The 72,089-nt window shown below is 44.2% G+C and overlaps 1 protein-coding gene across 1 annotated transcript; it reads right to left on the reverse strand.

The window, feature by feature from the left end:
- Window positions 1–17,529: 17,529 nt before the first annotated feature.
- LOC123425595 (tubulin alpha-1 chain) lies at window positions 17,530–20,914 on the reverse strand. Its single transcript, XM_045109284.1, has 5 exons — window positions 20,600–20,914; window positions 19,501–19,715; window positions 19,208–19,407; window positions 18,262–18,770; window positions 17,530–18,145 (listed from the first exon to the last, which is right to left on the reverse strand). Exons 1-5 carry the CDS (start codon window positions 20,710–20,712, stop codon window positions 17,830–17,832), a joined length of 1,353 nt encoding a protein of 450 aa, XP_044965219.1. The 5' UTR covers window positions 20,713–20,914; the 3' UTR covers window positions 17,530–17,829.
- Window positions 20,915–72,089: the final 51,175 nt, after the last annotated feature.

Genomic DNA, 72,089 nt, shown 5'->3' on the forward strand with positions numbered 1-72,089 from the left:
CCAAAGAAAAAAAGAGAGGGAGGTGGGAAGGAAGAGGAGGACTCCTCCTTCCCCAAACCGAACTGGAGTTGGAATCCTAACCTCCTCTCTCGGCCGGCGCCCTTGGGGCTCTCTTGAGCCCCAAGGCTAGCCCCTCCCCTCCACATATATATATATACTAGTTGTTTTAGGGTTTTTGAGACCAACTTTGTCACGTGCAACTCAAACCTCTACTTCGTAGTGAAAGTGCAGTCATGCCCCTAATCGACTTTTGGTGTTAATGACAACACATACATAGGAAACTAATCCTATTTGTTGAGTGTATCTCAGGATGGCAAGTACTTTAGTAGATTGAGAATTATGTGCCAAGATGGTCTGAGAAGATCGGGACTTATATGTCAAGAAGGCTCGGGATTGAGAAAAAATGATGTAGACTATCCTTTAAATTTACTATTCTCGAGTATAGGGATCCCGCACTATTAAGAGGGGATCACAGGTCTTGCGATGAATTTGCTCATACTACATCTCTACTTTTCTGCTCATACCACATCTTCACTACTCTGCTCTTATCTCAAAACAGAACCAATGCCTCGCACATCTCGCCTCCTCCGGATGTCCGCCTGCTTCGGAAATCCGGAATCATACACCAGAGATATCAGAGCCATATAACTCGGACTTCCGGCTCCCCCCCGGACGTTCGAGGGCCGGTCGACCGACCAGCTTCGGAAATCCGGAGCTCTGCACCAGAAGAACTTGAGCCATAGAACTCGGACTTCCGGCTCCCTCCGGACGTCCGAGGGCCGGACATCCGTCCCCTTTCGGAAATCCGGAATCTTGCACCAGAGAAGTTTGAGTCGAATAACTCGGACTTCCGGCTCTCTCCGGACGTCCGGTCCCTGATCAACTCCATAGTGGTTCCAGATATATTTACATCCCTCGGACGACCGACCCCTGTCGGACGTCCGACTCCTTGTGGATGCTCGGACATCCGTGAACTGCCGGATGTCCGACCCCTGTGTGACTTAAAGTGTCCCCAACGGTTGTTTTATTCTCCCCACTATATATACCCCCTCCCACTTCGTGAGAGGGTGTCCAACACAGCTAGAACACATACAAGAACACCTTTCTTCTCACTCACTCTTGTCTACACCCAATCTTAGATCCCAAGAGCACTTGTGAGTCCCTTTGAGTGTTGTTCCAATCAAAAGATAGATCGTCTCCTTCTCCTCCTCTCCACCAAAGTGATTTGTGATTTGAGCAAGTTTTGAGCAATCCCCGTGATCTTATTACTCTTGGAGGTTGGAGACTCCTAGGCGGTAGGAGTCTTCGGAGAGGAACCAAACCATTGTGATTTCCCGCGGAAAGTTTGTGAAGGTTTGGAAGCCACCTCAAGGCTTACCACTAGTGGTTGAGAAACGCCTTCATGGAGTTATCTCAAAGGGAGAATAGGGTGAGCCTTCGTGGCGTTGGTGTGCCTTCGTGGTAACATCCGCCCCTCTAACGGTGACGTAGCTTCCCTCCAAGGAAGTGAACATCGGGATACATCCTCGTCTCTCTTGGAGTTTCGGTTATTCCTAACCCTAGCTCTCTACTTGTGTTAATCCTTATTATGTACTTGTATTTGATTATTGTTTACCAGTTGCCTTACTTCACTCTAAATAGCTTACTCCTTGTCATTGCAATTATTAGGCCTACGCTCATATTCCGCACCTTTGCCTAAAATTGCTAAGTAATTATTAAAATTTGGAACTGTACCTATTCACCCCCCCCCCTAGGTCCATCTCGGTCCTTTTCAATTGGTATCAGAGTCTCGTGCTCTATTCTTGTGGCTTAACCGCCCTAGAGCGAGATGGATAGGATTCCCACTACTGTAGCTCCAGTGGAGAGGGACGGGACTTCCACGGAAGTCAAGTCCTTCACCTCTAAGGACCCGGAACAGGCTCTTGCCAAGAAAAAGAGGAGCATGATGCTTCTCTTGAGGCCTTGGTCCAACTAAGACTGGCATCATTAACCACGGGGACATCCATGTCCCCGAGGGCCTCAGGGCCACATGTGCACGATTCTTCATTTGGCCAACAACCTCCGGAGAGGAACCCAACCACTGTTCCATGGCTTTATGCTAGATCTCAAGTTGAGAAACCTAAGTACAATCCTGGAGGAAAACCTCCCTTGCTTGATGACAATTCCGATTTTGCTTTGTGGAGAGTTGGTATGCAGGATCATCTTAGGTAGCCAATGATGAGATGTTGGACATCCTCGAGCATGGGTACAATCCTGTAGATCCAAGGTGCCTCACTCCCAGAGAAACTTATGACAAGCATCTCAATGACACTGCGATCATGTGCATAAGAAAAGGAATGAATGACATGCAACGGAGACCTTACGTTCACATCACAAGTGCCAAGGAACTGTGGGATAGCATTGTAAGGACCAAGACCGGTACCTCCACTCTTCGGCTTGCTCAATATGAAATTGCCAAGGGGCAATTACAGAATTTCTGTATGGAAAATGGTGAATCTCCCAAGCAACTGCTAGAACGGCTCATGACTCTCGCCGCAGACATTAAGTCATGTGACCGTGACAAGACACAAGATGGTTTCAATCTGACCAAGAGATTTCTCGTGGACAAGTTACTTCATTCTCTTGCTTCGTACCACCATCAAATGGTATGGGACATGAGGCAGCACCATGGGTTCAAAGAAATGACTCCAGATGACATCATATCCACTTTCCAATTATTTGAAGAGTCAAAGGCAAATGCAACAAAGCACCTTGCATGGCACTTCAACATCAAAGATCAATCTTGCTTTGAAAGCCAAGCATGAATGTGATGAAGAAGAAAGTGAAGAAGAAGAGGGTGATGATGACTGCGAAGATGGTGATGATGTTGACTCTGATGAAATCCCATCTTATGAGGACATTGCTCTCTTTGTAAAGAAATTCAGTGCAGGAAAGTTCAAGGGAAGATTCCCAAAGAAGAAAGTAAGGAAATGCTACAACTGTGAGGAAACCAGCCACTTCTCCAATGGCTGCCCTTATGAGAAGAGAGAAGATAAACCGAGGTTTCCGAACACCTTTGTAAAGAAGAAGTTGCCAAACCCTATGAACTCCAAGCTCAAGAGAATAGATGGAAGAGCAATGGTTGCACAAGAAGAATCAGATCCAGAAGACGTTGGTGGGGTTGCCGGAGTAGCTCAGGATACACAAAACACCTTGAGGCTAGTCAACAAAAGTGGTGATGTTGTTCACTACAACTATATGAAAGACTACAAGGGCAACGCCCACAAGTGTTTGATGGCAAAGACTGCCATGGGAGATGAGGAAGACCAAAGCTCCCATGATAAGGTTAAGGTAACTCCACGGTTAAACTCCTTCAGTCTAGTTTCTACCTCACCTGATGAGTATCTTGATGCGGAAGATCACTATGAGGATAATGACTTAGATCATCCCATGTTTGCCAAAATAAACAAATTTATGTGCTCTCTTAAAGGAAAGAAGCTCACTATGTTTCACATACTTATGGAAATGGTGAGTAAGCACACCAATACCATCAAGGAACTTGAAACCCTCGTCACTGAGGAGAAGGAAAGAAATGAAATCCTTGAGCAGAAAGTCCTATATGAGGAAGCACAAAATGATGCATTATGCTCAAAAGTTGGTGAAAACCTTGATAAACATGCTAACGATCTTGCCTCCTTGAAAAAGGCTGAATCTGTGTGCAAAGAGTTACTAAATGATAAAAACCGACTAGTGAACACTCATGCTTCCCTTTCTAAGGACTGTGATCATCTATCCTTGTCTCTCAAAGACAAGGAAGAGAAACTCACTGTTCTTACAAAGAGCTTTGAGGCACTCAAGGTTACTTATCTTGACACTTTAGCTAAGGCTTAATCCTCACCTATTATTAATGTTGATACCTACACTACTAACTCTAGTAGTGAACTGACATCTATCCTTGAGGAAAACTGTTCGCTAAAGGCACAGCTAGATAGAGGTGTCATGACATGTGCACAAGGACAAAAGACTCTCAATGAGATCTTAAGTCAACACAATGGAGGCTTTGCCAAGGAAGGGCTTGGGTTCAATCCAAGCACCGCCAAGAAAAGTGCATCTCCTATCAAGTGTACCACTCCGCTTAAAGAAATATTTGTACGAGAGGGACACAAGGAGAAAGGTAAGGTTGTGAGTGGGTCGGCCACTAGGGGTTTGCCTACTCTCAACAAGACAACTGAATTCATGCCTCCATCCTATGTACTTCGCAAATCAAAGGAAGGAGAGGTTTATGCTAAATTCGTTGGTCCCCGTAATGCATTCCAATTTTATGCTATTTGGGTCCCTAAGACTCTTGTAACTAATGTGAGAGGCCCCATGACAAAATGGGCACCTCAAACCAAGTCTTAATTCGTTACAGGCTGTTTTCTCCGGAGGAGCCAAATGGGTGATCGACAGTGGATGCACCAATCATATGACCGGAGATAGTAACTTGCTCTATGACTTCATGCAAGCCATTCGACCATACATGAGCATTGTATTTGGTGGAGGGTCGAAAGGGCAGGTAATTGGGTTGGGCAAGGTGGCAATCACTAATGACATGTCTCTTGCAAATGTCATGCTTGTCCAATATCTTCAATATCATTTACTTTCAGTTCGCCAATTGGCTTCCGTTGGTTATGACACATTATTGGACTAACGGATGTGAAAGTCTTTAAGAGAGACACTCTCGAAGTGGCCTTTGTTGGAGAGTTGGATGGCAGCCTTTACACGGTTGATTTCTCGAAAGAGAGCACCTTCCATACAACTTGTCTAATGGCCAAGGCCGACATGGGATGGTTGTGGCATCGCCGGCTCGCCCATGTCGGCATGAGAAATCTTCAAAATCTCTTAAACAGCAATCACATCCTTGGACTAACAAATGTATCTTTTAAGAAAGATCGTGTGTGTAGTGCATGCATAGCTCGGAAACAACATCAATCAAAACATCCACCCAAGAACATTGTATCCACTTCAAGGCCGTTAGAGCTCCTTCATGTGGATCTGTTTGGGCCTCCTTCATGGGCAAGTCTTGGAGGGAAAAAGTATGGCCTAGTCATTGTTGATGATTACTCAAGATACACATGGGTATTCTTTCTCAAGTCCAAGGCGAGACGAAGATCACCTTCATTGATTTTGCCAGACAAGTCCAGCGGAAGTTTGACAAGGACATCAAGGCAATAAGAAGTGATAATGGCTTCGAGTTCAAGAATTACACCCTAGAAGAATTTCTTAGTGATGAGGGAATTGAATATCAGTACTCTGCACCTTACACCCCTCAGCAAAATGGTGTAGCAGAGAGGAAGAACCGGACACTTGTGGAAATGGCAAGGTCCATGTTAGACGAATACAAGTCACCACATAGTTTTTGGGCTGAGGCTGTCAACACAGCATGTCATGCATCAAACCGGCTCTTCCTTCGATCAATATTGGAGAAGACTCCATATGAGCTCCTAACCGGGAACAAGCCCAATGTTAAGTACTTTCGTGTGTTTGGATGCAAGTGTTTCATTCTCAACAAACGGGAACGGTTAGGAAAATTTCAATCCAAAACAACTGAAGGGATTTTTGTTGGCTATGGATCAAACTCTCACGCCTACAGAGTCTACAACAAATCCACTGGATGTGTTATAGAAACCTATGACGTGACGTTTGATGAATTTAACCGCTCCCATGGGGAGCAAGTTGATCTAAGTGATGCAGGTGAAGAAGATTCCTCGCTAGATATCTTGAACATGGGTGTAGGTGCACTTCTCCCCATGGAACAAAGACCCCATGATGATGATGAAGATGATGAGAGTATTTCTCATCCTCAAGATGGTTCACTGCCTGTACCTCCACAAGATACTAGCACACATATCATGCCAGCTGTTGAGGATCAAGTGGGAGAACATGTCTCTCACCCTGATCACACTCAAGAACAAGTTGATCTTCAAGAGCTAGAACAAAGTATGGATATGCTTGATGATGAACCTCAACAGGTGCAATGCGAAGAGGAATATCTTCCACCGCACGTAAATGATCCATATGTTGAGGACGTTGATGATGGAAACGAAGTCGAACCTCGTGAAACCCTGACCTCCATCATGCAACGTGTGGCCGGTCGTGTTGATATTGATCAAATCCTCATCGGCGTGTCGGAAGATAGAGTGACTCGTAAACAATTAACAAACTTTTGTGCTCACTTTTCGTTTGTCTCTAGTACTGTGCCACACAGGGTTCAGGATGCATTGCGTGACAATGACTGGCTCCTTGCTATGCAAGAAGAGTTAAACAGTTTTACACGCAATGAAGTATGGTCATTGGTAGAACGACCAACTGAGGAACACAATGTCATTGGAACTAAATGGATCTTCAATAACAAGGAAGATGAGAATGGGACTGTCCTACGCAACAAGGCAAGGTTAGTAGCACAGGGGTACTCCCAAGTTGAAGGTTTGGACTTTGGTGAGACTTTCGCCCCTCTTGCTCGTCTTGAATCCATTCGCATTCTATTGGCCTATGCTGCTTTCAATGGTTTTACTTTGCATCAGATGGATGTGAAAAGTGCTTTTCTTAACGGTCCTCTACAAGAAGAGGTATATGTATCACAACCACCTGGGTTTGTTGACCCTCACCACAAAGACCATGTGTACAAACTTCACAAGGCTCTGTATGGCCTCAAACAAGCACCCCGTGCTTGGTACGATCATCTTAAGAAGTTCTTACTCGATGATGGCTTTGTGGTGGGGGTGATCGATCCCACTCTTTTTACTAAGAGGGAAAATGGTGATTTCATCTTATGCCAAATCTATGTAGATGACATCATTTTTGGTTCTCCTAACATCCATTTATGCAAGAAGTTTGCGGCCTCCATGACCAAGACCTTTGAGATGTCACTCAACACGGACTTGAAGTTCTTTCTTGGATTTCAAATACAACAATTTCAAGAAGGAATTTTCTTGTCTCAAACTAAGTACCTCAAGGACATTCTTGAAAAATTTGATATGACAAATGCTAAACCAATGAAGACACCCATGGCCACAGATGTCGTTCTAAATGAAGACACCAACGGTATTCCTTTTGACCCATCTACTTACCGCTCCATGATTGGTTCGTTACTTTATCTTTGCGCATCTAGACCGGACATCATGTTAGTGTAGGCATATGTGCTAGATTTCAAGCTTCCCCTAGGGAAAGCCATTATACGGCGGTTAAGCATATTCTTAGATACCTTGTTCACACCCCAAAGTTAGGCTTATGGTACCCTAAGGATGCAAAGTTCGATCTTATTGGGTACTCCGATGCGGATTGGGCCGGTGACAAAGTGGGACGGAAATCCACTTCCGGTGCATGTCAGTTTCTTGGACGCTCCTTGGTAAGTTGGTCCTCGAAAAAGTAGAATTGTGTTTCTCTCTCCACGACCGAGGCCGAATATATTGCAGCCGCAAGCTGTGCAACCCAACTGTTATGGATGAGGCAAACCCTAAAGGATTATGGTATCACGTATCGACATGTGCCTCTTCTGTGTGATAATGAAAGTGCCATAAAGATCTCCGAGAACCCCATTGATCACCCTCGCACAAAACATATTGATATTAGGTATCATTTCTTGAGAGACCATGTGCAAAAAGGTGACATCGATATTACCCATGTGGGTACCGACATGCAGCTCGCTGACATTTTCACCAAGCCACTTAGCGTAGCAAGGTTCTGTCAACTTAGGCGTGAACTTGGTATCTTGGAGCTTGATAACATAACTTGAAATCTTGTACACATACACACACTCACATTATGTTCTTGTCTTGATGTTGGCATGCATTTAGGGGGAGTCACTAGGACTTACGTCATTATTCTGTGTTTTAATCCTACAAAATATGCATAAATCAACTTCTGTCCACAAGTAGTATATGTAATTCTTGTAGGCAACTGTGTTCGTGTCCTTTGTGATAAACCATGTCAAATCATCTCATCATCCAAATTCCAGAATCTGCTTCTGCCTACTCCTCTCTCGGTCGTCCGACGTGTCTGGGACGTCCGGCGGCTAAACTCATTCTGGACGTCCGGCCAGTGTCGGCCGTCCGACGGCTAAATCCAGGTGTCGGACATCCGACACATCGTGGGCCCTATAAATAGAAGGGCGCGGGCTGGGCCTTGCCCTAGCCCCCACGCGCCTCCTTTTCTCCCAGCCGCCGTCGCCGCCAACACCAGGGGAGCTCGCCCGCGCCGCCACCTCCGGGATCTGGTTGATCTCCTCCGCGGGATCCGATCTCCTCCGCAGGATCCGTCTCCCCTTCCTCTCCTCTCTCGATCTGCAGGTATCCCCTCCGTTCCCCTCACGTTTGGTTCCCTTTTCTCCCAAGTTCACGTGTTCGTTCATATGGTTTGACCGTGACCGTTCCCCATTGGGTTTCCAACCGTGTAGGCTTTTGTTCATCATGCCCAAGATTAAGCACTCCGCCCGGAAGGACACTGCTGGCTCATCCGCTCGTGCCCCTACTGGCACGGGGTCGGATTCCGAAGGGCAACGTCGTCCCTTAAAAAGGACTTCCCGGCGTCCTCCGCCTCAATAACTCCCCTCGTCGTTTGATGGCTTTGACTTCGAGGATGAGCTTGCAGCTCAGGACCGTGCTGAACAGCCCGCCGTTCGGAAGTCTATGCCAAAGCCTGGGACTCGCATGCCCTCCTATATACCACCACCTCCTCCTGAACAGCCCGAAGGTGAAGCTCGTCGCATCTCACTTGAACCTCCTGCTACTTTAGGTCGTGAAGTCAAGAACTTCACCACGGTTGCTAAGTCTTCCTATCTCACTTTCCGCCATGACGTTGACCAATTCTCTATTGTACGTGACTCTATGGACTCACGTTTCCGCACCAACGTCCAGGCGGACATCTTTACTACGGTCATTGTTCCTAAGGGTCTCTCTGTCCATCACTTTATTGATCTTGAGCATATTCGCACGCACCCGGCGAAATACCCGGGTGCCATTGAGCTCATTGAGTCATCGGGGCTTGCTGCCCCCTTTGCTTTTCGATGCGATTTTAACGCTGCTGCTATTCACCAATTTTATGCCACATGTTTCTTTGGTCCAAACGACACTGTTAGCTGGATAACCTCTGACGTTCAGTTCACAGCCTCTTATGATGAGTTTGTTGCCGCACTCGGTTTCCCCAACTCCGGCTTCAAAATCCATAAGAATGATCCTAACCATGCACATAAGCCAATTGAGGCGTGTGGGTATCTCCTCAAACCACTCCGTGAACTTGATGCAGACGAACGAATGAAGGATCTTAACCAAGTATCCATCTGGCGCTCTCCCTACTTTATCATCTTTTAGTGTCTTATCCGCTCCATCTATCCCAAGATGGGTGATAAGGGATCCTGCAGTGGCTACTGTATTGACGTCATGTCACATTTGTACGAGCACCCCAAGAGCAAAATTAATGTGCCTCACTTCTATGGCATGAGATTCGGCTTGCTAGTTTTCAATACAAGCGAGCCTTCCCTCATGCCCCCTTCATCCAGGCTTTTATTAACCATGTTACTGAATTCACTGTTGCTGTCACTCACACGCATCACAAGTGGTTCATTCCCGCTCACATGGCGGATAACTATGCTCCCAAGAAAACACCACCATCCACCTCCACTCGCCGCACTGCTGCCCGGTCAACAACCCCTTCATCCAGCTCAGCTCCTCTCGGTCGCTTTGCCAAATTCATTGGCAAGGCACATTCTGCTATGATGAAGGCCTTCTTTTTCCAGTGCGGTCAAACTCATGATGTAGTTTCTCGCCTCGTCTCCTCCAAGAATGCCCTCAAGGCTCGTCTGAGAGACTCGGGCGCTCTTGATGTGAGTGACGATGAGGCCCTTCCTGCTGCTCCTCCTTCTGACTTTGGCTTCCCATCTGGTCCTGAGTGGGCTGATTTTCTTGACGAGGCTGGTGGCAGTGGCTTGCCTGACGATGAGGACGATGATGATGATGATGATGCTGATCTCTGAGCATGGTTGATGCTGTTGGTGCCTCCCTTTTTGGTACTTGGTGCCAAAGGGGGAGTAATGTATCGTAGTTTTTTAGTCTTTGGAGATTTAGTCTCAATTTGCATGTTTGTGTAATGTAATGGATAAACCTATGTATGGCTACCTATGAATGTTGTGATTGCTATGGATTGCTATGATATCATCGTAGGCTATTATGTTGTGCTCCACTACTTCTATGATGATCCATTATCTTTACTAAGTCACATGATATTTTCGATACACACATTAAAAGGGAGCTCCGATATTTTACCATGCACATACTAAGGGGGAGCTCCGTACTGAACCTCTCCAAAGCTATAATGTATGTTAAATCTTTTGAGACATGTGTATATGTTGTCATCAACTACAAAAAGGGGGAGATTGAAAGTGCAGTCATGCCCCTAATCAACTTTTGGTGTTAATGACAACACATACATAGGAAACTAATCCTATTTGTTGAGTGTATCTCAGGATGGCAAGTACTTTAGTAGATTGAGAATTATGTGCCAAGATGGTCTGAGAAGATCGGGACTTATATGTCAAGAAGGCTCGGGATTGAGAAAAGATGATGTAGACTATCCTTTAAATTTACTATTCTTGAGTATAGGGATCCCGCACTATTAAGAGGGGATCACGGGTCTTGCGATGAATTTGCTCATACTACATCTCTACTTTTCTGCTCATACCACATCTTCACTACTCTCCTCTTATCTCAAAACAGAACCAATGCCTCGGACATCCGGCCTCCTCCGGACGTCCGAGGGTCGGACGTCCAACCTGCTTCGGAAATCCGGAATCATATACCAGAGAGATCAGAGCCATATAACTCGGACTTCCGGCTCCCTCCGGACGTCCGAGGGCCGGTCGACCGACCAGCTTCGGAAATCCGGAGCTCTGCACCAGAAGAACTTGAGCCATATAACTCGGACTTCCGGCTCCCTCTGGACGTTCGAGGGCCGCACGTCCGTCCCCTTTCGGAAATCTGGAATCTTGCACCAGAGAAGTTTGAGTCGAATAACTCGGACTTCCGGCTCTCTCCGGACGTCCGGTCCCTGATCAACTCCGCAATGGTTCCAGATATATTTACATCCCTCGGACGACCGACCCCTGTCGGACGTCCTACTCCTTGTGGACGCCCGGACATCCGTGAACTGCCGTATGTCCGACCCCTGCGTGACTTAAAGTGTCTCCAACGGCTGTTTTACTCTCCCCACTATATATACCCCCTCCCACTTCGTGAGAGGGTGTCCAACACAGCTAGAACACATACAAGAACACCTTTCTTCTCCCTCACTCTTGTCTACACCCAATCTTAGATCCTAAGAGCATTTGTGAGTCCCTTTGAGTGTTGTTCCAATCAAAAGATAGATCGTTTCCTTCTCCTCCTCTCCACCAAAGTGATTTGTGATTTGAGCAAGTTTTGAGCAATCCCTGTGATCTTGTTACTCTTGGAGGTTGGAGACTCCTAGGCGGTAGGAGTCTTCGAAGAGGAATCAAACCATTATGATTTCCCCCGGAAAGTTTGTGAAGGTTTGGAAGCCACCTCAAGGCTTACCACTAGTGGTTGAGAAACGCCTTCATGGAGTTATCTCAAAGGGAGAATAGGGTGAGCCTTCGTGGCGTTGGTGTGCCTTCGTGGTAACATCCGCCTCTCTAACGGTGACGTAGCTTCCCTCCAAGGAAGTGAACATCGGGATACATCCTCGTCTCTCTTGGAATTTCGGTTATTCCTAACCCTAACTCTCTACTTGTGTTAATCCTTATTACGTACTTGTATTTGATTATTATTTACCGGTTGCCTTACTTCACTCTAAATAGCTTACTCCTTGTCATTGCAATTATTAGGCCTACGCTCATATTCCGCACCTTTGCCTAAAATTGCTAAGTAATTATTAAAATTTAGAACTGTACCTATTCACCCCCCCCCCTCTAGGTCCATCTCGATCCTTTTCACGTAGTTCTTACTCTAGATCGGTTTTCTGCGGAGCTCGGGCGGAGCCTTGCAGGAATTGATCATCACCATCATCGGTGTGCCGTCACGTTGTCGGAGAACTCATCTACTTCCCCGCCCCTTTTGCTGGATCAAGAAGGCGGAGATCGTCATCGAGTTGTACGTGTGCGGGACGCGGAGGTGCCGTCCGTTCGGCACTTGATTGAGACGGATCACAAGACGGTTCGTGGGATGGTTCGTGGGACGGATCGTGAAGACGTACCACTACATCATCCACGTTTTATAACGCTTCCGCTTAGCGATCTATACGGGTATGTGGATCTGATCTTCCTTTCGTAGATGAACATCGCCATGATAGGTCTTAGTGTGCGTAGATTTTTTTGTTTCTCATGCAACGCTCCCCGACACCACCTGGCCCACTTCGGCACCGTCACATCGCCATTGTTGGACTGCTCCGTGGCATTCCACGCATGGTGCCTCACACAAGCAGAGCTCGATGTGCGGAAGTTCAGCGCCGTGATGCTCTCTGAGCTGTTACCGTTGGAGTAACGCTTTCTGTTACTGAGGATTTTTAACGGAATCAATTATGTACTGTGTTGGGATTCCATACCATGTAATCAGATTACTTTACTACCCCACGAACCAAACACCTCCCAAACTGTATTTGGGAAAAGAAAAGGTTAAACTACAAAAATATCCAATAAAAAAAAGACCGACACTGCGACGGATTTTTCAAAAAAAAATCCGTCGCTTCGACGATCATTTGATTTGATGTTATCCAACGACACATATTTTTCCTCACTACTGCAACAAAGATATTATTGCAGAATCGTTCTATGCAACAGACCATATGTTGCAACTACATTTATAACGGAGATCCTGTTACAGAATTATTATTTTTCGTTTTAACTTTCTTATAACATGGATGTTGTTGCGGAACGACTTATGCAACACTCATGATGTTGCGGAATATTTTTTGGTCTTAACTTTTTTGCAACTTTGATGTTGTTGTGAGAAGACTTCTACAACACACGTAATGTTGCAGAAAAATTGTTAAGGTGGCAGAAACATGCGTCGCCCGTAAGTTGAGTTAGGAGAATTGATGTCACGACCCCGGATCCGATATAGACGAAAAATTCGAGAGTATCACAACATTAAGCGTGTTGCAATCCGATGGTTTGCAACACATATTATATTGCACTAATATGTATGTTGTGCACGATCTGATGGAATTTGGATCTGAGTGCTGCACTAGTGGCAAAACGTTACGGGTAATCGGTAGGTTGATTATAATCATTTTCCTAAAAAGCAAAAACACGGGGTCATAAGAACAAAAACACGGAAGGTTTCTAAACTACATTTTTACATAAAGGTTCTTAAACTAGTCTATAGAACTTTTTCAAAACCGCTTCGGGAAGCTGGGCTGGCCCATTTAGTGCAGCGCCAAAGGGAGGCGGGGCTACCTCTCGCATTGAGGGTGATATAGCCCGGTCAGTTCCAAATTCATTAGTTAAGGAGTACTCATTTCAAAGTTTACTTTCACCTTCTAGATTGCGACAAGTAATACACTACATGTGTGTCATTTGTCGCTACCTGAGATTTTTTAGATCCGTATTTTTAAATCTCGAACCGCTTTCATCGTTGGGTTTCTCGCATCGAGATCTTGAAAATTAGAACCCATTTGGATAGGTTTTGACGAAACAAAAATCACGACAAAATCAGGCGAACAAACCATGCCTCTCGTGATAAAAAAATAATAGAAAACGTGTTTCTTTCGTCCGTGCTCTCATGAAGGCAAAAACGTGCCTCTCGCGGAAAAAACAACAATAGAAAATACATTGTTTTTTTCATTTCTGAGAGGCACGACCGTGCCTCTTGCGGAAACAAAATCGTGCCTCTCGCTAAAAAAATGTGTTTTTTTTCATTTTTGAAAGGTACGGTTGTGCCTCTCGCGATGGCAAAAGTGTGCCTCTCGGAGTAGCAAAACCGTGTCTCTCATAAGAAATAAATAAAAATAAAACACATTTTTTTCGTTTCTGAGAGGCACAACCGTACCTCTCACGGAAGCAAAACCATGCCTCACGTAAAAATAAATAGAAAACATATTTTTTTCGTTTCCGAGAGACACGCCTTTCGTGAAAGCAAAATTGTTCCCCTCTCTAAAAAACAGAAAACATGTTTTCTCACACAAAAAAAAAATCTTGAAAATAAAATCATCAAAAAGCTAAGAAAGACCGGTGAAAAACCTAAACACCAAAACGCCGGAAAAAACAATCTAAAAAGATGAAATCGCGTGCAGAAAAATAAAAAAATGACATCCAAAGGAAACGTTCAGAGCGCGAGACGTGGCGCTGACTGAAAACACGCCAAGTAACGACGTGTGAGAGTAATCGCTAAGAGGCTTCAGAAGGAGTGCTCACTAACTAGTTGCTCTCGGGCAGTTCTCGCTATTCGGATCCGGTTTTGGGAAGCTTAGAGCAACTCTAGCAGACCCCGCATCCGTTCGGCCCGTAAAACGTGTTTGCAGTTCGCGAAAAAACGCCTTTGTGGGCCGGCCCGCACGACCACGGATGGAGACCCCGCATAACGGATCCGTAGAAAAACATATTTGCGAAATATGCTTTTTTACGGGTCGGCTTTGCGGGGTCTGATGTGGCACAGCTCCTCCCGGCCCGGAAAACCTAAATTTGCACCACATCTTTGCTAGAATAATGCATTTCTTTGCTTTTTCAACAACATTTGGATACATAAGACATCACCACATCTTTGCTAAAATAGCAGGACCAAAGAAAACAAGAACCACAAGTATGCATTTTAGAAGATTTCCAACTTCCATAACTGCTCCAACTAGTTGAAGCAATATCTCCTCCATGCACTCATTATTGATCTGTGTATTCTTCATCTTGCATTCTTCATTCTTCATCTTTGGTTCGGAAGAAGTAGACGTTGCATATGCAGCCGCATCATTGTTTTTTATTCTACTAAGGAGTGCATCGACATCTATTAACTTTCTTTCTATCAATAAATCAATGTATTCGCCTTCCCAAAACCAAAATGAGCATCCATATTCCTGCACAAAAGAATAACCATGTTCGGAATGAGGATCCGCAATTGAACCAAAGAATGAGATATCGCAAGTGCACATACCCTGTCATTTTTGCATTTGAACACCCATCCGTGGTGGTTCGGCATGCCCGAAGTAAGCCGCAGCACTATCCGCGTGCAGTCGTCGCACTCTATGAGCGGCAACGGCGAGCCACAGAATCGTTGCGCGAGCGCCGAGCCCGGTGGACGTCCGGACGAATCCATGCCCGCAAATCATCGGCGGCGCCGGGAAGACGAACCCGTCCCTGCATGCGCTGATGCGCCCTTGCCGGGGCTGCGGGAGATGCTCCCCGACCACTCCATCGCTTGGTGCAGACACCGGCGGCAGGCAAAAGCCAAATCCGGCGGCCCTGCGATGAAGGTCCGCAGTTCCGCAAATCCGGCGACTAGCGGGCTAGGGGGGGAGGGGGGAGGGGAGGCCTTGTGCGAGCTCCTGCCGGCTGATTTCACCGGAATCTTGGGCGAAGGGGGGAGAGGGGAGGTGGTTGGTGTGTGGGAAAGCGCGGGCTGAAATGTCCCCCACCAACTGCTTCCCGCTTATATGCATGGCACCGCAGCGGCGAGGGGGGAACCCGCGAATACGCGGGTTGGGGCCGAGATTTTGCCGCGCCTCGCAAAAAAAATTGCGGGCCGGGGTGGGATGCGGGGTCTGATCGGGCAGGTTTTTTCCGCCCCGACCCACATTTTGGCGGTTATTTTCCGGGCCGAGACGGGATACGGGATCTGCTAGAGTTGCTCTTACAATCCATTTCTTTTTCCTTGGGTATCCTCTGATGGTTTCTAATTGTTTTTTCTTTTTTTTTTCTTTTGATTTTTTTGGTTTTAATATTTTGTTTTATTTTCTTCTTTTCATTTCTATTTTATTGAATTCTTATGTTTGAAACACTAAAATCTTTAAACTATGGAAATAGTTTCTCAAATTATTGAACATTTTTATAAACACAAAATGGTTCGAAATTTTGTAAACGATTTTTCTGAGATTATTTTGACTGCATGATTTTTTGTTGGATTGTTCAGAAAACAAATCCTTCAACATTTTTGAAATCTGTGAACATTTATAATCTAATTCATGCTGATTCACAAACTTCGTGAAGATACTTTAAATCTTGTATTTTTCATATTCATGGATCTTTTGAAAAATCATGGATTTTTTTAAAATTATTGAAACATTTTTTATAATTCATGACTTTCTAAATTAAAATTAACCATCTCAAATAAGAAATAAAGTAAAAAATATATAAAAAACAAAACTATGCAGTTGCTTGGCGACTCTACTACTGGAGGGCACAGCTGAGGCGGTCTGGCCCACCAGGGGTTGTGACGTAAGCGATGTGATTTGTATCACCCTCTTGAATTGAGATAGAGCATAATTGATTTAATGCAAAAATTTGGGAATTGTGAAATATTAGCTAGTGGTTGGTTTGTTTCCAACTTTTCTTATCAAGCTCACAAAAACTTATCAAATTTTAGCAACTTTGCTTTTGCCAATTGCTGGCTTAGAAAATATTGACAATGCCAAATGTTGGCATCAAGTCAATGGGCCTCTTATCAACTTTCATGGGTTGAAGCGAGAGCCTCCAAGCTGAGCTCAAGTGAAGTACCCGTATTGGCTTGTTGCCAACTTTTCTTATCAAGCTCGGAAAATGTTAACAAATTTTTGAAACTTTGCTTTTGCCAATTGTTAGCTTGTTCAATATTGACACCCCTAAATGTTGGCATCAAATCAATAAGCCTCTTAGCAACTTCAGCTTGGCCGAAGGGAAAGCCTCCAAGTCGGATAGCATGGCACAATGTAAGTGTGGACGCCATTTGCCTTGTCTTGTACTCCAAACCTTTGGGGTCTATCATGTTGTAGGATCATGGGCCGAGCTAATTGACCTGCCCATGATATAACCGGCCTAGCGAGCCCAGGCATGAGGTCAGGCCGACTTCCGGTAAGGTGAGATGTTAGCACTCCCAGAGAATTGATTGTAATTTATTTATTCTCTATGAGTGTGTTCGTAAGGATTAATATATGACTTTTTTCAAGAAAAAAAGAGGAACCGTCGCCAACTAAAAGACACTTTGTGTTCATAAGTTGGCTAGTGGCACGGTTGGTGCCTACCTCGCAGAACACTTGGGAAATCTTTTATCAGCGATCTACGGAATTTACCAACCGCACTGGCGTCAGGTCGTTAGATTCTGTCGTGTGTACAGATCGAAACACTCCCCCAAAGTTGTCACCTTAGCAAATGAGTAAGCTTGGTTAACGATCTTGGTTTCAAAAGGTAGCAGGTATACGATCTTGGAATTTTAATGTATTTTTTTATTATGTTTTTAGATGCTTTGTACTTTCGGTGAACTTTTATAATTGATCTGATCCTTAAAAAAAACGTAGCAGAAATAGGATGGCTACAAGATGCAAACCTTATCAGGATTTCCACATTTCAGTGGTTCAGACATACAAGGGGCATGTGCACTCAGCATATAGTCAATAAACAGAAACCTCCGTGGTACTAACATGGCACAGTACATTAGAGAGCATACAAATATTTGCAGATCGGCTCAGAATGGCGCATGCACACCAAACTCGGGACGAGTAGCATCGAAAGCCAAAATGTGGAAATGGGGTATCAACAATCATGGCCACCCTAACAACATCTTCAGTACATTACAGGAAAGGAAACACGCATAACAGCAATCAATATGTAACGCAACGGAACCAAATTACCGAGTATACAGATCAAAGCCAATCATTAACCAGCCAACTACCTTATTAACCAGCTACTTAGTAGTCATCGCCCTCGTCGCCCTCGTCGTCCGCGCCTTCGGCGCCAACTTCCTCGTAGTCCTTCTCGAGGGCGGCCAAGTCCTCACGAGCCTCCGAGAACTCACCTTCCTCCATTCCCTCGCCGACGTACCAGTGCACGAACGCACGCTTGGCGTACATCAAGTCGAACTTGTGGTCGATGCGCGAGAACACTTCGGCGACAGCGGTGTTGTTGCTGATCATGCACACGGCGCGCTGAACCTTTGCCAGGTCACCTCCGGGGACGACGGAAGGTGGCTGGTAGTTGATGCCACACTTGAACCCGGTAGGGCACCTTTGTGATGGCAGCATAAATATGTTAGTTAGACAGTCAAGTGTCAACTTTTAAGAGGATAGCTGCGCATGATAAATAATATAAGCGCAACTAATAACGCGATAAAGACAGCTTACCAGTCGACGAACTGGACAGTTCTCTTGGTTTTGATGGTTGCTACCGCGGCATTGACATCCTTGGGAACAACATCACCACGGTACATCAAGCAGCAGGCCATATATTTTCCATGCCTAGGGTCACACTTGGCCATCATGCTTGAGGGCTCAAAGACAGCATTGGTGATTTCAGGCACAGAGAGCTGCTCATGGTAAGCCTTCTCGGCAGAGATAACAGGGGCATACGACGAAAGCATGAAATGGATACGTGGGTAAGGGACAAGGTTGGTCTGGAACTCTGTGACATCCACATTGATGGCACCATCAAACCTCAGGGAGGTGGTAAGAGAAGATATGATCTGTGATATCAGCCTGTTCAAGTTGGTGTAGGTTGGCCTCTCAATGTCAAGAGACCTCCGGCATATGTCATAGATAGCCTCGTTATCTAGGAGGACCGCAACGTCGGTGTGCTCAAGCAAAGAGTGAGTGGAGAGGACACTGTTGTATGGTTCTACAACAGCTGTTGAGACCTGAAATACAGAGTGGCATAAGATAAAAGGGATAAAGATAGGCTGAGCTGCAAATAATGTAACAACATATCATATCTATCCATACTGTCCCCACAACAGCTAAGATGCAGATAACCTACTCACATGAACACCCTGAATGGTCCACAGTCCAGTCACATGGACAGGTAGGTACAGTGCTATGGAATAATGTTGGCTCATAAGTAGTGCATGCTTTACAGATACCATATATAATCAGGGCTCTGAGTAACCAATTCTACGCCAGCATTAGCATTTTAGCTTTTTCACATATTCTATTGAAATATCTAGAAATGATGAAAGAGCTAGCTTAAAGACAACATCCTCTCAGAATACAAAATTAAACAAGACTTAATAGTACACTCGAATTTTCTGAAACAACACACACATTAACACGATAATGGTACATGAACAAGTTATACCTGTGGGGAAGGGTAAATGGTGAATCCAAGCTTAGATTTCTTGCCATAATCAACCGAGAGGCGCTCCAACAACAGAGAACCCAGTCCTGATCCAGTTCCACCACCGACAGCATTGAACACCAAGAATCCCTGCAGCCCGGTGCAATTGTCTGCCAATTTGCGTACACGATCCAGACATAGATCTACGATCTCCTTTCCAACTGCATCACACAAATATAATCAGAACTGGATGCATTCATAATCGCAGTAGACTTGAATTTCAATAGGGATCACAGAAATGTAAGATGAATTACCAGTGTAGTGGCCACGGGCGAAGTTGTTGGCGGCATCCTCCTTCCCAGAGATGAGCTGCTCCGGGTGGAAGAGCTGGCGGTAGGCACCGGTGCGCACCTCATCGATGACAGTGGGCTCAAGGTCGACGAAGATGGCCCTCGGCACGTGCTTGCCCGCACCGGTCTCACTGAAGAACGTGTTGAACGCATCGTGTGCAACCCCAACCGTGGTGTCACTGAACCATCAACCATAAAGCAGCATTAATACATGGATTGGAAGAAGCCTAAGCACTGATCTTTGAACTAACTTATCTACATCCATGTTTCAATCAATACTTATTCTGAGACAATAGGAACAGGGTACAGTCTGCGTAATTATTAATGGTTCTGGAATAAGCATTGGACCAAATCAACAAAACAAATCCTCCCCGAGGATGCCGTTTTTAGTAGCTAGCCGGTAAACTCTTCAATCCGTGCTCAGTCCGGTACTCATAGCTCCATTGCTACGATACTAGGAGTATTTATGAAACACCACATTTCCAAAAAAACATTTATTAAGCGTCGCAGTACCATTGTCAAAAAATTCGGATCTCGCGTCTTAAAAGGGATAAAAACTAGCAACCGTCTCGTGGTACGTGCCTACAAATTTTTAGTACAGTCTACAAAAGAACACGACGTCTGTCCGGTCTATAACAGAAACAGAACATGCATGAACTGAAAGAGTACAGAGGACCTAGGAGAACTTGTAATTTGATTGAAACGTCGCACGTCTCCTCGTGTTGTCGCCGATCTCTCAACAACCAACAAAATGAAAATGAAAGAAAAAAAATCCCTCCACATAAACGTATCGCAATGTCCAAACGGGAAGTACAGGCTGACGGATCATGATGATGATTCAGGAAAAAAAGAACTACCGCAATCCCCATTCGCAATTCGTACAATTTACGGGGAAAAAAGAGGGGGGAAAGAGGTAAAAACACTACTATATTATAAGAGAAAAACAGGAATTCAGGGTCAATTTAACCGTGATTTACGGCCAATAACCCGCAGCGCCTCGCGACGTTAATGGACGGAATGCGTTTGCGGATGGGGATCCAAGAAGGATCACGCACGTATGTACCTGGGCATGGTGCCATCCTGATTGATGCCGTGCTCGAGGCAGTAGAGCTCCCAGCAAGCGTTGCCGACCTGGATCCCGGCCTGGCCGATGTGGATGCTGATGATCTCCCTCATCTCGTCTCCTCCTCCTCCTCCTCCTCCTCCTCGCCCCTCGCCTTCTCTTCCGGGCTTTCTTGGGTGTAAAGAATGGCCTCCTCTGCTTCTCTCTCCCTTCCCAAAATGTGTGAGATCGGGAGATAAAAGGGGGCGATGAGAGAGGAGGGGAGAAGTGGAGGAGATCGGGCAGTTTGCGGGCGCAGCGTCGGGGATGGAGGGAGCGGTTGCCTTTTACGTGAGCCGATGCTCCGTCCGTGGACGTGATTCACGTGAGCCGGCCCGGCCCCCGTTCTGTTCAGTTACCGATGGCGGTCACGTTTCCTGGAGTAAATGCCGCTCACGAACGAAAACGGGTCGACGAGCGACGATAACTGTAACTGCCGCGCATGCATGGTCATCGTCACGTCCCTAAAATCGAATCATCACTCAAAGCAATCCGTGGTTTGATCGATAGGACCGTGATATCCCTTCTCCATCAGACTTTAAGTTTCAGACTTGACGTTGGTGTTTGTTTTTTTAAATTTATTACAGGTTTTTCGGTGATGTTTTTTCAGTGAGAGGAGACATTTTCATCGACAACGAAGACGTCAGTGACGATTTCGTTAATTTTAAGATGATGTGCCGGCTTAATCTGTACGCTTGTGTATGTAAACGACTTCGATTGTACTCTACTAAAAAAATTATTGAAACATTACACGTACAACGAAAACTAAAATGAATCGGAGAGACAAGGAATCGGATGCTGCCATTTTGTTTTAGGGACATCTTTCTCCTATTCATTTTTTTTTTTGGAAAAAGGCATGTGGATCCATTAATCAAACCAGCAACATACATCATTGAAAATACGAAAATGATGATGAGTGAACGTAATGCCATCCCTGGGATCAAGGGTGAATCTTTCTTTCCCTAAAAAAGTGTAAATCTTTCTTTCTTTTTTTCTTTCTTTAGAAACAGGCACGAGCAATGCTCGACTTTGAATTTTAAAACCCAACGACAAGGTAACAAAGTTCAAGATTGCAACGATGGTTACGTAAATGGGATACAAAGCTCAACTACAAGAGGAGCTTAAATAGACATACACGAACAACCTATCTATCTTTGACGTCCCTGTAAGCGGCATGAAGGTGCTTAAGCTTGACGACGATGTTTGCACCGGCGGAGCTATGTTGGAGGGGAGGGCTACCCGAATCAATTTCTGAAGAACTTTTTAGGGACCCCTGGATTATATTCTTTTTAACATTCTCCCCCTCGCCCCAACCAAACACCGATGATTTGTGTTTGTTTCCACAATGATTTCCGGCTAGCTCCGTCACTGGATGTTTTTGTTGCCCGCTTACTATCCTTTCGTCCTCTTGGGAGCACGCTATTGCTGAAAGAAAAGAGCTCATTTGAAAACATAGCTAGCAATGCGAGCATGGGATACTTTCTTTGATGGCTAATTTGTTAAGAATAGTTCAAAGCATCCAGGCTAAGACTCCAAAAACTCACCACGCTAAGCGACTCTGTTGCTTGTGGCATTGGCTCATAAGAGTTAGGATATTGTTCATGGAGGTCGGGTTCAGTGTGATACCAAAACATTCCATAACACAACTCCACAAAAATGGGTCGACGACATTTGAAAATGATGGTTAGCAATTTCTGGGCTAACACAAAGGGAGCAACACCCATTGCCAGGACCACGCCTCTTATGCAGGTTAATGGCCGAAGGAATCTTATCGATGGCAGCTTGCCATAAAAGATGCGAACTTTTAGCGGCATCCTTGCCACCCAAAGAGCTTTAGCGAAATTCACCTTAGGGTCACAAACTAACTTAGCATGCATAGATTTACAGAGAAAGTTCCATATTTTTTGGGAGTCTGAGAAACTGAGTCCTTCTCATAGGCCAAGTTAATGTTAGCCACCACAATGGTAAGGTTTGAACTCTCAACGGGGAAAGAGACCTAAATAAACTTACAGCAGGCAAGCCCGGAAATAAAAATGTCGCTCTCTAGGGCCTCGGGCTCGACAACAATCGAAAAGAAAGTCGGGGAAGGTCGTACAACGGATTGCCGAAGAGTCACGAGGATAACCATAATTTAGTATCTTGGTCATTGCCTATCCGGAATGTAGCGCCCAAGTTTAAAACTTCCTTGCATTTTTTGATCCCATTCAGATATGCGACCCTCTCATGTCTGAAGCAAGCGAAGAAAGAACAATTAGGAAAATATTTAGATTTGAGAAGCCTCGCCCAATGCCTCCTGTCATTTTGCACAATTTTTCAAATCCACTTAACAAGGAGAATCGGGTTCATAAATCTTGCATTAGTAATACCTAGCCTTCTTCAGGCCTTAGGTTTGCAAATATCACCCATTTAACCATGCAGTATTTCCTTTTCTTAGTGTCGGCTTCTTAGAGAAAACCTCAGCCTTACCTCTTCCAATGTTCCAAAATCCCCATAGTAAATGTAGGGATTGCCGAAAGACACACACTAGTGAGGATAGCCCTTGCGGCCAAGGACATCAGTTTTGGAAACGTGTGAATCTTGACGCAATGATATATCGCTCTAGACCCCTCAATAATAAACGGCCAACCGTTCGCTCGGATTATACATTTTGCTCAACGTGGCTTGCATCTTGCCAACATAATTGCTTTACAATCTCCCCTCAATCCCATTTTGTGTGGATGGCAACTTTTTATGTCTTTGTCCATTAAATTTTTGAACAAGTGACTATATAGGGCATGACAGGTTATATTTTTCAGGCTTGTTGCACATGTCAACTATATAAGCTATATCATGGCAATTTATGCGTTTTTTAGGATTTTTACAGATGGACAGTGCTATATTTTGACAAATTTATACTCCCTCTGTCCCAAAATTCTTGTCTTAAGTTTGGCTAGAAATGGATGTATCAAAATACTAAAACATGACTAGATACATTCATATATAGAAAAATCTAAGATAAGAATTTTGGAAGGGAGAGAGTATTTTGGTAGATTTCTACATATGCTAGCTCACTTTTTAAAAATATGGCATGTACTTAGATATAGCATGTCGATTCATGAATATGGCGGCAACTTTCTGCACCATACCATAAAAATTCTCTGCATTGTAGCATGACAATCTCTATCATGTAGCATGGCCATTTACTACGTTGTAGCATGTCAATTCCATCATAGAAAAAAAGCATGTCAATTCCTAAAGTCACATGTGAACCTTTCTCCTCATGTAGCAAGGCAATTCTATCTATTGCATCATTGCCATGTTCTGAATACATATTATATATTATGACAATTCTCAACAGAAATCTCTGGATTTTTCTGTTGCAGCATGGTAATTTTCTTTGCTCGCAACATAGCCATAGAATGATAACTTCTCTAGATGTGTGAAGGAGGGGGTGGGTAAACAATTGCTCGCAACATGCAGACTAGTCTTTGTCGCGTGCATGGTGTCATTCCACCGGGGGAGCTTTCTAGTGTGAATGAAGTCATTCGCTCGTGGGAGACTTGTTGGAATTATGCCCTAGAGGCAATGATAAATAAGTTATTATTATAATTCCTGTATCAAGATAATCGTTTATTATCCATGCTATAATTGTGTTGAATGAATACTTAGATACATGTGTGGATACATAGACAAAACACTGTCCCTAGCAAGCCTCTAGTTGGCTAGCCAGTTGATCAAGGATAGTTAGGGTCTTCTGGCTATGTACAAGGTGTTGTTGCTTGATAACTGGATCACATCATTGGGTGAATCATGTGATGGACTAGACCCAAACTAATAGACGTAGCATGTTGATCGTGTCATTTTGTTGCTACTGTTTTCTGCGTGTCAAGTATTTTTTCCTATGACCATGAGATCATATAACTCACTGACACCGGAAGAATGCTTTTTGTGTATCAAACGTCGCAACGTAACTAGGTGACTATAAAGATGCTCTACAGGTATCTTCGAAGGTGTCCGTTGAGTTAGTATGGATCAAGACTGGGATTTGTCACTCCGTGTGACAGAGAGGTATCTCGGGGCCCACTTGGTAATACAACATCACACACAAGCCTTGCAAGCAATGTGACTTATTGTAAGTCACGGGATCTTGTATTACGGAACGAGAAAAGAGACTTGTCGGTAAACGAGATTGAAATAGGTATGCGGATACTGATGATCGAATCTCGGGCAAGTAACATACCGAAGGACAAAGGGAATGACATACGGGGTTATATGAATCCTTGGCACTGAGGTTCTAACGATAAGATCTTCGTAGAATATGTAGGATCCAATATGGGCATCCAGGTCCCGCTATGGGATATTGATCGAGGAATCCCTTGGGTCATGTCTACATAGTTCTCGAACCCGCAGGGTCTGCACACTTAAGGTTCAATGTTGTTTTATGCATATTTGAGTTATATGGTTGGTTACCGAATGTTGTTCAGAGTCCCGGATGAGATCACGAACGTCACGAGGGTTTCCGGAATGGTCCGGAGACGAAGATTGATATATAGGATGACCTCATTTGATTACCGGAAAGTTTTCGGCATTACCGGGAATGTACCGGGAGTGACGAATGGGTTCCGGATGTTCACCGGGGGGGGGGGGGGGGCAGCTGATGACCCACAAGTATAGGGGATCAATCGTAGTCCTTTCGATAAGTAAGAGTGTCGAACCCAACGAGGAGCAGAAGGCTCTGATAAACGGATTTCAGCAAGGTAATAACTGCAAGCACTGAAAGTAGCGGTAACAAGTGATTGTGTAGCGAGGTGAAACGTAGCGAGCAAAAAGTAACAAGTAACAAGAAATAGCAACGGTGCATCAAGTGGTCCAATCCCTTTTGTAGCAAGGGACAATCCTGAACAAAGTCTTATAGGAGGAAAAACGCTCCCGAGGACACACGGGAATTTCTGTCATGCTAATTTCATCATGTTCAGATGATTCGCGTTCGTTACTTTGATAATTTGATATGTGGGTGGACCGGCGCTTGGGTACTACCCTTACTTGGACAAGCATCCCACTTATGATTAACCTCTCTCGCAAGCATCCGCAACTACAAAAAAAGAATTAAGATAAAGTCTAACCATAGCATTAAACTAGTGGATCCAAATCAACCCCTCACGAAGCAACGCATAGACTGGGGTTTAAGCTTCTGTCACTCCAGCAAACCATCATCTACTTACTCCTTCCCAATACCTTCCTCTAAGCCCAAATATGGTGAAGTGTTATGTAGTTGACGTTCACATAACACCACTAGAGGAAAAAACAACATACAACATATCAAAATACCAAATGAATATCAAATTCACATGACTATTATTAACATGACTTATCCCATGTCCTCAGGAACAAAAGTAACTACTCACAAAGCATAATCATAATCATGATCAGAGATGTAATGAATAGCATCAAGGATCTGAACATAAACTCTTCCACCAAGTAATCCAACTAGCATCAACTACAAAGAGTAATCAACACTACTAGTAACCTTACAAGTACCAATCGGAGTCGTGAGACAAAGATTGGTTACAAGAGATGAACTAGGGATTGGAGAAGAGATGGTGCTGATGAAGATGTTGATGAAGACGCCTCCCCTGCGACGAGAGGAGTGTTGGTGATGACGATGGCGATGATTTCCCCTTCCGGGAGGGAAGTTTCCCCGGCAGGATCGTCCTACCGGAGCTCTAGATTGGTTCTGCTCAAGTTCTGCCTCGTGGCGGCGGCGAAACCACGAAAAAGCTCCCTTCTGATATTTTTCTGTACCAAGACGCTTCACATAGCAAAAGAGGGGGGCTAGTGGGCCGTCAGGGAGCCCACAAGCCCCCACTCCACCACCAGGGGGTGGCGGTGTCAGGGCTTGTGGCGCCCTGGCAGCCCCCCTCCGGTAGTTCTTTTGCCCAGTATTTTTTATATAATCCCCAAAAAATCCACGTAACTTTTCAGGGAATTTGGAGATGTGCAGAATAGTGGACTAAGATTTTCTCCTTTTCCAGTCCAGAATTCCAGCTGCCTGAATTCTCCCTCTTCAAATAAACCTTGCAAAATAAGAGAGAAAAGGCATAAATATGGTACCACAAGTAATATAACAACCCAAAAAGCAATAAATATCAGCATGAAAGCATGATGTAAAATGTACGTATCAACTCCCCCAAGCTTAGACCTCGCTTGTCCTCAAGCGAAAACCAAGTTCCATAAACATGTCCACATGTTGAGGGACGAAGGTGTCGATAAAACATAATACGGACATGAGGGCATCATGATCACACATAGAACAGCAATACATCATAAAGATTCTTATGGGAAAGTAACAATTCCTTCACAAAGCAAAGCATGAAGCAAAAACCTTACCGAGAAGTAACCAACAATAGTCCATAGTCATTGAAGCAATTGCAATTTATCACAACATCAGAAAGAGTCAAATAAGATCTTGTAAGACAAACCCACATACTCAATCATCTCTTTTGTTTTCCACAATTGTTACAACTCACGTGGTACTCAAGGTGTCAAAGTTTTAGCTGGACACAGAGGAATATAGGGGCTTATAGTTTTGCCTCCCAACCATTTACCTCAAGGGTAAAGTCAACAACAATAAAGCATAAGTACTCAACTCCAAGTTGATATATGAATATAGATATTTCCCAAGCATGTGACGGTAGCCAAGACAAAGGCAAAAATAGGGAATTGGTGATGATCACCATGACTCTTACAAGGGCAAAAAGTAAAGGTACAAGATGGGCCCTTCGCAGAGGGAAGCAGAGGTTGTCATGCTCTTTTGAGGTTTGAATGCGTGTCCTCTTAGTGCGGAGGAACGTCACTTTATATTGCCTCCTGTGATAAAGAACTTTATCATGCAGTCTGTCGCTTTTATGTCTTCCTCATCACAGGTTCATACAAAGTTTATTTTCCACACACTAATAGATCATACATATTAGAGAGCAATTTTTATTCCTTGCACCGATGACAACTTACTTGAAGGATCTTATTCAATCCATAGGTAGGTATGATGGACTCTCATGGCAAAACTGGTTGGAGGTTTATGGATGCACAAGTAGTATCTCTACTTGGTGCGGGAGTTTTGGCTAATATGAGGTGGAAGCAATCGTCACATGCTAAGGGATCTCTAATCATATAATATTGTTTGGAACCAAGCAAACACAATTCATTATGTTGTCTTCCTTGTCCAACGCCTACCCCTAAGCATGTAATAGTTTGGTGAGTGCTCACAATTGTAAAAAGTGTCTAAGATGATATATTTATATGTGAACCTCTCTTTCCTTATTACTTCTTATTAATTGCAGCAATGACTGAGGTCTATGTTGTTTTATTCTCAACAAGTTTCAATCATCATACGTGTCATACGTGAAGTTATCACTTTCCATAAGATCATCTCATGATCTTTCATGCTATCGTTCTTTTCATACTTTTGACCATGGCACAAAGCAAAGCCCTTGACTAAGATACTCTTTATTATATAGCTCGTAAGCTCGAATACATCGGGGGAGAGACAAAAGAAAAAGACTCAAACTAAAAACTAAAGACTTATTCCTCTAAGAGAAGAAATAAAAACTGAAAAGGAAAGAACTAAAACAAAGGTAAAAGCTAAAGATAAAAAGGTGATATGATACCAGGGCAACTCCCCCAAGGTTGGCAGAAGCCAAGGGGATTGCCCATACCAATGCTTAGTTGTCTTCCTTCGGTGGTGATGGTGTTGTTGTTGTTGGAGTAGTCTGATCCTCCGTATTCCAAGGCATAGGTGCTCCATCATGGCAGTATGAACGAGTCGCCGGAATCCTCAAATCTGCAGCCAACCTTATTGATTTAAATCTGTACTCATACTCACAGTTTTGGTTCTGCAGGTCATAGATCTGGCCCTGAAGTTGATCCACCCTGTCATAGAGCCTGGAGAGGTGTTTCCCAATATCAATGGCATCCATCTTGTGGTTGCTAGTGAACTCCGTGATCATCATGTGGTTGGAGTTGAGTCCACGCTCCACCATCCCTTGGCACTTGAAGACTTGTTGCTCCATTGCTTCGAGCCTCGTCTCCATGCTTCCGGTCTTCTTAGGCCCCTCAACATCACGGATGTGCAACATCCCCTCGCTCATCTTGATAGATTGAGGGTGTTTCAGCACTTCCGTGAGGTAGGGATTGATGAGCTTCTCGAAGATCTTATCCTTAGGAGCATTTGGGAAGTCATGATGATCTAGATGTGTCATAGAAACACGCTCGAAATGAAAACAGAGGAAATCTGCGCGATAAGGAGATCAAAACCTTCGGGCGAGTATATATTGATTTTTTCTGGGCCAAAAGGAGTCCTCCGCAAGAAAACGGAGTCAGGGAGGCACACGAGGTGCCCACAAGCTTGCCCTCCGCCACCAGGGGGTAGGGGCGGTGGCAGGGCTTGTGGCCGCCTCGTTCGCTCTCCGGACTGCTTTTTATTTTTTTATTTTTCTATTTTTCCAAAAATTCCATAATGGAAGAAATTTCCTATTGGAAAAGCATCGGAGTCCAATTTCTTACCGAAACAGATACCTCTTCGTTTTCAGGGTCTGAAACAGGCCGGTAAACATCCCTTATGTACTCCTCTCGAGTTATGACATTGATGATATTGGTATCAACATTTATGGGAGTACCAGAGATGTAATGCTTGATTCTTTGCCCATTTACCACTCTAGGAAAATTTTCCTTCCGTGTTATTGATTTTGATGGCACCGGAACGATATACTTCATCGATAACATAGGGACCTTCCCATTTAGAGATAAGCTTGCGTGCAAAGAATCTCAAACGAGAATTGTATAGCAAGACATAATCACCTACATTGAACTCTCGTTTCTGTATTCGTTTGTCATGCCATCTCTTAACCTTTTCCTTGAACAACTTGGCATTCTCGTATGCTTGGGTTCTCCATTCATCTAACGAGATGATATCAAACAACCGCTTCTCACCGGCAAGTTTGAAATCAAAGTTGAGCTCTTTGTTTGCCTAATAAGCTTTGTGTTCCAGCTCAAGAGATAAATAACAGGCTTTACCGTAAACCATTTTATACGGTGACATGCCCATGGGATTCTTATAAGCAGTCCTATAAGCCCATAGTGCATCGTCAAGTTTTCTAGACCAATTCTTTCGAGATCTATTGACGGTCTTTTGTAGGATCAACTTCATCTCCCTATTACTCAACTCCACTTGACCACTAGACTGAGGATGATAAGGACATGCAACTCTATGGTTGACATCATACTTAGCTAGCATCTTGCGGAAAACACCATGAATGAAGCATGAACCGCCATCAGTCATCAAGTATCTAGGGACTCCAAATCTTAGGAATATGACTTCTTTAAGCATCTTAATAGAGGTGTGGTGATCAGCATTTTTAGTGGGGATAGCCTCTACCCACTTAGTAACATAATCCACAACAACTAAGATGTGAGTGTACCCATTGGAACTCGGGAAGGGTCCCATATAATCAAAGCCCCAGACATCAAATGGTTCAATGACAAGTGAATAATTCATAGGCATCTCCTGACGCTTACTGATGTTTCCTATTCTTTGGCATTCGTCACAAGACAAGACAAACTTACGAGCATCCTTAAAGAGAGTGGGCCAATAGAAACCTGATTGCAATACCTTATGGGCAGTTCTATCTCCAGCGTGGTGTCCTCCGTAGGCTTCGGAATGACACTTCTGCAAGATCTGTCCCTGTTCATGTTCAGGCACACAACGTCTAATAACACCATCTACTCCTTCCTTATAAAGGCGAGGATCATCCCAAAAGTAGTGTCTCAAATCAAAGAAGAATTTCTTCTTTTGCTGATAAGTGAAACTGGGTGGTATGTATTTGGCTACGATATAATTTGCATAATCTGCATACCACGGTGCACTATGTGAAGTGCGGATGATATTTAATTGCTCATCAGGAAAGCTGTCATCAATAGGTAGTGGGTCATCAAGGTCATTCTCTAGCCTAGACAAGTTATCTGCTACAGGGTTATCAGCACCCTTTCGGTCAACGACGTGCAAATCAAATTCCTGTAGCAGGAGAACCCATCTGATTAGCCTAGGCTTAGAGTCCTTCTTCTCCATGAGGTACTTAATAGCAGCATGATCAGAGTGAATAGTGACTTTGGAGTCAACTATGTAAGATCTGAACTTTTCACATGCAAACACGACTGCTAAAAAATCCTTCTCCGTAGTAGCATAGTTTCTTTGGGCACTGTCTAGAGTTTTACTAGCGTAGTGAATGACATTCATCTTCTTGTCAACTATTTGTCCTAGAACAACACCAACAACATAATCACTAGCGTCGCACATGATTTCAAAGGGCAAGTTCCAGTCAGGTGGTTGAACAATAGGTGCGGTTATCAAAGCCTTCTTAAGTATTTCGAAGGCTTCCTCACAATCCTCATCAAAAACAAAAGGAACATCCTTCTGCAAGAGGTTGGTAAGAGGCCTAGAAATCTTAGAGAAGTCTTTAATGAACCTTCTATAGAAACCAGCATGACCTAGGAAACTTCGTATACCTTTGATATCTGTGGGGCAAGGCATTTTCTCAATTGCATCAACCTTAGCCTTATCAACTTCAATGCCTCTTTCAGAGATTTTGTGTCCTAAGACGATACCTTCATTAACCATAAAGTGGCACTTCTCCCAATTCAAGACGAGGTTGGTTTCTCCACATCTCTATAAGACTCGATCAAGGTTGCTGAGGCAATCATCAAAGGAAGACCCGTAAACGGAGAAGTCATCCATGAAAACCTCGACAATCTTTTCACAAAAGTCAGAGAATATAGCCATCATACATCTTTGGAAGGTGGCAGGTGCATTGCATAAGCCAAAAGGCATACGTCTATAGGCAAAGGTACCAAAAGGGAAGGTGAAAGTGGTTTTCTCTTGATTAGATTGTGCAACAGGTATTTGTGAGAAACCTGAATAACCGTCTAGAAAGCAGAAGTGCGTGTGTTTTGATAGCCTTTCTAGCATTTGGTCGATAAACGGCAAAGGATAATGATCTTTCCTGGTTGCCTTGTTCAGTTTCCGGAAGTCTATCTCCATCCTATAGCCGGTAATAATCCTTTGTGGGATTAGTTCATCCTTATCATTAGGAACGACGGTGATACCTCCCTTTGTACTGGACTTACCCAATCACTATGAGCAACATGATAAATGATTCCTGCTTCCAGAAGCTTTAATATTTCTTTTCTAGCGACCTCTTTCATCTTAGGATTTAATATCCTTTGATGATCAGCAACTGGTTTGAAGTCAGGATCGGTTTTAATCTTGTTCTGACATAGAGTAGGACTAATACCCTTAAGATCATCAAGAGTATATCCAGTAGCAGCGCGGTGCTTCCTCAGAGTCCTTAGTAACTTCTTCTCTTCGTGCTTTGAGAGGAGAGCACTAATTATGACAGGATATATCTCCTTCTCATCAAGATAGGCATACTTGCCGGTCAAAAAAAAGATAGGCATACTTAAGAGTATCAGGTAACTGTTTAAGCTCGAACACAGGATCACCCTTTGGTGGGGGAGGATCCCCAAGCACTTCAACATGCAAATTATTCTTTAGAATAGGATATTGTTCTAAGACAATTTTATCTATCTCATCTCTCTCCTCCATATGCATATCATTTTCATGCTCAAGAAGATATTGTTCTAAAGGATACGTAGGAGGTACGGCAATAGAGGCAAGAGCAATGATTTCATCCCTACCAGACGACTCTCTTTCATGGGGTTGTCTTCCAAACTTGGAGAATTTAAATTCATGAGACATGATACATCTCAAACGTATCTATAATTTTTTATGGTTTCACGCTGTTATCTTGTCTTCTTTGTATGTTTTATGTACCTTTTTATATCTTTCTGGGGACTAACTTATTGATTCAGTGCCAAGTGCCAGTTCCCGTTTTTCCGTGTTTTTGACTCTTTTCAGATCTGATTTTGGAACGGAGTCCAAACGGAAGAAAAACCCAGAAATGATTTTTTCCCGAACGGAAGAAGTCCAGGGAGACTTTGGGCCAGGCCAGGTGGGCCCCAGGGAGCCCACAAGGGCCCACTCCGCCACCAGGGGGAGGCGGCGGTGGGCAAGCTTGTGGCTTCCCTGGCCGCCTCCTGACCTAGGTTTTGCACCTATATATTCGCAAATATTCCACAAAAAATCAGGGGAGCCTCGAAAGTACTTTTCCGCCGCCGCAAGCTTCCGTTTCCGCGAGATCTCATCTGGAGACCCTTCCCGGCGCCCTGCCGGAGGGGACTTTGGAGGTGGAGGGCTTCTTCATCATCATCATCGCCCCTCCAATGACTCATGAGTAGTTCACTTCGGACCTACGGGTACGTAGTTAGTAGCTAGATGGCTTCTTCTCTCTCTTGGATCTTCAATACAAAGTTCTCCATGATCTTCATGGAGATCTATCGGATGTAATCTTCTTTGGTGGTGTGTCTGTCGAGATCCGATGAATTGTGGACTTGTGATCAGATTATCTATGATATATATTTGAGTCTTTGCTGATTTCTTATATGCATGATTTGATATCCTTGTAAGTCTCTCCGAGTCTTGGGTTTTGTTTGGCCAACTAGATCTATGATTCTTGCAATGGGAGAAGTGCTTGGTTTTGGGTTCATACCGTGGGGTGACCTTTCCCAGTGACAGAAGGGGCAGCAAGACACACATCAAGCAGTTGCCATCAAGGGTAAAAAGATGGGGTTTTTATCATTGGTTTGAGATTATCCCTCTACATCATGTCATCTTGCTTAAGGCGTTACTCTATTCTTATAAACTTAATACACTAGATGCATACTGGATAGCGGTCGATGTGTGGAGTAATAGTAGTAGATGCAGAAAGTATCGGTCTACTTGTTTCGGACGTGATGGCTATAGAAATAATCATTGCATAGATATTGTCACGACTCCGCACAGTTCTATCAATTGCTCGGCAGTAATTTGTTCACCCACCGTCTACTTGCTTTCATGAGAGAAGCCACTAGTAAACATTACGGCCCCCGGGTCTATTCACATCCATCGTTTACAACTCCGCTTTTACTTTGCTTTGTTACTTTGTTACTTTCAGTTCTCACTTGGCAAACAATCTATAAGGGATTGACAACCCCTTCATAGCGTTGGGTGCAAGCTTTTGTGTTTGTGCAGGTTGGTGAGTTACTCTTCCGCCGGATTGATACCTTGGTTCTTAAACTGAGGGAAATACTTACCGTCGTTGTGCTACATCACCCTTTCTACTTCGAGGGAATACCAACGTGCCGTAGTAGGAGTATTTCTGGCAGAATTGCCAGGGGTACACAACAAACATGAGAAGTATTTCTGGCTCCGTTGCCAGGGAAAAGGATCACTTGCCGAGGAGGATCGTGAAGAATATTCTCCCGACAACACGTCTATTTCTGGTGCCGTTGCGGGGGAGGAGAAATCAAGATCTATCCAAGTAGGTCTCACAAACTCTTCTCTTCCATTTACTTTTGTTGCTAGTTGCCTCTCATTTTCCTCTCCCCCACTTCACATTTGCCATTTTCATTCGCCCTTTTCTCTCGCTTTTTTCTGTTCGCTTGTGTGCCATGTGCCCTCAATATGCTTGCATCTTCGCTTGCTGAAAATCTAGTGATATGGATCCTAATCCACTTGCTAGTCTCTTTAAGAGACCCACTCGTGTGGAACAAATTGCTATTGAGTTGAGGGAAATTGCCTACGTCTTTGGAGTTTTGCGTAAGATGCGTGAATCTGAAAATTGTGAGGAAGAAATTCATGAAGTGATTCACGAGGGCTCCTTGGATGAAAAACATGATTGCAATGATTTCACTATAAATCCTATTAGTGACAATCATGCTAAAAATATGCAAAACCCTAAGCTTGGGGATGCTAGTTTTGCTTTGTCCACTACTTGTTGCAATAATCATGATTGGGGTGATGATCTTTCTTATGATCTTGAAAGTTTGTTCAAACCTCATGATGAATATGATATTTGCAACAATACTGAAAGTGGGATTGGAGAAGTCATGACCTTATTTGATGATAATCCCACTATTTTTGAAGAGCGCCAACTTTGCATGCATGTGGATCATGAAAAGAATATCCTATGGGATAGCTATATTGTTGAATTTGAATATGATCCCACATGTAATTGCTGTGAGAGAGGAAAATATTTTGGTAGACACTTTCATGTTACCAATTCACCTCTCGTGATGTTGAGATTGCTGTTGTCTCTTTCTTCTTCCTTGCATATGGCAACTATTGGTTGTCTTGACAATTTGTTTTCCTATAAAATGCCTATGCATAGGAAGTATGTTAGACTTAGATGTGATTTTCACATGCTTTAGGATGCTTTCGTTATGCTTCAATTCTTGTCTTTTGTGAGAGCATCATTGAATGCCTAGCTAAGGGCGTTAAACAAAAGCGCTTGTTGGGAGGCAACCCAACGAATCTATCCTTTTTCTTTCTGTTTTTTGTTTTCCACACTTTAATAATTCTATTATGATTGTGTTTTTTGTGTTTCCTTTTGCGTTTGTGCCAAGCAAAACCGTTATGATTAGTTTTGAGGAAGATCGTTTGGTCATGCTCGGAAAGACATAAACTTTCTGCTCACGAAAAGAATTTTCATTTTTTTCTGTAAGAGCTTTTGAGTTGATTCTTTTTGCTGCTGACGGCTACGCAAATTCTTCACACTGTCGTAATGTTTCAGAATTTTGAAGTACCAGAGGTATACGAAACATACAAATTGCTACAGACTGGTATGTTGTTGACAGATTCTGTATTTTATTGTGTTGGTTTCTTATTTTGATGAAACTATGAATAGTATCGGGGGGTATTAGCCATGGAAGATTGAAAGTACAGTAACCCAACATCAGCACAAGTAGAATTTAAGGCTGCTACAGTACCTAAGGAAGTGGTGGTTTGCTTTCTTGTACTAATGTTATCACGAGTTTCTGTTTAAGTTTCATGTTGTGAAGTTTTCAAGTTTTGGGTGAAGTTCTTATGGACAAAGAGATAAAGAGTGGCAAGATCTCAAGCTTGGGGATGCCCAAGGCACCCCATGAGATTCAAGGATGCCGTAAAAGCCTAAGATTGGGGATGCCCCGGGAAGGCATCCCCTCTCTCGTCTTCAATCCATCGGTAACGTTACTTGGGGCTATATTTTTATTCACCACATGTTATGTGTTTTCGCTTGGAGCATCTTGTATCGTAGGAGTCTTTTATTTTTGTTGTGTCACAATCATCCTTGCTGCACACCTAGAGAGATAGACATGCACACGCCGTGATTTTGTCGAGCTTCACTTATATCTTTTGGTAGACAATTCAGCTCACATGTGCTTCACTTATATCTTTTGAACTAGATACTTTTGCTCTATGTGCTTCACTTATATCTTTTAGAGCGCAGCGGTGCGTGGCTTGGTAGTTGATCTATGCTTTGAAAGTAGTCTCAAAAGGGGTAGTTATCCAAAGGGATACGAAAACTTCCTCCTTCATGTGCATTGAATAGTTAGAGAAGTTTGATTCATCTCAATTACTTTTGAGTTGTGGTTATGGTAATATTGAAGTCATGCTAGTAAGGTGTTGTGGATCTAGAAATACTTGTGTTGAAGTTAGTGATTCCCGTAGCATGCACGTATGGTGAACCGCTATGTGATGAAATCTGAGCATGATTAGTATATTGATTGTCATTCTTTGCGTGGCGGTCGGGATCGCGCGATGGTTTATACCTACCAACCCTTCCCCTAGGAGTATGCGTTGAATGCTTTGTTTCGATTACTAATAAAACTTTTGCAACAAGTATATGAGTTCTTCATGACTAATGTTGAGTCCATGGTTTAGATGCACTTTCACCTTACACCATCACTATCTTCTTAGTGCCGTGCAACTTTCGCGGGTGCACAAAACCCACCATTAGCCTCCCTCAAAACAGCCACCATACCTACCTACTATGGCTTTTTCGAAGTCATTCCGAGATATATTGCCATGCAACTACCACCATGACATGTGCCACCATGTCTACTTGACTTTGCATGATCGTAAGATAGCTAGTATGATGTTTCCATTGATGACTATGCCATGCTAGATCATTGCCACGGTACACTACCAAAGGCATTCCATATAGAGTTATAATTGCTCTAAGTATTGAGTTGAAAGTGTGATGATCATCATTATTGGAGTATTGTCCCACGTGAGGAAATAAAAGAGGCCAAAGAAGCCCATAAAAAGAGGCCAAAGAGCCCACCAAAATTTAAAAAAATGAGAGAAAAAGAGAGAAGGGACAATGCTACCACTTTTTCCACACTTGTGCATTTTGAGCACCATGATCTTCATGATTGAGAGTCTCTCGTTTTGTCACCACCATATAGCTAGTGGGAAATTCTCATTATATAACTTGGCTTGTATATTCCAATGATAGGCTTCCTCAAAAATTGCCTTAGGTCTTCGTGAGCAAGCAAGTTGGATGCACACCCACTAGTTTTCTTTAAGAGCTTTCACTTACTTGTAGCTCTAGTGCATCATTTGTATGGCAGTCCCTACTCAGTCACATTGATATCTATTGATGAGCATCTCCACAACTCATTGATATGCCTAGTTAATGTGACTATCTTCTCCTTTTTGCCTTACAACCTCCACCGTACTCCACACCATATATAGTGCTATAACCATGGCTCACGCTCATGTATTGCGTGAGAGTTGAAAATGTTTGAGAAAGTAAAGGTGTGAAACAATTACTTGGCCAATACCGGGGTTGTGCATGATTTAAATTCGTTGTGCAATGATGATAGAGCATAGCCAGACTATATGCTTTTGTAGGGATAACTTTCTTTTGGCCTTGCTATTTTGAAAGTTCATGATTACTTTGCTAGTTTGCTTGAATTATTATTGTTTCCACGTCAATAGAAAACTATTGTTTTGAATCTAATGGATCTGAACATTCACGTCACATAAGAGGAATTACAAAGGACACCTATGCTAGGTAGCATGAAAACATCAAAAATTCATTCTTATCACTTCCCTACTCGAGGACGAGCAGGAGTTAAGCTTGGGGATGCTTCATACATCTCAAACATATCTATAATTTTTGATGGTTTCACGCTGTTATCTTGTCTTCTTTGTATGTTTTATGTACCTTTTTATAGCTTTTTGGGGACTAACTTATTGATTCAGTGCCAAGTGCCAGTTCCTGTTTTTCCATGTTTTTGACTCTTTTCAGACCTGATTTTGGAACGGATTCCAAACGGAAGAAAAACCCCGAAATGATTTTTTCCCGAACGGAGGAAGTCCAGGGAGACTTTGGGCCAGGCCAGGTGGGCCCCAGGGAGCCCACAAGGGCCCACTCCGCCACCAGGGGGAGGCGGCGGTGGGCAAGCTTGTGGCTTCCCTGGCCGCCTCCCGACCTAGGTTTTGCACCTATATATTCCCAAATATTCCACAAAAAATCAGGGGAGCCTCGGAAGTACTTTTCCGCCGCCGCAAGCTTTCCTTTCCACGAGATCTCATCTGGAGACCCTTCCCGGCGCCCTGCCGGAGGGGACTTTGGAGGTGGAGGGCTTCTTCATCATCATCATCGCCCCTCCAATGACTCCTGAGTAGTTCACTTCGGACCTACGGGTCCGTAGTTAGTAGCTAGATGGCTTCTTCTCTCTCTTGGATCTTCAATACAAAGTTCTCCATGATCTTCATGGAGATCTATCCGATGTAATCTTCTTTGGCGGTGTGTGTGTCGAGATCCAATGAATTGTGGACTTGTGATCAGATTATCTATGATATATATTTGAGTCTTTGCTGATTTCTTATATGCATGATTTGATATCCTTGTAAGTCTCTCCGAGTCTTGGGTTTTGTTTGGCCAACTAGATCTATGATTCTTGCAATGGGAGAAGTGCTTGGTTTTGGGTTCATACCGTGGGGTGACCTTTCCCAGTGACAGAAGAGGTAGCAAGGCACACATCAAGCAGTTGCCATCAAGGGTAAAAAGATGGGGTTTTTATCATTGGTTTGAGATTATCCCTCTACATCATGTCATCTTGCTTAAGGCGTTACTCTGTTCTTATGAACTTAATACACTAGATGCATGTTGGATAGCAGTCGATGTGTGGATTCATAGTAGTAGATGCAAAAAGTATCGGTGTACTTGTTTCGGACGTGATGCCTATAGAAATAATCATTGCATAGATATCGTCACTACTCTGCACAGTTCTATCAATTGCTCGACAGTAATTTGTTCACCACCGTCTACTTGCTTTCATGAGAGAAGCCACTAGTAAACACTATGGCCCCCGGGTCTATTCACATCCATCGTTTACAACTCCGCTTTTACTTTGCTTTGTTACTTTGTTACTTTCAGTTCTCACTTGGCAAACAATCTATAAGGGATTGACAACCCCTTCATAGCATTGGGTGCAAGCTTTTGTGTTTGTGCAGGTTGGTGAGATACTCTTCCGCCGGATTGATACCTTGGTTCTCAAACTGAGGGAAATACTTATCGTCGCTGTGTTACATCACCCTTTCCGCTTCTAGGGAATACCAACGTGTCGTAGTAGGAGTATTTCTGGCACAATTGCCAGGGGTACACAGCAAACATCAAGACACACCCTCGAAACTTACTGTGACAGTCTTCTTAATGCAATCAATGTGAGCATTGACAGTGTTGAGAAAGGGTCTACCGAATATGATGGGACAAAACCTATCTTGTGAAGTACCAAGGATGAGGAAATCAGTAGGATACTTCCCCTTACCACACAGGACTTCTACGTCTCTCACAATTCCCAGAGGGCAGATAGTGTCTCTATTAGCTAGCGTAATAGTGACATCAATGGGTTCTAACTCAGCAGGGGCAATCTCATCTTTGATTTCATCATATAGAGAACGGGGTATTGCACTAACACTAGCTCCCATATCACATAAACCATGGTAACAGTGATCTCCTATCTTGACAGAAACAACGGGCAGGCCAACTACAGGTCCGTGTTTGTCTTTCGCGTGAGGTTTAGCAATTCTAGCGGAGTCCTCACAGAATTTGATAACATGCCCATCTATGTCTTCGGCTAAGAGATCTTTGATAATAGCAACACTAGGTTCAACTCTAATCTCCTCAGGGGGTGCAAGTGGTCTAATGTAACCCCTACGTATCACAGTTGGAGCTTTAGAATAATCCTTTATCCTAGCAGGGTATGGTGGTTTCTCAGTGTAAGCACAACGAACAACAGGATCACTAAAAGCAATGACTTTCTCCTCAACTATATTGGTTTTGGCTATGCTGCTTTCTACATGAGGATGATATTTAAACCACTTCTCTTTGGGAAGATCAACATGAGCAGCAAAAGATTCACATAGAGAAGCTACTATCTCAGAGTCAAGTCCATACTTAGCGCTAAAATCTCTAGAAGTGTTTGTCTCAACAAAAGATTTAGCGCAATCAAACTGGAAATTCATACCTGACTCCTTACCTTCCTCCAGCTCCCAATCTTCAGAGTTGCGTTTGATTCTTTCCAATAAATTCCACTTGTGATCAATTTCCTTCTTCATAAAAGAATCGGTACAAGAAGTGTCAAGCATGGTACAATCTTCATGAGAAAGCCGAGCATAAAAGTTTTGAATGATGATTTCTCTCGAGAGCTCATGATTGGGGCATGAATATAGCATTGATTTAAGCCTCCCCAAGCTTGAGCTATGCTTTCACTGTCACGAGGTCAAAAGTTATAAATAAAGTTATGATCACGATGTACAAAATGCATAGGATAGAACTTTTGATGAAATTCCAATTTCAACCGATTGTAGCCCCATGATCCAGTATCATCACATAGCCTATACCATGTCAATGCCTTATCCTTCAAAGATAAAGGAAAGACTTTCTTCTTTACCTCATCCTCGGGCAAAGCTGCAAGCTTAAATAAGCCACAAACTTCATCTACAAAGATCAGATGCAAGTCTGGATGTGAAGATCCATCTCTTGTGAAAGGATTAGCCAGCAGTTTCTCAAGCATACCCGAAGGAATTTCATAAAAGATATTTTCAGTAGGTACCTCAGGTTGAGGAACAACTCCTCGTGCTTCCGTTCGTGGTGAAGATACCCCGAACAAACTCCTCAAAGGAACAGTTTCCATAGTGACAAGTGATAATAAATTTCAGCACAGTATAAAAAATTTTCCTTACCAATTTCCACTTACCAAAGGCGCTTCACTCCCCGGCAACGGCGCTAGAAAAGAGTCTTGATGACCCACAAGTATAGGGGATCAATCGTAGTCCTTTCGATAAGTAAGAGTGTCGAACCCAACGACGAGCAGAAGGCTCTGATAAACGGATTTCAGCAAGGTAATAACTGCAAGCACTAAAAGTAGCGGTAACAAGTGATTGTATAGCGAGGTCAAACATAGCGAGCAAAAAGTAACAAGTAACAAGTAGTAGAAATGGTGCAGCAAGTGGCCCAATCCCTTTTGTACCAAGGGACAAGCCTGAACAAAGTCTTATAGGAGGAAAAACGCTCCCGAGGACACACGGGAATTTCTGCCATGCTAGTTTCATCACGTTCATATGATTCACGCTCGTTACTTTGATAGTTTGATATGTGGGTGGACCGGTGCTTGGGTACTGCCCTTACTTGGACAAGCACCCCAATTATGATTAACCTCTCTCGCAAGCATCCGCAACTACAAAAGAAGAATTAAGACAAAGTCTAACCATAGCATTAAACTAGTGGATCCAAATCGGCCCCTCACGAAGCAACGCATAGACTCGGGTTTAAGCTTCTGTCACTCGAGCAACCCATCCTCTACTTACTACTTCCCAATGCCTTCCTCTAGGCCCAAATATGGTGAAGTGCTATGTAGTTGACGTTCACATAACACCACTAGAGGAAAATACAACATACAACATATCAAAATACCGAACGAATATCAAATTCACATGACTATTGTTAACATGACTTATCACATGTCCTCAGGAACAAAAGTAACTACTCACAAAGCATAATCATAATCATGATCAGAGATGTAATGAATAGCATCAAGGATCTGAACATAAACTCTTCCACCAAGTAATCCAACTAGCATCAACTACAAAGAGTAATCAACACTACTAGTAACCTTACAAGTACCAATCGGAATCGTGAGACGAAGATTGGTTACAAGAGATGAACTAGGGATTGGAAAAGAGATGGTGCTGATGAAGATGTTGATGAAGATGCCTCCCCTCCGACGAGAGGAGTGTTGGTGATGACGAAGGCGACGATTTCCCCCTCTGGGAGGGAAGTTTCCGTGGCAGGATCATCCTGCCGGAGCTCTAGATTGGATCTGCTCAAGTTCCGCCTCGTGGCGGCGGCGAAACCAAGCTCCCTTCTGATTTTTTCTGGATCAAGACGCTTCATATAGCAAAAGAGGGGGGCTAGTGGGCCGTCAGGGAGCTCACAAGCCCCCACTCCGCCACCAGGGGGTGGCGGTGTTTGGGCTTGTGGCGCCCTGGCAGCCCCCATCCGGTAGTTCTTTCGCCCAGTATTTTTTATATAATCCCAAAAAAATCCACGTAACTTTTCAGGGCATTTGGAGATGTGCAAAATAGTGGACTAAGATTTGCTCCTTTTCCAGTCCAGAATTCCAGCTGCCTGAATTCTCCCTCTTCAAATAAACCTTGCAAAATAAGAGAGAAAAGGCATAAATATGGTACCACAAATAATATAACAGCCCAAAAAGCAATAAATATCAACATGAAAGCATGATGCAAAATGGACGTATCAGCAGCCCACTTCGGGGAAGCCCATAGGCCTTAGGGGTGTCACACCAGCCCTTAGTGGGCTAGTGGGAAAGCCCAAGAAGGCCTGTGCGCAGGATAAAAGAAAATCGAAGAAAAAAAAGGGGAAGTGGGAAAGGAGAGAAGGACTGCACCTTCCAATCCTAGCTGGACTAGGATTGGAGGAGGACTCCTCCTCCCCCCCTTCGGTCGAACCCCTTGGGGCTTCTTGAGCCTCAAGGCAAGGTCCCTCCCCTCCCTTCCATATATACTAAGGTATTAGGGCTGATTTGAGAAAACTTTGCCACGGCAGCCCGGCCACATACCTCCACGGCTTTTCCTCTAGATTGCGTTTCTGCGGAGCTCGGGCGGAGCCCTGCTGGGATTAGATCACCACCAACCTTCGGAGCGCCGTCACGCTGCCGGAGAACTCATCTACCTCTCCGTCTCTCTTGCTGGATCAAGAAGGCCGAGATCATCGTCGAGCTGTACGTGTGCTGAACGCGGAGGTGCCGTCCGTTCGGCACTAGATCGGAGCGGATCGTGGGATGGTTGGCGGGGCGGATCGAGGGACGTGAGGATGTTCCACTACATCAACCGCGTTTATTAATGCTTTTGCTGTGCGATCTACAAGGGTACGTAGATCGGAAATCCCCTCTCGTAGATGGACATTGATGTCAGCTGTGCTTCCCTTGCAACGGTGCCAGAAATTGTCGTGTCGACGACACCAGGAATCCTTCAGCTGCGGCTACGCCTTAAGGGACTTCCTAGGCAAGTATGCAAAGGATTTCCCTCGTGGCCTTGGAGCCTTGCGTTGGTGTTCCCTCGAAGCGGAAAGGGTGATGTAGCATAGCGGTGGTAAGTATTTCCCTCAGTTTGAGAACAAAGGTATCAATCCACTGGAGGAGTATCTCAAGATCCTGCACAAACACAAAAGCTTGCTGCCAACGCTATGAAGGGGTTGTCAATCCCTTATAGATTGTTTGCCAAGTGAGAATTGAAAGCAACAAAGTAACAAAGCAAAGTAAAAGCGGAGGTGTAAACGATGGATGTGAATAGACCCGGGGGCCGTAGTGTTTACTAGTGGCTTCTCTCATGAAAGCAAGTAGACGGTGGGTGAACAAATTGCTGCCGAGCAATTGATAGAACAGCGCAAAGTCGTGACAATATCTATGCAATGAACAATATCTATGCAATGATTATATCTATAGGCATCACGTCCGAAACAAGTAGACCGATACTGTCTGCATCTACTACTATTACTCGACATGTCGACCGCTATCCAGCATGCATCTACTGTATTAAGTCCATAAGAACAGAGTAACGCCTTAAGCAAGATGACATGATGTAAAGGGATAATCTCAAACCAATGATAAAAACCCCATCTTTTTACCCTTGATGGCAACTCCTTGATGTGTGCCTTGCTGCCCCTACTGTCACTGGGAAAGGTCACCACATGGTAGAACCCAAAACCAAGCACTTCTCCCAGTGCAAGAATCATAGATATAGTTGGCCAAACAAAACCCAAGACTCGGAGAGACTTACAAGGATATCAAATCATGCATATAAGAAATCAGCAAAGACTCAAATATATATCATAGATAATCTAATCACAAATCCACAATTCATCGGATCTCGACAAACACACCGCCAAAGAAGATTACATCGGATAGATCTCCATGAAGATCATGGAGCAATTTGTATTGAAGATCCAAGAGAGAGAAGAAGCCATCTAGATACTAACTACGAACCCGTAGGTCTGAAGTGAACTACTCACGAGTCATTGGAGGGGTGATGATGATGATGAAGAAGCCCTCCAACTCCAAAGTCCCCTCCGGCAGGGCGCCAGGAAGGGTCTCGAGATGAGATCTCGCGGAAACGGAAGCTTGTGGCGACGGAAAAGTATTTTCTGGGCTCCCCTGATTTTTTGCTGAATATTTGGGAATATATAGGCCAAAGATCTAGGTCAGGGGGCGGCCAGGGACGCCACAAGCCTTGCCACCGCCGCCTCCCCCTGGTGGCAGAGTGAGGGCTTGTGGGCTCCTTGGAGCCCACCTGGCTTGGCCCAAAAGCCCCCTGATCTTCTTCCATTCGGAAAAAATCATTTCGGGGTTTTTCTTCCGTTTGGACTCCGTTCCAAAATCACATCTGAAAAGAGTCAAAAACATAGAAAAAACAAGAACTGGCACTTGGCACTTAATTAATAAGTTAGTCCCAAAAAAGATATAAAAGGTACATAAAACATCCAAAGAAGACATGATAACAGCGTGAAACCATCAAAAATTATAGATACGTTTGAGACGTATCAAGCATCCCCAAGCTTAACTCCTGCTCGTCCTCGAGTAGGGAAGTGATAAAGAATTAATTTTTGATGCTTTCATGCTACCTAGCATAGGTGTCCTTTGTAATTCCTCTTATGTGATGTGAATGTTCAGATCCATTAGATTCAAAACAATAGTTTGCTATTGACGTGGAAACAATAATAATTCAAGCAAACTAGCAAGGTAATCATGAACTTTCAAAATGACAAGGCCAAAAGAAAGTTATCCCTACAAAAGCATATAGTCTGGCTATGCTCTATCATCATTGCACAACGAATTTAAATCATGCACAACCCCGGTATTGGCCAAGTAATTGCTTCACACCTTTACTTTCTCAAACCTTTTCAACTCTCATGCAATACATGAGCGTGAGCCATGGATATAGCACTATAAATGGTGTGGAGTGTGGTGGAGGTTGCAAGACAAAAAGGAGAAGATAGTCACATTAACTAGGCATATCAATGAGCTGTGGAGATGCTCATCAATAGATATCAATGTGAATGAGTAGGGATTGCCATACAAATGATGCACTAGAGCTACGAGTATGTGAAAGCTCTTAAAGAAAACTAGTGGGTGTGCATCCAACTTGCTTGCTCACGAAGACCTAAGGCAATTTTGAGGAAGCCTATCATTGGAATATACAAGCCAAGTTATATAATGAAAATTTCCCACTAACTATATCGTGGTGACAAAACGAGAGACTCTCAATCATGAAGATCATGGTGCTTAATATGCACAAGTGTGGAAAAAGTGGTAGCATTGTCCCTTCTCTCTTTTTCTCTCGTTTTTATTTTATTTTTTTGGTGGGATCTTTGGCCTCTTTTTTATATATTGGTGGGCTTCTTTGGCCTCTTTTATTTCCTCACATGGGACAATGCTCCATTAATGATGATCATCACACTTTCAACTCAAAACTTAGAGCAACAATGACTCTATATGGAATGCCTTCGGTAGTGTACCATGACAACGATCTAGCATGGCATAGACATCAATGGAAACATCATGCTAGCTATCTTACGATCATGCAATGGCAATGTAGAAGTGGTGGCACATGTCATGGTGGTAGTTGCATGGCAATATATCTCGGAATGACTTTGAAAAAGCCATAGTAGGTAGGTATGGTGGCTGTTTTGAGGGAGGCTAATGGTGGGTTTTGAGCACCGGCGAAAGTTGCACGGCACTAAGAAGATGGTGATGGTGGAAGGTGAAAGTGCATCTAAACCATGGACTCAACATTAGTCATGAAGAACTCATATACTTGTTGCAAAAATTTTATTAGTAATCGAAACAAAGCATTCAACGCATACTCCTAGGGGAAGGGTTGGTAGGTATAAACCATCGCGCGATCCCGACCGCCACGCAAAGGATGACAATCATTATACTAATCATGCTCAGATTTCATCACATAGTGGTTCACCATACGTGCATGCTACGGGAATCACTAACTTCAACACAAGTATTTCTAGATCCACAACACCTTACTAGCATGACTTCAATATTACCATAACCACAACTCAAAACTAACTGAGATGAATCAAACTTCTCTAACTATTCAATGCACATGAAGGAGGAAGTTTTCGTATCCCTTTGGATAACTACCCCTTTTGAGACTACTTTCAAAGCATAGATGAACTACCAAGACACGCATCGCTGCGCTCTAAAAGATATAAGTGAAGCACATAGAGCAAAAGTATCTAGCTCAAAAGATATAAGTGAAGCACATGTGAGCTGAATTGTCTACCAAAAGATATAAGTGAAGCTCGACAAAATCACGGCGTGTGCATGTCTATCTCTCTAGGTGTGTAGCAAGGATGATTATGACACAACAAAAATAAAAGACTCCTACGATACAAGACGCTCCAAGCAAAAACACATAACATGTGGTGAATAAAAATATAGCCCCAAGTAACGTTACCGATGGATTGAGGACGAGAGAGGGGATGCCTTCCCGGGGCATCCCCAAGCTTAGGCTTTTACGGCATCCTTGAATCTCTTGGGGTGCATTCGGCATCCCCAAGCTTGAGCTCTTGCCACTATTTATCTCTTTGTCCTTAAGAACTTCACCCAAAACTTGAAAACTTTACAACACGAAACTTAAACAGAAACTCGTGATAACATTAGTACAAGAAAGCAAACCACCACTTCCTTAGGTAGTGTAGCAAACTTAAATTCTACTTGTGCTGATGTTGGGTTACTGTACTTTCAATCTTCCATGGCTAATACCCCCCGATACTATCCATAGTTTCATCAAAATAAGCAACCAACACAACAAAAACAGAATCTGTTAACAACAGACCAGTCTCTAGAAATCTGTATATTTAGTATACCTCTGGTACTTCAAAAAATCTGAAAAATTACAACAGTCTGAAGAATTAGCAATCAGTAGCAAAAAGAATCAACTCAAAAAGCTCTTAGAGAAAACAAATGAAAATTATTTTCGTGAGTAGGAAGTTCCTGTCTTTTCCAGCATGACCAAACAATCATCCCTAAGACTAATCATAACGGTTTTGCTTGGCACAAACGCAAAAAGAAACACAAAAAACACAATCATAAAAGAATTATGAAAGTGTGGAAAACATAAAACAGAAAGAAAAATGATAGATTTGTTGGGTTGCCTCCCAACAAGCGCTTTTGTTTAACGCCCTTAGCTAGGCATTCAATGATGCTCTCAGAAAAGACAAGAATTGAAGCACAATGAGAGCATCACAAAGCATGTGAAAATCACATCTAAATCTAACATACTTACTATGCATAGGCATTTTATAGGAAAACAGATTGTCAAGACAACCAATAGTTACCAAATGCAAGGAAGAAGAAAGAGACAATACCAATCTCAACATAACGAGAGGTAATTTGGTAACATGAAAGTTTCTACCAAAATATTTTCCTCTCTCATAGAAATTACATGTGGGATCATTTTCGAATTCAACAATGTAACTATCACATAGGATATTCTTTTCATGATCCACATGCATGCAAAGTTGACGCTCTTCAAAAATAGCGGGATTATCATCAAATAAAGTCATGACTTCTCCAATCCCACTTTCAGTATTGTTGCAAATATCATATTCATCCTGAGGTTTGAACAAATTCTCAAGATCATAAGAAAGATCATCACCCCAATCATGATTATTGCAACAACTAGGGGACATAGCAAAACTAGCATCCCCAAGCTTAGGGTTTTGCATAATTTTAGCATGATTGTCACTAATAGAATTTATAGTGAAACCATTGCAATCATGCTTTTCATCCAAGGAGACCTCGTGAATCACTTCATAAATTTCTTCCTCACAATTTTCAGATTCACGCATCTCACGCAAAACTCCATAAAGATAGTCAAGTGCCCTCAACTCACTAGCAATTCGTTCCACATAAGTGGGTCTCTTAAAGAGATTAACAAACGAAGATGCAAGCATATTGAAGGCACATGGCACACAACCGAACAGAAAGCAAGCGAAAGAAGGGCGAACGGAAAAAGGCAAATGAAAATAGCAAATGTGAAGTGGGGGAGAGGAAAACGAGAGGCAACTGGCAACAAAAGTAAATGCAAGAGAAGAGTTTGTGAGACCTACTTGGATAGATCTTGATTTCTCCTCCCCGGCAACGGTGCTAGAAATAGGCACATTCTTGGGAAATTATCTTGACGTGCTCCTCCCCGGCAACGGCGCCAGAAATACTTCTGATGTCAGCTGTGCTTCCCTTGCAACGGCGCCAGAAATTGTCGTGTCGACGACACCAGGAATCCTTGAGCTGCGGCTACGCCTTAAGGGACTTCCTACGAAAGTATGCAAAGGATTTCCCCGTGGCCTTGGAGCCTTGCGTTGGTGTTCCCTCGAAGCCGAAAGGGTGATGTAGCACAACGGTGGTAATTATTTCCCTCAGTTTGAGAACCAAGGTATCAATCCAGTGGAGGAGTATCTCAAGATCCTGCACAAACACAAAAGCTTGCTCCCAACGCTATGAAGGGGTTGTCAATCCCTTATAGATTGTTTGCCAAGTGAGAACTGAAAGCAACAAAGTAACAAAGCAAAGTAAAAGTGGAGGTGTAAACGATGGATGTGAATAGACCCGGGGGCCGTAGTGTTTACTAGTGGCTTCTCTCATGAAAGCAAGTAGACGGTGGGTGAACAAATTAATGTCGAGCAATTGATAGAACCGCGCAAAGTCGTGACAATATCTATGGAATGATTATATCTATAGGCATCACGTCCAAAACAAGTAGACCGATACTGTCTGCATCTACTACTATTACTCCACACGTCGACCGCTATCCAGCATGCATCTAGTGTATTAAGTCCATAAGAACAGAGTAACGCCTTAAGCAAGATGACATGATGTAGAGGGATAATCTCAAACCAATGATAAAAACCCCATCTTTTTACCCTTGATGGAACTATTTGATGTGTGCCTTGCTGCCCCTACTGTCACTGTAAAGGTCACCACATGGTAGAACCCAAAACCAAGCACTTCTCCCATTGCAAGAATCATAGATCTAGTTGGCCAAACAAAACCCAAGACTCGGAGAGACTTACAAGGATATCAAATCATGCATATAAGAAATCAGCAAAGACTCGAATATATATCATAGATAATCTGATCACAAATCCACAATTCATCGGATCTCAACAAACACACCGCCAAAGAAGATTACATCGGATAGATCTCCATGAAGATCATGGAGAACTTTGAATTCAAGATCCAAGAGAGAGAAGAAGTCATCTAGCTACTAACTACAGACCCGTAGGTCTGAAGTGAACTACTCACGAGTCATTGGAGGGGCGATGATGATGATGAAGAAGCCCTCCAACTCCAAAGTCCCCTCCGGCAGGGCGCCGGGAAGGGTCACTAGATGAGATCTCGCAGAAACGGAAGCTTGGGGCGGCGGAAAAGTATTTTCGAGGCTCCCCTGATTTTTTGCTGAATATTTGGGAATATATAGGCCAAAGATCTAGGTCAGGGGGCGGTCAGGGAGGCCACAAGCCCTGCCACCGCCGCCTCCCCCTGGTGGCGGAGTGGGGGCTTGTGGGCTCCCTGGAGCCCACCTGGCTTGGCCCAAAGGCCCCCCTGATCTTCTTCCGTTCGGAAAAAATCATTTCGGGGTTTTTCTTCCGTTTGGACTCCGTTCCAAAATCAGATCTGAAAAGAGTCACAAACATAGAAAAAACAGGAACTGGCACTGAATTAATAAGTTAGTCCCAAAAAAGATATAAAAGGTACATAAAACACCCAAAGAAGACAAGATAACAGCGTGAAACCACCAAAAATTATAGATACGTTTGAGACGTATCAGACATCACCATGATAGGTCTTCGTGAGTGTAGGAAATTTTTTGTTTCCCATGCAACGTTCCCCAGCAGTAGCATCATGACCTAGGTTCATGCGTAGATGTCATCTCGAGTAGAACACAAAAGTTTTTGTGGGCGGTGATGTGCGATTTGCTGCCCTCCTTAGTCTTTTCTTGATTCCGCGGTATTGTTGGGTCTAAGCGGCTTAGACCGACATTACTCGTACGCTTACGAGAGACTGGTTTCATCGCTACGAGCAACCCCGTTGCTCAAAGATGACTGGCGAGTGTCGGTTTCTCCAACTTTAGTTGAATCGGATTTGACCGAGGAGGTCCTTGGATGAGGTTAAATAGGAATTCATACATCCCCGTTGTGGTGTTTGCGTAAGTATGATGCGATCCTACTAGATACCCATGGTCACCACGTAAAACATGCAACAACAATTAGAGGACGTCTAACTTGTTTTTGCAGGGTATGCTTGTGATGTGATATGGCCGACGATGTGATGTGATATATTGGATGTATGAGATGATCATGTTGTAATAGTTAATATCGACTTGCACGTCGATGGTATGGCAACCGGCAGGAGCCATAGGGTTGTCTTTAAACTAATGTTTGTGCTTGCAGATGCGTTTACTATATTGCTAGGATGTAGCTTTAGTAGTAATAGCATGAGTAGCACAACAACCCCGATGGCGACACGTTGATGGAGATCATGGTGTGGCGCCGGTGAGAGAAGATCGTGCTGGTGCTTTGGTGATGGAGATCAAGAAGCACGTGATGATGGCCATATCATGTCACTTATGAATTGCATGTGATGTTAATCCTTTTATGCACCTTATTTTGCTTAGAACGACGGTAGCATTATGAGGTGATCTCTCACTAAAATTTCAAGACAAAATTGTGTTCTCCTCGACTCTGCACCGTTGCTACAGTTCATCGTTTCGAGACACCACGTGATGATCGGGTGTGATAGACTCAACGTTCACATACAACGGGTGCAAAACAGTTGCACACACGGAACACTCGGGTTAAGCTTGACGAGCCTAGCATGTGCAGACATGGCCTCAGAACACATGAGACCGAAAGGTCGATCATGAATCATATAGTTGATATGATTAGCATAGCGATACCTACCACTGAAACTATCCTCAACTCACGTGATGATCGGACTTGAGCTAGTGGAATTGGATCATGAACCACTCAAATGACTAGAGAGATGTACTTTTTGAGTGGGAGTTTAGCAAGTAATTTGATTAAGTTAAACTCTAATTATCTTGAACATAGTCTAAGTCCACTTTGAATATATTTGTGTTGTAGATCAATGGCTCACGCGACAGTCACCCTGAATCTTAATACGTTCCTAGATAAAGCTAAGTTGAAAGATGATGGAAGCAACTTTGTAGACTGGGCTCGTAATCTTAAGTTGCTCCTGCAAGCTAGGAAGAAGGATTATGTCCTTAATGCCGCGCTAGGAGATGAACCACCCGCTAAGGCTGACCAAGATGATAAGAATGCTTGGTTAACACGTAAGGAGGACTACTCAGTAGTTCAATGTGCAGTCTTGTATGGCTTAGAGCCGGGACTTCAACGTCGCTTTGAGCATCATGGAGCATATGAGATGTTCGAGGAGTTGAAGTTTATCTTTTAGAAGAACGCCCGGATCAAGAGGTATGAGACCTTCGATAAATTCTATGCTTGCAAGATGGAGGAGAATTCGTCTGTCAGTGAACATGTGCTCAAAATGTTTGCGGTACTCAAACCGTCTAGCTGAGCTGAGGATTGAACTCCCGCAAGAGGCTATCACTGGCAGAATTCTTCAATCACTGCCACCAAGCTATAAGGGCTTCGTGTTGAACTATAACATGCAAGGGATGAACAAGTCACCCGGCAAGTTATTCGCGATTCTGAAAGTCGCAGAGTCAGAACCCGTAAAGAGCATCAAGTGTTGATGGTGAATAAGACCACTAGTTTTAAGAGAAACGACAAAGGAAAGAAGGGTAATTTGAAGAAGAGCGGCAAGCCTGTTGCCAATCCGACGAAGAAACCCAAAGCTGGACCTAAGCCTGAAACGGAGTGCTATTATTGCAAGGGTATGGGTCACTGGAAGCGCAACTGCCCCAAGTATCTGGCTGATAAGAAGGCGGCCAAAGAAAAATCAGGTATATTTGATATACATGTTATTGATGTGTACTTAACCAGCTCTCGTAGGTATTCGATACCGGTTCTGTTTCTCATATTTGCAACTCAAAACAGGAACTGCGGAATAAGCGAAGGCTAGCGAAGGATGAAGTGATGATGCGCATGGGAAATGGTTCCAAGGCTGATGCAATCGCCGTTGGCACAGTTTCACTTCATTTACCATCAAGATTATTTACGAACTTAAATAATTGTTATTCAGTGCCTGTGTTAAGCATGAACATTATATCTAGATCTTGTTTATTGCGAGACGGTTACTCGTTTAAGTCGGAGAATAATGGTTGTTCTATTTCTATGAGTAATATCTTTTATGGTCATGCACCCAATGTGAGAGGATTGTTCATATTGACTCTTTATAGTGATAATACACATATGCATAACATTGAGACCAAAAGAGTTAGAGTTAACAATGATAGCGCCATGTTTTTATGGCACTGCCGCTTAGGTCATATTGGTGTAAAGCGCATGAAGAAACTCCATATCGATCGACTTTTGGAGTCACTTGACTTTGATTCACATGACACGTGCGAACCATGCCTCATCGGCAAGATGACTAAAACTCCGTTCTCCGGAACAATGGAGCGTGCAAGTGACTTGTTGGAAATCATACATACCGATGTGTGTGGTCCGATGAGTGTGGAGGCACGCGGCAGATATCGTTATTTTCTCACCTTCACTCACGATTTGAGTAGATATGGTTATGTCTATTTGATGAAGCACAAGTCTGAAACATTTGAAAAGTTCAAGCAATTTCAGAGTGAAGTTGAAAATCATCGTAACAAGAAGATCAAGTTCCTATGGTCTGATCATGGGGGTGAATATCTGAGTTTCGAGTTTGGTGCTCACTTAAGATAATGTGGAATTGTTTCACAGTTCACACCGCCTGGAACACCACAGCGTAATGGTGTGTCCGAACGTCGTAATCGTACTTTATTAGAGATGGTGCGATCTATGATGTCTCTTACCGATTTGCCGTTATCATTTTGGGGTTATGCATTAGAAACAACTGCATTCACTTTAAATAGGGCACCATCAAAATCCGTTGAGACGACACCATACGAACTGTGGTATGGCAAAAGACCAAAGTTGTCGTTTCTTAAAGTTTGGGGATGTGATACTTATGTCAAAAAGCTTCTGCCTGAAAAGCTGGAACCCAAAGCGGAAAAGTGCTTCTTCATAGGTTACCCGAAAGAGACAGTTGGGTATACCTTCTATCTCAAATCTGAGGGCAAAGTGTTTGTTGCTAAGAACGGAGCTTTTCTCGAGAAGGAGTTTCTCTCGAGAGAATTGAGTGGGAGGAAGATAGAACTTGATGAGGTTATCGAACCTCTCATCCCTCTGGATGGTGGCGCAGGGCAAGGGGAACCCCCTGTCGTTGCGACGCCGGTTGAGGAGGAAGTTAATGATGATGACCATGAAACTCCACATCAAGTTCCCGCCGAACCTCGCAGGTCGACGAGACCGCGTACTACTCCAGAGTGGTACGATAATCCCGTCTTATCAATTATGTTGTTGGACAACAATGAGTCTGCGAATTATGAAGAAGCAATGGTGGGCCCGGATTCCAACAAATGGCTGGAGGCCATGAAGTCTGAGATAGGATCTATGTATGAAAACAAAGTGTGGACTTTGGAAGTACTACCTGAAGGCCGCAAGGCTATTCAGAACAAATGGATCTTTAAGAAGAAGATGGACGCTGATGGTAATGTGACCGTTTATAAAGCTCGACTTGTGGCAAAGGGTTTTTCACAAGTTCAAGGGATTGACTACGATGAGACATTCTCACCCGTAGCGATGCTTAAGTCCGTCCGAATCATGTTAGCAATAGCTGCATTTTTCGATTATGAAATCTGGCAGATGGATGTCAAGACGGCGTTCCTTAACGGTTTCCTTAAGGAAGAGTTGTATATGATGCAACCCGAAGGTTTTGTCGATCCTAAAAATGCTAACAAAGTGTGCAAGCTCCAGTGATCCATTTATGGACTGGTGCAAGCATCTCGGAGTTGGAATAAATGCTTTGATGAGGTGATCAAAGCATTTGGGTTTATACAAGTGGTTGGAGAATCTTGTATTTACAATAAAGTGAGTGGGAGCTCTGTGGCGTTTCTAATATTATATGTGGATGACATATTGCTGATTGGAAACAACGTGGAGTTTTTGGAGAGCATAAAGGATTACTTGAATAAAACTTTCTCTATGAAGGACCTAGGAGAAGCTGCTTACATTCTAGGCATAAAGATCTATAGGGATAGTGTTGGGGAACGTCGTATGGGAAACAAAAATTTTCCTACGCGCACGAAGACCTATCATGGTGATGTCCATCTACGAGAGGGGATGAGTGATCTACGTACCCTTGTAGATCGTACAGCAGAAGCGATTAGAGATCGCGGTTGATGTAGTGGAACGTCCTCACGTCCCTCGATCCGCCCCGCGAACAATCCCGCGATCAGTCCCACGATCTAGTACCGAACGGACGGCACCTCCGCGTTCAGCACACGTACAGCTCGACGATGATCTCGGCCTTCTTGATCCAGCAAGAGAGACGGAGAGGTAGAAGAGTTCTCCGGCAGCGTGACGGTGCTCCGGAGGTTGGTGATGATCTTGTCTCAGCAGGGCTCCGCTCGAGCTCCGCGGAAACACGATCTAGAGGAAAAACTATGGAGGTATGTGGTCGGGCAGCCGTGAGAAAGTCGTCTCAAATCTGCCCTAAAAGCCCCATATATATAGGAGGAGGGAGGGGGACCTTGCCCTGGGGTCCAAGGGAACCCCAAGGGGTCGGCCGAGCCAGGGGGGAGGACTCTCCCCCCCCAAACCGAGTCCTACTTGGTTTGGTGGGAGGGAGTCCTTCCCCCTTCCCACTTCTTCCTCTTTTTTTTTTCTTTCTTTGATTTTTCTTCCTTGGCGCATAGGATTTGGTGGGCTGTCCCACCAGCCCACTAAGGGCTGGTGTGACCCCCACAAATACCTATGGGCTTCCCCGGAGTGGGTTGCCCCCCTCCGGTGAACTCCCGGAACCCATTCGTCATTCCCGGTACATTCCCGGTAACTCCGAAAACCTTCCGGTAATCAAATGAGGTCATCCTATATATCAATCTTCGTTTCTGGACCATTCCGGAAACCCTCGTGACGTCCGTGATCTCATCCGGGACTCCGAACAACATTCGGTAACCAACCATATAACTCAAATACGCATAAAACAACGTCGAACCTTAAGTGTGCAGACCCTGCGGGTTCGAGAACTATGTAGACATGACCCGAGAGACTCCTTGGTCAATATCCAATAGCGGAACCTGGATGCCCATATTGGATCCTACATATTCTACGAAGATCTTATCGTTTGAACCTCAGTGCCAAGGATTCGTATAATCCCGTATGTCATTCCCTTTGTCCTTCGGTATGTTACTTGCCCGAGATTCGATCGTCAGTATCCGCATACCTATTTCAATCTCGTTTACCGGCAAGTCTCTTTACTCGTTCCGTAATACAAGATCCCGCAACTTACACTAAGTTACATTGCTTGCAAGGCTTATGTGTGATGTTGTATTACCGAGTGGGCCCCGAGATACCTCTCCGTCACACGGAGTGACAAATCCCAGTCTTGATCCATACTAACTCAACTAACACCTTCGGAGATACCTGTAGAGCATATTTATAGTCACCCAGTTACGTTGCGACGTTTGATACACACAAAGTATTCCTCCGGTGTCAGTGAGTCATATGATCTCATGGTCATAGGAATAAATACTTGACACGCAGAAAACAGTAGCAACAAAATGACACGATCAACATGCTACGTCTATTAGTTTGGGTCTAATCCATCACGTGATTCTCCCAATGACGTGATCCAGTTATCAAGTAACAACACCTTGTTCATAATCAGAAGACACTGACTATCATCGATCAACTGGCTAGCCAACTAGAGGCATGCTAGGGACGGTGTTTTGTCTATGTATCCACACATGTAAATGAGTCTTCATTCAATACAATTATAGCATGGATAATAAACTATTATCTTGATACAGGAATTATAATAATAACTATACATTTATTATTGCCTCTAGGGCATAATTCCAACAGTCTCCCACTTGCACTAGAGTCAATAATCTAGCCCTCACATCACCATGTGAATTACATTGTAATAAATCTAACACCCATACAGTTCTGGTGTCGATCATGTTTTGGCCGTGGAAGAGGTTTAGTCAGCGGGTCTGCTACATTCAGATCCGTGTGCACTTTGCATATATTTACGTCCTCCTCCTCGACGTAGTCGCGGATGAGGTTGAAGCGTCGTTTGATGTGTCTGGTCTTCTTGTGAAACCTTGGTTCCTTTGCTAAGGCAATGGCACCAGTGTTGTCACAGAACAAGGTTATTGGATCCAGTGCACTTGGCACCACTCCAAGATCCGTCATGAACTGCTTCATCCAGACACCCTCCTTAGCCGCCTCCGAGGCAGCCATGTACTCTGCTTCACATGTAGAATCTGCTACGACGCTTTGCTTGGAACTGCACCAGCTTACTGCACCCCCATTAAGAATAAATACGTATCCGGTTTGCGACTTAGAGTCGTCCGGATCTGTGTCAAAGCTTGCGTCGACGTAACCTTTTACGGCGAGCTCTTCGTCACCTCCATACACGAGAAACATCTCCTTAGTCCTTTTCAGGTACTTTAGGATATTCTTGACCGCTGTCCAGTGATCCATTCCAGGATTACTCTGGAACCTGCCTGCCATACTTATGGCCAGGCTAACATCCGGTCTAGTGCACAGCATCGCATACATGATAGAGCCTATGGCTGAAGCATAGGGGACGGAGCGCATATGCTCTCTATCTTCATCAGTTGCTGGGCACTGAGTCTTACTCAATCTCGTACCTTGTAACACTGGCAAGAACCCTTTCTTGGACTGTTCCATTTTGAACCTCTTCAAAACTTTATCAAGGTATGTGCTTTGTGAAAGTCCTATCAGGCGTTTTGATCTATCCCTATAGATCTTAATGCCTAGAATGTAAGCAGCTTCTCCTAGGTCCTTCATAGAGAAACTTTTATTCAAGTAACCTTTTATGCTCTCCAAAAGCTCTACGTTGTTTCCAATCAGTAATATGTCATCCACATATAATATTAGAAACGCCACAGAGCTCCCACTCACTTTCTTGTAAATACAAGATTCTCCAACCACTTGTATAAACCCAAATGCTTTGATCACCTCATCAAAGCTTTTGTTCCAACTCCGAGATTAAAGATCCATTTGTTCTGAATAGCCTTGCAGCCCTCAGGTAGTATCTCCAAAGTCCATACTTTGTTCTCATACATGGATCCTATCTCGGATTTCATGGCTTCTAGCCATTTGTTGGAATCTGGGCCCACCATTGCTTCTTCATAATTTGCAGGTTCATTGTTGTCTAACAACATGATTGTCAAGACGGGATTACCGTACCACTCTGGAGCAGCGCGTGATCTCGTCGACCTGCGTGGTTCAACAGAAACTTGAACTGGAGTTTCATGATCATCATCATTAACTTCCTCCTCAACCGGCGTCGCAATCACAGGGGTTTCCCCTTGCCCCGCGCCACCATCCAGAGGGATGAGAGGTTCGACAACCTCGTCAAGTTCTATCTTCCTCCCACTCAATTCTCTCGAGAGAAACTCCTTCTCGAGAAAAGTTCCGTTCTTAGCAACAAACACTTTGCCCTCGGATTTGAGATAGAAGGTGTACCCAACTGTCTCTTTTGGGTAGCCTATGAAGAAGCATTTTTCCGCTTTGGGTTCCAGCTTTTCAGGCTGAAGCTTTTTGACATAAGCATCACATCCCCAAACTTTAAGAAACGACAACTTTGGCCTTTTGCCATACCACAGTTCGTATGGTGTCGTCTCAACGGATTTCGATGGTGCCCTATTTAAAGTGAATGCAGCTGTTTCTAATGCATAACCCCAAAACGATAACGGCAAATCAGTAAGAGACATCATAGATCGCACCATTTCTAATAAAGTACGATTACGACGTTCGTACACACCATTACGCTGTGGTGTTCCAGGCGGTGTTAACTGCGAAACAATTCCACATTGTCTTAAGTGAGTACCAAACTCGAAACTCAGATATTCACCCCCACGATCAGACCGTAGGAACTTGATCTTCTTGTTACGATGATTTTCTACTTCACTCTGAAATTGCTTGAACTTTTCAAATGTTTCAGACTTGTGCTTCATTAAGTAGACGTAACCATATCTACTCAAATCGTCAGTGAAGGTGAGAAAATAACGATATCCGCCGCGTGCCTCCACGCTCATCGGACCACACACATCGGTATGTATGATTTCCAACAAGTCACTTGCACGCTCCATTGTTCCGGAGAACGGAGTTTTAGTCATCTTGCCCATGAGGCATGGTTCGCACGTGTCAAGTGAATCAAAGTCAAGTGACTCCAAAAGTCCATCAGCATGGAATTTCTTCATGCGCTTTACACCAATATGACCCAAGCGGCAGTGCCACAAAAATATGGCGCTATCATTGTTTACTCTAACTCTTTTGGTCTCAATGTTATGTATATGCGTATCGCTATCGAGATTCAATATGAACAATCCTCTCACATTCGGTGCATGACCATAAAAGATGTTACTCATAGAAATAGAACAACCATTATTCTCAGACTTAAAAGAGTAACCGTCTCGCAATAAACAAGATCCAGATATAATGTTCATGCTCAACGCAGGCACTAAATAACAATGATTTAAGTTCATCACTAATCCCGATGGTAGTTGAAGTGACATGGTGCCGACGGCGATTGCATCAACCTTGGAACCGTTTCCTACGCGCATCGTCACTTCGTCTTTCGCCAGCCTCCGTCTATTCCGCAGTTCCTGCTTCGAGTTGCAAATGTGAGCAACAGAACCGGTATCGAATACCCAGGCACTACTACGAGAGCTGGTTAAGTACACATCAATAACATGTATATCAAATATACCTGATTTTTCTTTGCCCGCCTTCTTATCTGCCAGATACTTGGGGCAATTGCGCTTCCAGTGACCCATACCCTTGCAATAGAAGCACTCTGTTTCAGGCTTAGGTCCAGCCTTGGGTTTCTTCGGCGGATTGGCAACAGGCTTGCCGCTCTTCTTCGAATTGCCCTTCTTGCCTTTGCCGTTTCTCTTGAAACTAGTGGTCTTGCTCACCATCAACACTTGATGTTCTTTACGGAGTTCAGACTCTGCGACTTTCAGCATCGCAAACAACTCGCCGGGAGATTTGTTCATCCCTTGCATGTTGTAGTTCAACACAAAGCTTTTATAGCTTGGCGGCAGTGATTGGAGGATTCTGTCAGTGATAGCTTCTTGCGGGAGTTCAATCCCCAGTTCAGCTAGACGGTTTGAGTACCGAGACATTTTGAGCACATGTTCACTGACAGACGAGTTTTCCTCCATCTTGCAAGCATAGAATTTATCGGAGGTCTCATACCTCTCGATCCGGGCGTTCTTCTGAAAGATAAACTTCAACTCCTGGAACATCTCAAATGCTCCATGACGCTCAAAGCGACGTTGAAGTCCCGGTTCTAAGCCATACAAGACTGCACATTGAACTATTGAGTAGTCCTCCTTACGCGCTAACCAAGCGTTCTTAACATCCTGATCAGCCGTAGCGGGTGGTTCATCTCCTAGCGCAGCATTAAGGTCATAATCCTTCTTACCAGCTTGTAAGATTAGCTTAAGATTACGAGCCCAGTCTACAAAGTTGCTTCCATCATCTTTCAACTTAGCTTTCTCTAGGAACGTATTAAAATTGAGGATGACACTTGCGTGAGCCATGATCTACAACACAAATATATTCAAAGTGGACTTAGACTATGTTCAAGATAATTAGAGTTCAACTTAATCAAATTACATGCTAAACTCCCACTCAAAAAGTACATCTCTCTAGTCATTTGAGTGGTTCATGATCCACCTACACTATCCCAAGTCCGATCATCACGTGAGTCGGGAGTAGTTTCAGTGGTAAGCATCCCTATGCTAATCATATCATCTATATGATTCATGATCGACCTTTCGGTCTCATGTGTTCCGAGGCCATGTCTGCACATGCTAGGCTCGTCAAGCTTAACCCGAGTGTTCCGCGTGCGCAACTGTTTTGCACCCGTTGTATGTGAACGTTGAGTCTATCACACCCGATCATCACGTGGTGTCTCGAAACGACGAACTGTAGCAACGGTGCACAGTCGGGGAGAACACAATTTCGTCTTGAAATTTTAGTGAGAGATCACCTCATAATGCTACCGTCGTTCTATGCAAAATAAGGTGCATAAAAGGATTAACATCACATGCAATTCATAAGTGACATGATATGGCCATCATCACGTGCTTCTTGATCTCCATCACCAAAGCACCGGCACGATCTTCTTGTCACCGGCGCCACACCATGATCTCCATCATCATGATCTCCATCAACGTGTCGCCATCGGGGTTGTCGTGCTACTTATGCTATCACTACTAAAGCTACATCCTAGCAAAATAGTAAACGCATCTGCAAGCACATATGTTAGTATAAAGACAACCCTATGGCTCCTGCCGGTTGCCGTACCATCGACGTGCAAGTCGATATTTCTATTACAACATGATCATCTCATACATCCAATATATCACATCACATCATTGGCCATATCACATCACAATCATACCCTGCAAAAACAAGTTAGACGTCCTCTAATTTTGTTGTTGCATGTTTTACGTGGTGACCAAGGGTATCTAGTAGGATCGCATCTTACTTACGCAAACACCACAACGGAGATATATGAGTTGCTATTTAACCTCATCCAAGGACCTCCTCGGTCAAATCCGATTCAACTAAAGTTGGAGAAACCGTCACTTGCCAGTCATCTTTGAGCAAAGGGGGTTACTCGTAACGATGAAACCAGTCTCTCGTAAGCGTACGAGTAATGTCGGTCCAAGCCGCTTCAATCCAACAATACCGCGGAATCAAGAAAAGACTAAGGAGGGTAGCAAAACGCACATCACCGCCCACAAAACCTTTTGTGTTCTACTCGAGAAGACATCTACGCATGAACCTAGCTCTGATACCACTGTTGGGGAACGTCGCATGGGAAACAAAAATTTTCCTACGCGCACGAAGACCTATCATGGTGATGTCCATCTACGAGAGGGGATGAGTGATCTACGTACCCTTGTAGATCGTACAGCAGAAGCGATTAGAGATCGCGGTTGATGTAGTGGAACGTCCTCACGTCCCTCGATCCGCCCCGCGAACAATCCCGCGATCAGTCCCACGATCTAGTACCGAACGGACGGCACCTCCGCGTTCAGCACACGTACAGCTCGACGATGATCTCGGCCTTCTTGATCCAGCAAGAGAGACAGAGAGGTAGAAGAGTTCTCCGGCAGCGTGACGGTGCTCCGGAGGTTGGTGATGATCTTGTCTCAGCAGGGCTCCGCCCGAGCTCCGCGGAAACACGATCTAGAGGAAAAACTGTGGAGGTATGTGGTCGGGCAGCCGTGAGAAAGTTGTCTCAAATCTGCCCTAAAAGCCCCATATATATAGGAGGAGGGAGGGGGACCTTGCCTTGGGGTCCAAGGGAACCCCAAGGGGTCGGCCGAGCCAGGGGGGAGGACTCTCCCCCCCCCCCCCCCAAACCGAGTCCTACTTGGTTTGGTGGGAGGGAGTCCTTCCCCCTTCCCACTTCTTCCTCTTTTTTTTTTCTTTCTTTGATTTTTCTTCCTTGGCGCATAGGATTTGGTGGGCTGTCCCACCAGCCCACTAAGGGCTGGTGTGACCCCCACAAATACCTATGGGCTTCCCCGGAGTGGGTTGCCCCCCTCCGGTGAACTCCCGGAACCCATTCGTCATTCCCGGTACATTCCCGGTAACTCCGAAAACCTTCCGGTAATCAAATGAGGTCATCCTATATATCAATCTTCGTTTCTGGACCATTCCGGAAACCCTCGTGACGTCCGTGATCTCATCCGAGACTCCGAAAAACATTCGGTAACCAACCATATAACTCAAATACGCATAAAACAACGTCGAACCTTAAGTGTGCAGACCCTGCGGGTTCGAGAACTATGTAGACATGACCCGAGAGACTCCTCGGTCAATATCCAATAGCGGGACCTGGATGCCCATATTGGATCCTACATATTCTACGAAGATCTTATCGTTTGAACCTCAGTGCCAAGGATTCGTATAATCCCGTATGTCATTCCCTTTGTCCTTTGGTATGTTACTTGCCCGAGATTCGATCGTCAGTATCCGCATACCTATTTCAATGTCGTTTACCGGCAAGTCTCTTTACTCGTTCCGTAATACAAGATCCCGCAACTTACACTAAGTTACATTGCTTGCAAGGCTTATGTGTGATGTTGTATTACCGAGTGGGCCCCGAGATACCTCTCCGTCACACGGAGTGACAAATCCCAGTCTTGATCCATACTAACTCAACTAACACCTTCGGAGATACCTGCAGAGCATCTTTATAGTCACCCAGTTACGTTGCGACGTTTGATACACACAAAGTATTCCTCCGGTGTCAGTGAGTCATATGATCTCATGGTCATAGGAATAAATACTTGACACGCAGAAAACAGTAGCAACAAAATGACACGATCAACATGCTACGTCTATTAGTTTGGGTCTAATCCATCACGTGATTCTCCCAATGACGTGATCCAGTTATCAAGTAACAACACCTTGTTCATAATCAGAAGACACTGACTATCATCGATCAACTGGCTAGCCAACTAGAGGCATGCTAGGGACGGTGTTTTGTCTATGTATCCACACATGTAAATGAGTCTTCATTCAATACAATTATAGCATGGATAATAAACTATTATCTTGATACAGGAATTATAATAATAACTATACATTTATTATTGCCTCTAGGGCATAATTCCAACAGTCTCCCACTTGCACTAGAGTCAATAATCTAGCCCTCACATCACCATGTGAATTACATTGTAATAAATCTAACACCCATACAGTTCTGGTGTCGATCATGTTTTGGCCGTGGAAGAGGTTTAGTCAGCGGGTCTGCTACATTCAGATCCGTGTGCACTTTGCATATATTTACGTCCTCCTCCTCGACGTAGTCGCGGATGAGGTTGAAGCGTCGTTTGATGTGTCTGGTCTTCTTGTGAAACCTTGGTTCCTTTGCTAAGGCAATGGCACCAGTGTTGTCACAGAACAAGGTTATTGGATCCAGTGCACTTGGCACCACTCCAAGATCCGTCATGAAAAGAGACTTGCCGGTAAACGCGATTGAAATAAGTATGCAGATACTGACGATCGAATCTCGGGCAAGTAACATACCGAAGGACAAAGGGAATGACATACGGGGTTATATGAATCCTTGGCACTGAGGTTCTAACGATAAGATCTTCGTAGAATATGTAGGGTCCAATATGGGCATCCAGGTCCCGCTATTGGATATTGACTGAGGAATCCCTCGGGTCATGTCTACATAGTTCTCGAACCCGCAGGGTCTGCACACTTAAGGTTTGATGTTGTTTTATGCGTATTTGAGTTATATGGTTGGTTACCTAATGTTGTTCGGAGTCCCGGATGAGATCATGGACGTCACGAGGGTTTCCGGAATGGTCCAGAGACGAAGATTGATATATAGGATGACCTCATTTGATTACCGGAAAGTTTTCGGCATTACCGGGAATGTCAAATGGGTTCCGGATGTTCACCGGGGGGGGGGGGGGGCAGCCCACTCCGGGGAAGCCCATAGGCCTTAGGGGTGCCGCACCAGCCCTTAGTGGGCTGGTGGGCAAGCCCAAGAAGGCCCCTGCGCAGGATAAGAGAAAATCAAAGAGAAAAAAAGGGGAAGTGGGAAAGGAGAGAAGGACTCCACCTTCCAATCCTAGTTGGACTAGGATTGGAGGAGGACTCCTCCTCCCCCCCTTCGGCCGAACCCCTTGGTGCTCCTTGAGCCTCAAGGCAAGGCCCCTCCCCTCCCTCCTATATATACGGAGGTATTAGGGCTGATTTGAGACAACTTTGCCACGGCAGCCCGACCACATACCTCCACGACTTTTACTCTAGATCGCGTTTCTGCGGAGCTCGGGCGGAGCCCTGCTGAGATTAGATCACCACCAACCTCCGGAGCGCCTTCACGCTGCCGGAGAACTCATCTACCTCTCCGTCTCTCTTGCTGGATCAAGAAGGCCGAGATCATCGTCGAGCTGTACGTGTGCTGAACGCGGAGGTGCCGTCCATTCGACACTAGATCGGAGCGGATCGTGGGATGGATCGCGGGACGGTTCGTGGGACGGTTCGTGGGGCGGATCGAGGGACGTGAGGACGTTCCACTACATCAACCGCGTTTATTAACGCTTATGTTGTGCGATCTACAAGGGTACGTAGACCGGAAATCCCCTCTCGTAGATGGACATCACCATGATAGGTCTTCGTGTGCATAGGAATTTTTTTGTTTCCCATGCGATGTTCCCCAACAAGGCTCCTAACACGCACGACCGTCCATGCCAAGGGTGCCATGGAGGGGTGGGGGTGACATATGAACGTCAAATGTAGATGAAAATGCAATTGAGGTCCTAGAGGGGCCAATCATTTTCTTTGTCCTCAATGAGTTGATGGCACACCGTCGTTGGGTTTAGCCCGCCATTCTTTATTGCGTTTGGAAAGTCATCAAAGCCATGATCCTTCTGAACCAACATTTTTAAAAAGAAACCATCAAAGTTGTCAACGCTATAAGATCCACAAATCTAATATTTCAACCTCTGAAAAAGCTTACACGCTTCACACCAGCACTCAAGAGCGCACCAAGGCAACGAAAATGCATAATACACCTCAAAAAGCTCACATTTGTTGTTCAAATAGATTCAATAAAATAATAAAAATAACAAAACACAGAATCACCATTAGAAAAAATATTGTGGGGAAAAACAAAAAAAATCATTGTATCATCGATGGCCATGGAGCAAAAGTCCAATAAACTAACACTATGAACTAGGATACATGGATAATCAAGGTGTAAGTGGTGTCCACTTTTCGAGAACCGCGAGGCTATATTATAAGTTTTTTTTCTCTAAAACTAATCATCTTTTTTAAAGGTTTGCTCAAATTGATGAGCCATTAGAACATAAACTGAGAGTGACGTGGTAAATGTCGTGTTGGTTCACGCCGATGTAGAGTGCTAGTAGGAAGATCCACACCGCGACATGGGCGACCTCCTGACAGGAGTGGTGATGGTTTAAGGCGGGGTTACATCCAACTAGTTCGCTAGCTCCACTCTTAATGTGCATGGAATACATGCCAGCGTGATTTACAGAAGGTCTTATCAAGAGGTTGACTTTGCTGTAGGTGTAAAATTCATGTCATGTGATCGTTTCGTCATAGTTGTGACTATGTTCTGTACTTAGTTCGTTGATGCCATTGACTTTATTGCCTTTCAACTTCAATAAACATGGTTATGTGCATCAGAATGATGCACATGGCACTGAACCTTCTTTTGAAAAATATAAAAACACAACTGAGAATACATTTTTCTTGTTGTTGTTTGGATGCTGCCAATTCATCCCTTTTCCATTTAGCCATAAGTTAAATGTTAGCGCAAGCTTGGTTTGTCAGCCATATAAAAAGCGACTTAAAAAAAGGTTTTCCATCTTTTGCTGCAAGACATGAAAGTAAAAGTAGAGCCAGCCAGATGCTAAGCTAGGAGCCTAGGAACTTGACCAAGCTGAAAGATAATTCCAATAGGCACCCCGTAGGTCAGTACCACTACTTTATGCATTTTGGTTACGCTTGGGCGCTAAATTTCTAACTAACCAGTCGATCCGGATGAAGTGTGCAACGTCACACGAATTCGCCATTTGCCATCGTCTGGTCGCGCTAGCTACTGACCACGTTGCCGGCGGCGTTATTTTGGCCCACGACCACGAAGACCGGGTGTAGGACGGAGCAAAAGTAGAGCCGGGTCCGGGGTGCCACGCCCATACGCCAAGGTGTCCGCCCCGCGCCGGCACGTGTGGAAGCCGCTCTGATTAGCTGTTTCGCGTGCAAACGCCAGCGCGCCTCCGTCCGTCCGTCGGCTCCACTCCAGCGAACGGAGGCGGCCGGTAAAACATAAACAGCCGATCCGTGCGTCCCAAAAACAGCTGCGCTTTCACTGGTACCGTTGCAACTCTCGTCCCCTCGGATATCCGAGAACGGTAGCTGCTACGGATCCACTCTAAAAACCGCACAGATGCGGATGTTTGGTCCGGGGAGATCGTGAGCTTGCTCATCATCTTTCGTCGAAAGCGGAAAGGTTCCACTTTCGAGCTGGTACGGATGGCGAGCTACTAACCACTGCACCGCGCGCGCGCGCACCTAGCTTACTCGTCACCGGCTACGGCCGGCATCAATCATTACACGAGAATCGTATCGCGGCAGCCGGCGAGGCGGGCGAGCGGTGGACGGTCGACACCACGGACAGCTGCGATCCAGCCGGGCTCATCGCCCCGCCAACATCTCAACCCGGTTATTTTCTGCAGCTGTGTTGTACTACTGGTACTACTAGGCGCCACTGGGGATTTAGTTAGTGAGAAGCTTCATTAGTTTAGTTAATTGTCATGAGTATTTTATCCTGATGGATGGCTACTGCCTGGCTAGTGGCTCGATCAGTGCAGTACGACGGACAGTGAGGCTGCCGCCAGTGACAGCTGCGGAGGCTTCAGCCCCAAGCCTGCTGTGCTAGATTATCAACCTCGATTATTCCCCCGGGCCGGCCAGCCGGCCAAGCCGGGCGGATCACTGCATCCGCGATGCCGCCGCCGCTGCAACTTGGCAGTATTTAAGCTGGCCAGAAAAGTTCGTTTGGTGGCTATAATTGTACATCCACCAGAGGGGAGGGAAGAGGGATCTTGACCGGGCGATTTGCGGATGGGGACGACGGATTCCTTCCTTGCCGGCACTTGTTTATGCCCCTGCTTCGGTGGATTTCTGGATTGCTGCACTGGCTCTTCTCCTGTGCGCAGGGTCGATCGATGAGTTACTCAGAGGGGCGGCTCGTGTCTGGCATTTTGGGCAACCATGGTCCACAAGTGCGTGCCTAGTTTTTTCCCCTAAGGGCTTTGCAATGCATCGTTTCTTAGCACATTAAAGCATTAATAAATTAAGTAACTACTAGTCTAATGCATTTTTCTTAGAAGTTGTCTCTAAATTCAATGATTTGATGTTCATGCATAGATGTGATTGAGTTATTAACCATTTTTACTTATGATGGCGTGCACATGTCGTATCTTACCTAAGATACAAACCCTATACTCTCCTATCATTAACTAGTATGACACATCAACAAAACACCTATGAACCCGCGCTAAGGAACCTCCACTGACACATGCCTAAGTAAAATGAGTGCTTCGCTTTTCAGATTATGTACGTTTTTTATACTTCAATCATTTAAACAAGGTTAATGATTTTTTTTGTTTTGGACGGAAATAAAGCTAAAGATTTAATTGTTGGTCGCGGACATATTTCCATTCCCTCACGAAAAGGCGGCCAGGGCAAAGTTTCTACTCCCCTCCAAGCTCCATCAGGGTGCTCGTGGATTCTCTATCCCCTCTAGCTGCTAGTGGCACGAAAGAGAATCTCAATGTATCATCTTCTCGCTGGATGGCGGTTGGGCGGATGGCAACGTTTCATCTTCGAATTGGTCTTTCGGGCTTCAATGCTCCTAGAATCCGCCTCGCAAGACTCAGTCACTGGAGCTCTGCCGTAGACTTCTTTCGTCTTCTTGGGATAAGGAGGACAGGGATTCTCGTCGTGCTTGCGTGACGATGAGATCTGGTGTCAGGTGCTTCAGACCGGTTCAAGGGTTCATCGACGACTACTAAGGCTTTAGGGCTTTGATCATTAGAGACAGGTGCATGAAGACTTTCTGGCTGTCAATTTGTCATCGATCATCATTGAGCATCATGCCTTCAATGGCCTTTATCGTAGCTTCTACCCATTTAATCATCATTGAGCATATTTTATTGATGAATTGGATTTTGTTGTAAAATTACACGCGGTGATTAGTTGGAGCACTACAGAATAAAGAAATAACGTAGGTCACACAATTTATATATTTTCTAAGAAGAGGTCGGTGCCGAAAACAGGCCCGAGTGTACGGACCATGGTACCTTACATTCGTTTGCAAACCCAACCTAGGACGTGCACATACCTAGTGTCCCCCCTCGAACCAGGGTGTCATGTTTGCTTGCGTACATGTATCCCTTGAAAAAATTATATTTGTTTTTGACAGATTTTTCTAAGGTAGTGGCGGAATAGTGGATCCCTTCCTTTGTATGGAGGGGTTGTTTTCGTTTGTGTCATCTCGGTGAGAGAATTCATCATCGTCATTGTTGTCACCAGCACCAAGCCAATGTGGGTCTATTGACGATCCACAAGTATAGGAGATCAATCGTTGTCTTTTTAATTAGTAAGAGTATCGAACCCAACGAGGAACAGAAAAAAATGAGCGGTTTTCAGCAATGTATTCTCTGTAAGTGTTGTGACTAACAATGATAGATAATTTTGTAGCAATATAATTTGTGACAAGTAACAAGTAACAATAGTAGCAAGTACTCCCTCCGTCCGGAAATACTTGTCCTAAAAATGTGTAAAATGGATGTATCTATAACTAAAATAAGTCTAGATACATCTATCTCTAGGACAAGTAATTCCGGACGGAGGGAGTATGAAGCAAGGTGGCTCAATCCTTTTTATAGCAAAGGACAACCCTCAAAGTTCTCTTATATCAGGTAAAGCGCTCTTGAGGACATACAAGAATCGTCGTCTAGTCATGTTCATCATGTTGAGTTGATTCACGTTCATTACTTTGGTAATTTGATATATGGGTGGACCGGTGTTATTCTTACTTGAACAAGCATCTTACTTATGATTATCCCCTCTTGAAAGCATCCGCAACTATAAAAGAATAATTAAGATAACTCTAACCATAACATGAAACATGTGGATTCAAATCAACCCCTTACAGAATAACCATAAACTAGCGTTTAAGCTTTTGTCACTCTAGCAACCCATCATCTACTTATTACTCCACAATGTCTTCCTGTTGGAAATATGCCCTAGAAGCAATAATAAAGTGGCTATTATTATATTTCCTTGTTCATGATAATCGTTTATTATCCATGCTAGAATTGTATTGATCGGAAACTCAGATACATGTGTGGATATATAGACAAACACTGTGTTCCTAGTGAGCTTCTAGTAGACTTGCTCGTTGATCAAAGATGGTCAAGGTTTCCTAACCATAGACATGATTCGTCATTTGATAACGGAATCATGTCATTAGGAGAATGATGTAATGGACAAGACCCAACCATAAGCATAGCATTTGACCATGTCAGTTTATTGCTATTGCCTTATCCATGTCAAGTATTTGTTCATACGACCATGAGATCATGCGACTCACCGACATGGGAGGAAGGCCTTGTGTGTATCAAACGTCAGAAAGTAACTAGGTGACTGTAAAGGTACTCTACACGTATCTTCGAGGGTGTGTGTTGAGCTAGCATGGATCGAGACTAGGATTTCTTACTCTGTATGACGGAGAGGTATCTGTGGGCCCACTCGTGTGACGCCCCCGATTTGACCATACTCTAATAATACACACAAATGCGTACGGCCAAGATCAAGGAGTCATGGGAAGATATCATAACACAACTCTAGACACAAATAAAAGCATACAAGCTTCATATTGCAAGCCAGGGGCCTCGAGGGCTCGAATACAGAAGCTTGAGAAACACACGAGTCGGCGGAAGCAACAAATATCTAAGCACAGACATAAAACAAGGAGATGCCTTAGAGAAGGCTAGCACAAAAGATACATCGATCGAATGAGGCGAGGCGTCCTGCCTGGGAACCTCCTAAACTACTCCTAGTCGTTAGCAGCCTCCACGTAGTAGTCAGCACCGTCAGGGGTAGCAGACGTCGTCGGCGGGAAACGCCATCTCCTGGGCTCCATCATCTGGTCGCAATAATCGTATAAAGGGGAAAAAGGGAGCAAAACAACGATGAGTATTCATCCAAAGTACTCGCAAGACTAGTATCAGAACTATGCAAAGTATGCATCAGTATCAAAAGAAAGGGGGTTATATGTGGACGGACTGTAGCAATGCGAGAATAGAGAGAGGGGACTAGTCCTATCGAAGACTAGCATCTTCAGCGTCTTGCAACAATAGACGAGAGTAGAGCAAGTAACACAATTATATAGTCATATTGTTGCAGCAATATTAACTAAGGTCACACCGAGAGATTCTTTCTCGACTCCCCGCGAGAAAGCAATCCTGGAGGAAACATTCCATTTAAGTAATAGTTGAAGTTGTATAAGATCGGGGCACAACTCCAAGTCGTCCCGTAATCGTGGACACAACTATTCGAATAATTAATTTTCATCCCTACAGGGGTGCACCACAGTACCCAACAAGCTTGATAAACTCTGGTCGAACACACTTTCCTGGGTCACGCCCGGCCTCGGAACATCAACACGTCGCAACCCTACCTTGGCTCAGCACAGAGGCTAGCCCTTCATTCTAAATCCTAAGCATGCATGGGTCATGGGTCCATCACCCTTTGCGCTCGTGCACGATGCAAGGGAGGACGATGTCAGTCCTGGCACCTCTTATACAAGAACGATGCTTATCGAGGCCACTCGGGCGCGCACCGCTCCATTGCTGGCGTGTGAAGAGCTTCGACTATACCACGATGTCGAGTACCAATAACTTCTCCCACGTGAAGGTTAGTGCGAAAAGGTCTTTCAACCACCTCAGATCAAATACCCAAATCCCATTAGCATTTTAATTAACACTGCGGCGACGATCAACAATCCACGATATGTGGTCCCGTCGCCTCGTCTCGAGGATGTGTGGCAAGGGGCCAAAATGCCTGGCCACGCCCCTCACATTCACGCGGGAATCCACCCGCAACACACCTCGTCATGTTCCTAGTAGCAAGGCCAAGTAACTGTATGGCTGTAACATCAGAGGGATCCGAGGTATCACCCTCGATGGATTCCAAACGATGTAATCAACAAGGTAGCGAGGGAGGAATCACCCTCGATGGACCATGCTTGATGGGTTGTACGACAGAGTCGCTATCAGAGGTGGTGAAGGAGGAATCACCCTCCGAGAACCACCGTCGGTTAACTACACTACAACAGTAACATCGGAGTACATAACGAGGTGTCACCCTCGGTACTCGATGGCAGCTCTACAGAGTCATACAACTAAGGGGGTGTGAGTGATGTGATGGGTCTTGGCTCCTCCATAAGATGATCGAGATTTGGTGAAAAAGCAAGGGAAACTGGACTAGGGGGGTCAAAGGGGATCACTGCTCCACCTGCTCCACCTATACTAAACAGTTTTAAATGCGGTAGAGTAAAGTAGGAGTTCATCAAAAACATGCTATGCATCAGATATAGGAGCTAACTACAACAGTAGCAAAATCTAATGCAAGCATGAGGGAGAAAGAATATGCGATATAGGAATGATCAAGGGGGGTTTGCTTGCCCTGTTGCTCTAAGGCAAAGGGCTGGTCGTCAGTGGCGTAGTCGTACCCGACAGCAGCGTCAGTCTCAGGGTCTACCAGAGAGAAGAGGGGGAAGAAACAATAAATATAAATCACATATGCAACACGATGCATGTCATGGCAATATGCAGGGCTAGACATGAGCAGTCAAGAGGGCCTTTGACTGGTCAAACTGACCTCGGGGCTCCACGTGTCATAGTCACATTTTAATTTAGTTTAATTAACGATAATCACATAAATTAGGGGGTAGGACCCACCTCTCATTCTCTAATTAACTAATTTAATTAATGCATTTAATAAACAATTTTAGTTAGTTTTAATATGGGTTGGTCCCACATGTCATTGGTATTTAAATTAGCAATAGATTAATTAAACTAATTAATCTTAGTTACACTTAATTA

Source organism: Hordeum vulgare, chromosome 2H (genome assembly GCF_904849725.1).
Source record: "Hordeum vulgare subsp. vulgare chromosome 2H, MorexV3_pseudomolecules_assembly, whole genome shotgun sequence".
Classification (NCBI taxonomy): domain Eukaryota; kingdom Viridiplantae; phylum Streptophyta; class Magnoliopsida; order Poales; family Poaceae; genus Hordeum; species Hordeum vulgare.

Bases quoted from the DNA above. Each gene is read 5' to 3' on its own strand.
- LOC123425595 (XM_045109284.1), bottom strand. From the start codon at position 20,712: ATGAGGGAGATCATCAGCATCCACATCGGCCAGGCCGGGATCCAGGTC. The intron at 19,716-20,599 runs GTACATACGTGC...TTGATGGTTCAG, and splicing joins CAGGATGGCACCATGCCCAG to TGACACCACGGTTGGGGTTG. The intron at 19,408-19,500 runs GTAATTCATCTT...TGTGTGATGCAG, and splicing joins CGCCCGTGGCCACTACACTG to TTGGAAAGGAGATCGTAGAT.